The 60,948-nt window shown below is 35.2% G+C and overlaps 2 protein-coding genes across 2 annotated transcripts; one reads left to right on the top strand and one right to left on the bottom strand.

The window, feature by feature from the left end:
• Positions 1-278: 278 nt before the first annotated feature.
• On the bottom strand, positions 279-4,502 carry LOC128221884 (uncharacterized). Its single transcript, XM_052930564.1, has 3 exons — positions 4,323-4,502; positions 2,598-2,816; positions 279-470 (listed from the first exon to the last, which is right to left on the bottom strand). Exons 1-3 carry the CDS (start codon positions 4,500-4,502, stop codon positions 279-281), a joined length of 591 nt encoding a protein of 196 aa, XP_052786524.1.
• Positions 4,503-8,433: 3,931 nt separating this feature from the next.
• LOC128221810 (solute carrier family 23 member 2-like) lies at positions 8,434-22,615 on the top strand. Its single transcript, XM_052930451.1, has 13 exons — positions 8,434-8,568; positions 8,925-9,082; positions 11,887-11,987; positions 12,256-12,350; positions 12,655-12,836; positions 13,124-13,244; positions 13,635-13,791; positions 14,680-14,933; positions 15,500-15,664; positions 16,336-16,444; positions 17,031-17,126; positions 21,297-21,372; positions 22,489-22,615. Exons 1-13 carry the CDS (start codon positions 8,434-8,436, stop codon positions 22,613-22,615), a joined length of 1,776 nt encoding a protein of 591 aa, XP_052786411.1.
• The last annotated feature ends 38,333 nt before the right edge of the window (positions 22,616-60,948 follow it).

Below are 60,948 nucleotides of genomic sequence, written 5' to 3'. Positions count from 1 at the left end.
AATTGGTTGCTTAGTTTTAGTTGATTTTGTGGTAGAGGTATTACTTGTTGATTTGTTCGATGCTGTATTTGCAATCGATCGATTTGTAGATTTTGTCGCTAGTTTTCCATTACTATCAAGCAAAACCGATTTTGATTTTATGGTGGTTATGGTTGGGTCGGTAGAAGTTGTACGGTGAACTATTTTTGGTTCTGGTTCTGATGTAATAGTAGATTCATTCGAAGATTTACTTGAAATCGGCCTACTGTTTACCGTCTGCACCCATGTCTGAACACTGGTCACTGGTATTGGTTGTTTTGTGGTAGAAGGTTGGTCAGTCGTGGTCTGTGGGCGTGTGCGGCTAACGGACATCGTTGTTTTTTTCTGGGTGACTTCCGGAAGAATCGCAATATCTGCGCAGTTGTATATTTCCGGCTGGATACCACATCCCTTCGCCCAACGACCGTTTTTGCAAACCCCATAGTTGCTAGCTGAAACATACAAACCAAGGAATGTAACTAAGTATTCAAATGTTATAACAACCACATTAACTGTTTACCATGTTTAGAATTTATTTTTATGCACACAGAATATGCATTTCCGGTTAAATCGGGTATGCTGAAATTCCGTCTGCTAGATGTGTTACTAGCAACAACGCGCCACTTTTTAATTATTTAACTCGATCATGGAAAGAAAAGTATAACTCTTCAATATAGGACGATCGGGTGATCTTTATTCATAATATGAAAACAAATACTCGTTAAAATCGCGATTCTGAGATAAACTATTTGACGTTACGTTTTCTACGCATTTTTTTAACAAATTGATGTTTTAGGTATTTCCAACTAACGCGGGAGCCGTCGGGCCGGTATTTCGATTCGAATCGGAAACACATGATATACATTATTAGTCATCTGTATAGTACGTTACAGACCATGTGTTTTTGTCATGTTGTCCTGTACACACAATTACTAATAAAGTTGACCGTGCAAATCATGTTATAACATTATAGCAAACCAATTACAGTTCAATGTACTTAAATATTCAATATTGCTATTGGCACTTTATTTACACAGAAAGATGATTGACAGAAAAGACCTTTTAAGGTGCACTCTTACTCCCAAATAAGATTAACCACAATCAATACAGATGTTTTAATATATCCATATAGAGGATGAATAAATGTGGAAAACAATGGTTATTATGAAGGATACCGAATTCAACTTTAAATGATGGTGCAGAAACACGGTATTTCTACCTGATGAGACGATAGTAGATCACAGGTCTTTTAGCACTCATCGAAAATATAATAATTTTGCGTGTTCAGCTACTAAATACACAGTTACAATCAGGTTATCAGTAATTTATATTTTCCAAATTAGTGCATTATTGAGTAAGTAGCTAAAGGTTTATCACTCAAAGTTGATGTTTGCCATACATGTGTATGTATTGGTTTTGAATAAAAGTGTCACTTTAAGTAATACGGAAAGTAACACTCAACGACAAAATTTTATTTTGACGATATCATGATCTCGATTTGTTGCTCTAAACCATCCAAACTGATAAATGATATTACAAATATTGGTGTTATATATCGTTAATAACATACCACCATGCCATCTCCACTGTAGTACGCATTGGTTGCACTCTAGGTCACGTGGTATTTCCAGCTTTAGTTCTACTATCCCAGCATTCCCTTCACCAATTTCTGGGAAATAACTGCAAAACAGTATGAATACCTGGGTAAGATATTGTCTAGATTAACTGTAAGATTATTGAGTTTGAGGTTTTTAGTTTATTAGTGTAATATTAATTTGATGGCAAAAGAATCAGAAAGCCAAACAGGTAGACAGCCAAAGTAAAAATACAGAAAGAACTTAGAATTTTTTTTATAACAATCTGAACACCTCGGCTATTATTCAACATAATTATATTACCTCGTAAATAATACAGGTCGTTAAAATTAGTCTAGCACGAGGGCGCCTATATTGAAAACGTGTTGTATGTGTTTTAAACCGTCATGGATCATATTGAATAGAACACATTGCGTAAAGTATCAAGCTTTATCCAAAGCGTACTTTAAAATCAATCAAAATTATTAATTTCAGTACATTGTTGTCTTTATCGAATGTGTCCACTTAGCGTAATGGTAACTGAGTTGATCGCCGGTGGCCTGATAATATTTTTGTATATCTCTAAGCCTGTTTACGAGGTCTATCTCGAAGCTTGCCGGAGAAGACCGAGTTGAAATGTCAATACACCATTTCTTTAAGCCTGTTTACGAGGTCTATCCCGAGGCTTGCCGGAGAAGGCCGAATTGAAAAGTCAGTACACCATTTCTTTAAGCCTGTTTACGAGGTTTTTTTCCTGAGGCTTGCCGGAGAAGGCCGGCCGAGTTGAAATGTCAATTCACCATTTTTTAAGTCTAATTATGAGGTCTATCTCGAAGCTTGCCGGAGAAGACCAAGTTTAAATGTCAGAGAGCCATTTGTCATCAAATGATAAATAATATATTTAATAAGTAGCAAGTGCAATGAACCGAAATACCTGTATCCTAAAGGTTTATCGTCCGGGCTGAACACCTGCATCGGGTGTTCGTCAAGGCAAGCTCTGCTTACCCTCTTGGTAACGTCATCATTTGGACAAATATAGAACTCAAAGTATCCTCCGATAGATGACGTCACTTGGATAACAGAGTAGATGAAGCGCTGGTCGGTGGAATATTTGCGTGAGATGATACCTCGTGCGTATAATCCGCCTGCCTCGTTTGGGCGTGGAAGTTCGCTATCCCAGGAATCCCCGCAAACGCCACATCGGCCCTCGTTTTCAAACAAACGCTGTAAAGATGACATTTTATTTTGTTTAGTGCAAACTTTACTATTTTTACGCCATTGTTGCCAATGTAATTTTCCAGTCAATCTTAAGTGTTTATGAATGGAAATGGAAATGGACATTTAAAAAAAAAGTATAAACATCATTATGATTGTTATTTATTAATGATTTTTTTTATATTATCACAATACTTTATCGTAGTAATACTGCATAAAGACGGCTTATTGTATTGTTACTATGAACGTCATAAAGCTGTTTCAACGCTTTATACATATCGGCCATAGCGCTTTTATTTAGATGTTTTTGCAATAAGAATAACTGCACCAATGCTATAGCAAATGGTTAAAGATGCACTCTTACTCCCAGATAAGATTTACCATAATTAATAATATTGTTTTAATATTCCAAAAGGGGTGAATAAATGTCGAAAACAATGATTCTTATGAAGGATACCAAGTTAAATTTGAAAGAAATGAACATAAAACAAGGTATTTCTACCTAATGAGACTATAGTAGACATCTGTAAATCTTTTACTATTCACCAATCATTTAATATTTTTGCGCTTTCTGCTATTAAATGCACGGCAACAAATTTGTTCTCAGTAATGAGTATTTTCCATAAATGCATTATTTAGTAAGTTGTTAAAGGTTTCTCACTCAAAATTGATGTTTGTTATACATGTATATGTATGGATTTTGAATAGGAATGTCACTTTAAAACTACTGTTGCGGGGTAATTTACAATATATTCATTAAAGTGATCAAATAACATAAGTATGTCACTTCCATCACTGGAACGTGATGAAACAATAAATCCAATGTATATTTTTTCATAATAATTTAGTTTTAATTTGAAAAAAAATGATATAAATAAGTGTATTTGTGTGTACACTTATGCTTAGTCTTAGAGGCTACGAATAACATATTTAAGTTTCATATAATTTAAGTTTATTTCATCATTAATAAATCGTGTGGCCACTCAAAATGGGGAGACCTGACCACAATATCACGAAAATACTGAAGTCAAATCTCAATCTCAGTCTCAGTCTCAACTCTTTTTAAAATAATTACAGCATCCTATGATTCAAAATTGTAAATATTACCCTTTTTAAAATGGAATTCTCTCATTTATTATGTTGATAAAAAAGGTAAATATTATATAGAAAAATAAATTGAGAGCAAAGATTGTACTTGCGTCCAATTTATTATTTTTGAGTTTTACTCAAGTACATTTTGTGCTGTAGAAATATTTTTTTTAGAATATTGAGCAATCATGTTTATCAACATAATGCATGTGAGAATGTGCTTTTAAAAATAGTAAAACATTAGTCATTTTTGATAATGTCATACTGTAATTTGGAAAAATGAAATGAGATTAAGATTGAGATTTGACTTAAGTATTTTGTGTGTTTAGGCCAGTTCTAGTTTCTACCCAGGAAACGGATACCAGAGTGATTCATTTCAGCCTACACCTGTCTTATTTATATAGATATGTAGATCCTTCAACTCACCCAGTAACCCCCACAGTTGAGAGTATGGTCATTGTAGTTCCGGAACACATCAATTCTTCCATAGTAAGCCGGTTCACGCCACAGACTTGAGCGCTGAGGGGGAACCAACATTCGCCCATTTCCAGCCACATTGCTTATCAGCATACTCAGAGTTATCCACAACAATGCGATGTAAGCCATCGTGAAATGTTTATAATTACACATGGTGTATAATGAAATTATACATATCACTGTGTTTTAATATGCAATCGCATATCACTGTATTTGAAATAAATGTTTTATTTAATTAAACATATCGAATTGTTTAAGATAATCGATATCAAAATGAGCGCGTTAAATGTTACCTTAGAGTAATTATTTTAAATTTAACACAACATAGTATAATGCAAAACAACAAGTTCTTAAAAAATTGTCTGTCTGGGGTTATAATTCCATAGCACTTTCTGTGTTCAGCTTAGTTAAAACAATAAAAAAAATATTGCTTTGTTGTATGAATACCAATTTATAAATTTAACCATTTTTAATATTAAAAATTTATATTAATGGCACTGCTTTAAACAACAATGTTCACGCCAAAATAACTGAATTGTTTAAGAACAATAAACTATTGAGATAAACTAGATGAAACTAGTCACTATTGCCCGCAACTACTGACTCGAAACTCGTTCTTAGTTGACCAAAGCTTTTTTGTTGATCAACAAAGTCATTTTTGTAAAAAATGTCTTTGATTAGCGATCGTGTTAAAAGAGAACGTAATAAAATGTCATCGGAAGATGAAATAGCGGTTGTTAGGTTGTAACTCATCGGCGTTGATTAATTTAACGAATTGGCGTGTTGACAATGCGGTGGATAAAAAATCTAGCGTTACGGTAAATAACATAAATAAATGATTGAAAACAAGTTTATTCGGACAGTCAGTTGCAACTGACCGGCCTTCGAACGCGAGTTATATATGTTTACGTGCTTTTGATGCAATTTGACAAAAATAAAATAACAATAACATGACATATGTTATAAGATCTAACAGTTTTTTAATTTATCTTTATTTTTGTATAACTATAAATAACCGTTATTATTTAAAAGTCCATCGAAAACGTATTTGTATACAGTGAATTTTTGCTGCAATTTACTGCCTTCTAAAGGCTGTTTCCCCTTGCGAAAAACTGTCCATTTTCCCCAAAACATGTATTTTTTTCTCTATTTGATAAATGCAGGTTAGGTTAATGAATAAATAAGCAATGAATTTCTTGAAATATAAACAAAATCTTGACAAGACTTTCTTTTTTCAGAGCATAATGTATGCATAAAAAAGTTAAAACATCTATATTTTCCATTAAATTAGCTATTTTGGCCTGATTTTGTATATTTCCCAAAGTCGACCTTTTCCCCAATTTGCAAGGCACAGGCGGTAAAACTAATTCCTAAAAAAACCACTTATATATAATACAGGGTGAATCCAAGCGCATATAAACTTTACACTTTCTTAATAATTATGCGAAATACTACTGAACTGTTTAAAGATGCACTCTTACTCCCAAATAAGGTTTACCACAATTAAAACATTTTTAATATACCAAAAAGAATAAATGTGTCGAAAACAATGGTTCCTATGAAGAATACCGAGTTTAATTTGAAAGAATGGTGCAGAAAACACGGTATTTATACCATATAAGTCGATAGTTCATCACAATAAATATTTTAGCACTTTTCAGCTATTAGATATACGGTAAAATACGTGTTATCAATTATTTATATTTTCCATAAATGCGTTATTTAGTAAGTAGTTTAAGGTTTATAATTCCAAATGTATGTGTGTTATACATGTGAATGCATTGATTTTGATTAAGAGTGTCTCTTAAATATCTTATGATATAAAGAAATAGCGTATTTCATAAGAAATGAGGTATTAAAACACTTGGTATACTTGTACCTTTTCAGATATTCCTGAAATGATTGATTTTTTAATGTATTAATATGTTGTTCTTTTATATTTCATATAATATGTCACTTAAAGTCAATAAGGGTGTCAGCCTCTCACCCAAGAGGTTGTGTGTTGGATCAAAACAAGGGTGAGTTTGGTCTGGTGGTAAAGGTGTCCGCCCCCCCCCCCCCCACTCTAGAGGTTGTGGGTTCGATCGCCACAAGGATGTGGGTGGTCTTGTGGTAAAGGTGTCCGCCTCCGACCCAAGAGGTTGTGGTTTCGATCGCCACCAGGGTGAGAGTGGGCTAGTGGTAAAGGTGTCCGCATATCACCAAAGAGATTGTGGTTTCGATCCCCACCAGGGTGAGAGTGATCCAGTGGTAAAGGTGTCCGTCTCCGACCAAAGAGATTGTGATTTCGATCCCCACCAGGGTGAGAGTGGGCTAGTGGTAAAGGTATCCGCATATCCCCAAAGAGATTGTGGTTTCGATCCCCACCAGGGAGAGAGTGGTCCAGTGGTAAAGGTATCAGCCTCTCACCAAAGATATTGTGGTTTCGATCCCCACCAGGGTGAGAGTGGTCCAGTGGTAAAGGTCTCCGTCTCTCACCAAAGAGATTGTGGTTTCGATCTCCACCAGGGTGAGAATGGTCTAGTGGTAAAGGTATCCGCCGCTCATCCTAAAGCTTGTGGGTTCCATCCCCACACGGGCGTTAGTGGACTAGTGGTAAAGGTGACCACCTCCGATCCAAGATGGTGTGGGTTCGATCCCCACATGGGTGTGAGTGGTCTAGTGATAATATGTGTCCGCTCCCACCCAGGAGCTTGTGGGTTCCATCCAGACAAAAATGAGAGCGATCTTGCTGTAAAGGTGTTTGCCTCTCGTCCAAGGGGGTGAGGGTGAGAGTGGTCCAGTGGTAAAGGTATCCGCCCCTCACCAAAGAGATTGTGGTTTCGATCCCCACCAGGTCGAGAGTGGGCTAGTGGTAAAGGTCTCCGTTTCTCACCAAAGAGATTGTGATTTCGATCCCAACCAGGGTGAGAATAGTCTAGTGGTAAAGGTGTCCGCCGCTCATCCTAAAGCTTGTGGGTTCCACCCCCACACGGGCGTTAGTGGTCTAGTGGTAAAGGTGACCACCTCCGATCCAAGATGGTGTGGGTTCGATCCCCACATGGGTGTGAGTGGTCTAGTGATAATATGTGTCCGCTCCCACCCAGGAGCTTGTGGGTTCCATCCAGACGAAAATGAGAGCGATCTTGCTGTAAAGGTGTCCGCTCCCACCCAGGAGGTTTTGGGTTCCATCCAGACAAGAATGAGAGCGATCTTGTTGTAAAGGTGTTCGCCTCTCGCCCTAGAGGTTATCGGGTCCATCCCCACGCAAATGTGAGTGGTCTAGTAATAAAGGTGTCCACTCCGACCCAAGAGGTAAAAGGTTCGATCCCCACAAGGATGAGAGTGTTCTAGTGATAAATGTGTCCACCTCTCACCCAAGAGTTTGTGCGTTCGATCCCCATCCGGGCTTGAGTGGTCTAGTGGTAAAGGTTTTCGCCTCCCACCCAAGAGGTTGTGGTTTCGATCCAAAGAAAGGTGAGAGTGGTCTGGTGAGAAGGTGTCCGCCCTCTCGCCCTAGAGGTTGTGGGTTCGATCCCAATAGTGGTGCGAGTGGTTTAGTGGAAAGAGTGCCCGCCTCCTCCCCAGAAGAACCCCAAATCCCCTCCCAACACTTTAAACCAAATAAATTTTGTTTTTAACGAAGGGTATTTAGCCATAAAGTGGAACAATAGCCTTCTTAATAAGGTATTATTCCTTATGGTCGACTAAATCTATGCAAAAAAGTGTAACGTAAATTAAATTGCACGACTTTTCGTGATGATGCAAACATATTGTATAATTAATTCAAATGAGTCTGATCAAAACGTATCTAGCGACCTTGCTTCGGACCTAAGATATAAACTTTTAATTCACATTTGAAATGTAAGTGTGTACATTATATCGTGCCGGTTTACATTATCTGAATTTACATTAATAATTACCATTATTTCTACATTAACATATATGGTTAATTTAGGTTAGTGTGTCCAGTACAAAAACATAAAGGATGTACGTTTAGCTAAGCCGGGTACACAGCCCGTGGATTAAGCTGAATTTAGTTCTGTTGTGTTGTGTTAAGTTAATCAGGTTCGTATATAAAATGGAAAAGAAAACTAAAATCGAAGAAGCCGATGGACAAAATGTCTCTGTTGACAATACAAAGGAACGCAAACATTTGATTTATACCGTTAGCGAAAGACCGCCAGTCCATATAACAATTGTCTGTGCGCTTCAGGTAATATGTTGCTTAGTTACAATTCGTTCGGCATATTTGCCTTAATCAATGTAAAAAGTATGATATATATATTTCATTTTCAAATGTGGATAATTCAAAGACATAATGGCATTGTTTACTTATTCACAAACATGATATCAAACAAATAACACCAAGAGAGAAATAACACTCGGTTTAAGCTAGCTTGTAGTGTTCACTATTTAGTCTCTTATCCGATTTGCCTTTATAGTAAATATAGCGAGTTTGTATTACAAAATGGCTTCTTTGTAGAGTAGAGATTTAAAGCATAAATTCGAGTTGATAGGTAGTCAAGCAATATCCTAATATATATACAACGATTAAAAACTTGTTTCCAGCAAGGGTTAATGGTGCTAGCTAGCCAGCTAATCGTGTCCCTGCTGGTAGCCGAGGCCGTGTGCGCGTCCGAAAACAATTTACTGAAGGCTCGTTTGCTCAGCTCAACACTGGTCATGAATGGTATAACAACCATTGCAATGAACGTCATAGGGGTCAGGTAACATCCAACAAAAATCTAAAGACTTCGGCCTTTTGTCGTCGAATTCAACCTCGGATGTATTTGGATGAATAGCAATGTCAGAATTCTTTACATTTAACTACGTTTCAAGTATATCGTGTTCTAAAATTATTTTAATTTAGCAGTTAGACTTAACTCTTTGGAATCTTTATTGTCTATGCAGTAATATACTCCAATGGGAATCAATTTGCATTTTGTAATACAAATTACACTTAAAAACGCTGCATTATATTTCCATAAGTTCAATAAATTTAAACACTGCTTGTACTAATCCAACTTATTTTAGATGGGGAATGGCCGAAGTGTTCCAATTGATCCAACAAGATCATTCATTTATTGTTTATCCCTTTTTCTTATTCATTTTTTTATTTTGTTATGTTCTCTTTTTGATATAACACTGGGGCGGTTCCGGGATTTGATGTTAGATTGGGCTCAACTTCGGGGGATGAACCCTTGGTCGTAAAACTCTCCTTACCAATGGTTGTTCTTCCGTTTTAAAATACTTCTTTATGGGAGCTTTGTCCCAGTTTAAATCAGCACCCAGCATACCCCTGAATTCGTTAGTGTCACAAAGCTAATCATACAAAGTAAACAATACGTAATTTTGCGACAGATACATGAACATAGAATCGTTGAAAATATTTAATGGTCAACAGTCTTTGGTGGTCGTTCCAAATGGTGGGACAACAAATGACATGGCTATTGTAGTAAATGATCCAACATTCTCTACATTTCAGACAAGCGGATCCAAAGTTTACGCGCTCTTTCCCTGATATTACTTTTATTTCCTGGTAAAATCATTTATGTTAGGGAGTGGTATGGACAGAACGTTTGAATTCTCAACTTTTATATTCGTTTCGCTCGCTTGTCATGTATATTATAAATTGTTTTTGATTCAAATATGCTGACCAAAATATATGTATTATACATTATATTGTATATAGCAAAATATGTGTATAAGATAACATGTAGAAAAAAATGTGTATAAATTATATTAAAACTTGATATCAAACTTTGAAGTTATGATGAGGATTTTTTCTCTCTCTAAGATTTGACCTTGTTGCCTAGTTTATGACCTTAGGTACCCTAAACTTATCAAGACATTATGCATACAAGTATTCTTTCCAAGTTGAACAGCAACTGGATGGAAACTATTAAACATATGGCGAGGGGCTTAATTTAATAATTGACCTAGTGATCTAGTTTTAGACCTGAGGTGACCCATATTCATAATTGTTGAATATTTATATGAAAAGCTACAGAAACAAGTCCAACAAGGAAACAAGAAAACATGCAGACTTCTTAAGGTCGCATACCCAACTTTTCTAGCTCGTTTCGCTTGTCAATTATATAATTTATAACACTATTTTTACATTATTGCTTGTTGTTAAAAATGTAAATGTTGGCTTGTACTGGATGTTCAATATTAACAGCTTAACATAGGCAAACAAAAGCAGTATATATGCTACAAGTCGTTATTAATTACTTCATAAAACGCTCTAAACGCATCTTAAATAAAAAGAAATAATGGAGCCAACACCTTTATACACTTCTCGCATGCGTGCTTTATAACTTGTTATTGTAAGGAACTACCAGAGAGGCTAAGACATGAATAAAACACACACAAAAAAACAAGCAATTTTGCGACTTTTTATTCAATGCTTAACCAAAATGGTGTTTCAAGGGTTATTCCGGATTCGAGTCCGAAAATAAGCGGTACTCTAGATTTCAGGCTGGATAGCGGTTGACACCCTTATGGTCATAGGCATCGTCCAAAAATCCCCGTAAACCATATGACTTACTCCGTTGTTCTATGCTCTGCTGACAATATCATTGCTAATCTCGTAATTCCCAGTACAGACGTTTTCCACATTGACTTAATATTCACTGTATACCTTATTGCTTACTGTTCAATAAAGATTGGTATGGTACTCGCCTCTGGCTGTGGCTTTCCACGTCCTCCCCTTAATTACTTTCTTGATAGTTTTGTAAATCAATTTGTCTTACCAGTCACTATACACCATCCTCCAACAATTATGTACTTAAAATCTAACGTCAGAGTAATGTTTATCCTCAGAGTAATGTGCATTTATCTTGTCTTAGGAATCAACGTAAAATATACGGCAATGTTCACGTAATCCACATCTTTCCTACACATAACCGCTGTCCACAGTGTCACCCCTTTTCTCAATGGACACCGTACTGCCATGTACACGCAATCTACCTATTTCCTACAGATAACTATTGTTCAAAGGTGCCATGGATGACTTTGTTATCTTCACCGTACTGCAATGTTCACGCAGACTACCTCTTTTCTGCAGATAGCTGCTAGTACAAGGTGCAATGGCTAAGTATATCATCCATTGTCTCATTGTCTACTGTACTGCAACGTTCACGCAATATTTTCTACAGAACATCGCTGTTCCAAGACTGTGTCATCCCTTTCCTTATTTTACGCTGTACTGCAATGTTATCGCAATGTACGTTTTTCTTACAGACAATCGCTATTCTGATGCACAATGGCTAAGTATATCACCCCTCTCCTCATAGTACACTGTACTGCAGTGTCAGGTAAATTTATTTCCTACAGATAACCACTCTTACAAGGTGCAATGGCTGACTATGTCATCCGTCTCCTCACTGTAAATTGTACTGCAATGGCAGGCAACCTTCTTTTCTCCAACAGATTACCGCTCTTACAAGGCGCAATGGCTGACTATTTTATTCCATTCCTCATTGTACACTGTATTGCAATGTTCATGCAACCTTTCTCTCTCCCACAGATTACCGCTCTTCCAAGGTGCAATGGCTGACTATGTCATTCCACTCCTCATTATTGCCAGTATTGACGGCTCCTTCTGTTCTCCCCTTTATACAAGTGAAGGTAAATGCCGAGGTTCCGAGGGTTTGCTTTATTTACGAAGGAGTTTTACACATATATGGCAAAAATAAATCTTTCACTGCGTTATTCATCATGTTTTTTTTCTCATTTAAATTTCAATCCCTAACCCGTTTGGACAAAGCTTGATTTTATACTGTTATGTTTTCTTGTTATAGGTATTTGTGGTTTGTGCTTTTTATGTATGTTGTTGCAATTGTGATTCCGATAATAGTCGTTTTAATGCGTTGAAGGTAGTATTTGATTTTTACAGCTTCAACAACTGCAGTTGCCAACATGACATTTGCTGTCAACGGAACGATAGGCGACGGCGACCATATGGCAAGGGTTATGAACAACATTCAAATGGTAGCTATACGTCCATTTGTTATTGTTAGAGATAGTATATTGGTTAGGTTCAAACCCAAAGATGAAACTATTTATAAATCAAGTGATAACACCATTATATATATATAATTCTAGTTAACAAAATGTTACGCTAGTTTAAAGTCAAAATTTAGTACAATTACAAAGTAGTCTTTTAAAGCTATCTGACAGCCTCATGTGCTATGCATCTTAGTTTGTTTGATGACGGATACTATTTGATTCAATTTTATATATATTATCAAAAAGTGGTTCTGATTTTTACACACTTTGCTTCTCCCTGTTTAAGCTGTCTGGCAGCCTGATACTCGCAGGATTTATACACGCCATGCTAGGCTTTACCGGACTTATCGGCTTCCTCATCCGTTATATTGGCCCCATCACAATCGTCCCAACCATCCTCCTGCTGTTTGTGTTCATAGTGAAGCCTGTGTTGAAATACGTAGAAGCAAGCTGGCCAATAACTATGTCGTAAGTAGTTATGACCAAAATGTTTCAATGTACACTATGCTTTTGTTACGACATTTACAAATGCTAGTTTTAAACTTCATGACATCAGATTGCTTTAAGACTTTTACAAAATATTGAATTACTATTAGATACCATATTTGAAACTGAAAGATTGGTAGAAGAGTGCAAACTTCTGACTTATTCGGTGCCGTTACACATTGAAGGGCATAATGTTATACAGGTATTCACATGGCAAACATATTAATGGGAGTCTGACTCATTGATTAGAACGTTACCGTTTGTTTCAGGACAGTGGGCGTTGCTGTGTTTCTTTTCCTATACCTATCAAAGTGGCAAATGCCAATACCAGTTTGGACCCCGTCCCAGGGCTGCAGAATTATTCGGTACCCGCTACATCAAGTGTTCGCGGTAATGTCTTTGCATACTAATAAAGCATCCTCTATAACGTAATATTCTAAATAATTCATGTTACCACTGCTATGTACGATATTTAACCTTGTTTCCATTATTTCATATACGAGCTAACTGTTATCTTGAAAGAAACGAAATATTTTCATTTCTGGAGTCCGTCAAGGCAAAAGAAAGTGGCCAATTTTGTTCTCTTTATTTGAATAATTTAATTGTACTTGTATAAAACAGTTATAAATGCTTTCAAATTCTGTTTAAAAATTGTACTTGTTGATAAAGTTGAAGTCGCTTTTCAATTGTTTTTAATGTTTTTGTTGACGACACTGTAATATTTGGTTCGCAAAGACTAGGTCTAAAATGGAAATTAATTAAAATGATTTTGTCTTTCAGATTCTCATCTCCATCCTGTTCAACTGGGGATTGTGCGCATTGTTGACACACCTAGGCGCCTTTTCTAGTGACCCTAACGAGCCGTCGTTTAACGCCAGAACAGACGCACGTAGTGAAATCATTGCTGAAAATCCATGGTTTATGTTTCCTTATCCAGGTAGATTTCAGTTATTTCACATTTATACATTCCGGGCGGCGCACGACTGACGACATCCCTAGCACCTGATTATATTTGCATTGTATAACACCAATACATTCCGACAGTCTCAACACTGGCAACGTCCCCTGGGCCGGCTTAGTTTTCCATTGAATAACATTAATACATTACGGCAGGGGTAACACTGTCATCGTCTCTCAGCACCAGCTTCTACTATCATTGTATAGCATCATTACATACCTGCAGACGCAACACCGTCAATGTCCCTCAGCATTGGCTAAAACAATATTTTATAATTAAGTTCGTCCGTCTTTTCCGAAGAAACAAGATGAGATTTTGTGTTAAACTTATTTTCGTTTTCAACGACGGCCTTATCACACATTGTTGAGTTAAGGTCGACTGAAAACAAAAATACAGACGAGCGTTGCCACTCATTGCCCTGTTGTTGTTGTTGTTTTATATTAACCTTTGGCTTTTTATTATCCAGCCTTCCATGTATTTCATGCTTTCGCAACATTAACTTAATACATTCGTAAATTAGCGCTTTATTTTGACAATTTATAATTGATCATATTGCGACCGCTGGATTTTTGCGTGTTATCACAGCAAAAGAATGTATTATGTTTCTCATGTTTATTTTACATACGGCAACCTAATTTTGTTTAGATCTGATGTTGTTTAAAAGACCCCACTACTCAACTGGAACAGACATTTTCTTACAATAAAAAATAAAACAGTGAATGAATGAATGAATGAATGAATGAATGAATGAATGAATGAATGAATGAATGAATGAATGAATGAATGAATGAATGAATGAATGAATGAATGAATGAATGAACATTATGAATGCAAAACAACTACATTTCATCTTTATATTTTAACTAGGTCAGTTCGGAGAATTCAAGTTCAATAGCGGCGCATTTTTGTCATGTATGATTGCCACGCTTGTATCAGTGTTGGATTCCATTGGTGATTACTACGCATGCGCAAAAGCAGCGCGTGTTCCGCCACCGCCGCGCCATGCCATGAATCGCGGAATATTAGTGGAAGGTTTCTGCAGTATGGTCTCCGGTGCGGTGGGATGTGGTCACGCTACCGGAACTTATGGCGGCAACATAGGAGCTATTAGCGCAACACGGGTAGATTTCATGTATCGATGAAAGCGAAATTAATCGAAAATATTTTTGTTTATTTATCGATAAGCAGCCAAATGTATGAAACTGGTTTATTCTTTGTTGTTTTCAAAGTTAGCCAGTATGTTAATTGATTGGTGGTCAACATTTATCAAATCATTTAAGTGTGCCAATTAGTCAACAGATAACAGATACAATTGTATGCAGATCTTTTCCGCTTCCAAATAAACGTAAGAGCCATTTTAACCATAACATATTCGGTACAGTGTTTGTACCGTAAAGCTATAGTTGTGGTTTTGTTCATACTATTGTTAATCTCTTACTTTTCTTTCATTCAAAAAATCCTATAAATATGTTACCACCCACAATCAATCATGTGAATATGACTGTAGTTCTTAGCGTATGTAGTTTGACGATTTTCTATTGTATAATTCTTTATAATCCGTCAGTTAGTGATGTTCTGTTCGCCTCAAACAAATATATAATTGTAAATTTATTTAACACCGATCAATAAACTCACCTTCACTATTCAGAGACCTAAATAATCTCAAAATATGATGTTTTTGTTTAAGGTGGCAAGCCGTAGCGTTTTCCTATGTACCGGCATACTTTACATCCTGTTTGGTGTGTTTGGAAAGTTCTCCGCCATCTTTATCACCATCCCATATCCGGTCCTTGGCGGGGCTATTTTTGTCATGCTTGGTGTGTGTCTAGGTGTGGTCGTGTCAAATCTAGAGGTGAGAGGGTTGCTCGAAAATGCTGGCGAATATAATAGCTACATATAGTGTTTCCGAAATCCGAGAATGATAACGAATTTAAAATTAGTTTTCCTGAAATCTCGTTAGAGGGTTGTTAAAAAAAAGATAAATAATTGCTAGTGTTTCCAAAATCTCGTGAGAGGGTTTTTAGAAAATGATGGTAAACATAAAAAACTAGTGTTTGCGCAAAATGTATTTGTGTTGTCGTCTGGTATCAAACGTTACGAGTTTTTTTTCCCTTACAATTAACGGACACACCTAACACGCCATGTGTTTTACAGTTTTACTGTTTCTTTTTCGTTCGTAAAATATACAATACCGAATATAATTGAAACATCATGAAACTTTTGAAGAGTATAACACCTCTGCTCATAAATAGGAAATCAGTGAACCTGCTGAACATTCAATTTATATGTTATATTTCAGTATTATATAATTATCAAAGCTGACTAAATGTTTGCTGAATGCGGCCAATTTTATGAAACTTAAATAAGCTGTCCACATTAGATCTTCAAAACTACTTTGCACATTGAATTATTTGATTGGCAACATTTTATCACTGAAAAGATATTAACCAATCACTTAACTTTTGGTCTAATTTCGGCAAAAACAAAGCATTCAACATTTGTTTTTTATTCAATATGCTACAGGTAGTCGACATCTCCTCGAGCAGGAACATGGCGATATTCGGGCTTGCCGTCTTTATTGGGTTGTGTGTTCCAACCTGGGCCCAACGAGTCAAGAACCCCGTGGATACCGGTATGTGACGTCACAACTGACTGTTTGTATCATGGGCGTATGCTACACCTTTAATACGTATGATCTTGATAAACCGGCCCTGTCGACATGGATTCAGAGAGCCGGGACGGTTTAATATGGCTGACGATTTTTGCTGAGGGTTTAACACGTTCTGAGTGCATCGAGTGTATTTTTATGGCTTGTTTTGATTCGAATAATCGAAAACATTTTTGTTTCCGTCCCCGAATAATTAAATGTTCACGTCTACCATGGATATGGACATACATTAAAATATACATAATTTAATACTGGTGGTAATGATGCGCGTCAATGATAAAGGCCAACAAATGATTTGGCTTAGGGGAGTATCAGTTAAAGGGCGTAGAATTTGGCATGCGCCCCCTCTATCAGAACCGAACTATAAATAATTTAATGTGTTTTGTGGTCCTCATAATGCCAATTAGAGCTTCTTTTAATCTGAAATATTCCATTTCGTTTATTTAAGTATTGGTTTGCTTCGATTTGGCATTTGAATTTTTAACTTAGATAATTTTACCTGGCGCGTGCCTCAAGTAAAAAAAAGTCATTATTTGCTTTGCAATTTCAGGAAACCAGACGTTTGATCGCATTATGGCAATGTTGCTAGGCAACCCGCATTTGGCCGGAACTATTGTTGCATGTTTCCTAGACAACACAGTACCAGGTAAGATAAACGCTGAAGCTTTTTTTTAAAATTGTTAGTCATGTTTCAAATTGAACTAGTGTATATTCAAATGTACCAAGCTATACAAAACACACGGATTCATCATTGCCTTACATTAAAATATTACATACAACAAATACGTATAAACACATAACGGGTCGAAACATCGGAAACTAGACTATTGATCGGTTTTATTGATTAATGCCATGTTTTCAAAATGCTTCTTATCCATGTACCTTATACTTGTGAATAATTTGTGTGTGCTACGTCATCAGGTTATGTGCACATTGTACAAAAAACACCACGCAGTCGGTATCAAGAACAACTGTGAAATCGATGATATGCGACATAAAGACATGTCTAGGTTGCAGCAAACGGTAATGGCATTTACACTATCACAGGGAAAGCGCTGTGACACGCTTGTCGGTCAGATATTTGGCAAACGACTTTAAAGTGCCTCGCTCATGTTTTTGGACCAAAAAATAACTTTCCCGGTAATGCATCTGAAAATACTAATTTTACCATTATTTTACTCTAAATTGCAGAAATAAAATACAGTAATAGCACGAAAAAGCATTTTGGTTTAAGTTGGGTTCGAACCCATGCCGGTAAAGTCAAGAAAAAATAGAAAACAGTTGGCTAATCCACAGGGCCACCGACACTTTAAAAGGATATGCGAATATAATGACCTGTTAAGGACACATTGATAACATCACGTGATAATGTCAATCAACCATTCACGCAACACCACAGCCGGAATTTATTTTCAATCGCATAATATAGACTCTAATGAAAGTTGTGGTCTTCAAAAACATTTGCGGTACGGTTCCAGCTTTTGGTATTTTTGTTTTAACCTCCTTGTGATTTGCCACCCTTTATATCGTGAGCGACACACCTTAAAACTTCATCTTGTACTGGTAACTACGCGATCAAGTAAAAGTACAAAATGTGTTTTTCAACTTCTCTAATGTTATATAATTGGTAACATTGTTGTCGTAAATACAAAATGAATTGTGTCTGCTTAAAACTGCTATCAATGTATTTTAGACACTCATTTAGCAATTCTACAGAATAATTGATTAATTAGATGAAAAAAATCCAACCAATTACAGAGAGATTTTAATCTCAAGAACATCTCGAAAATTATTACGTCTGTGTGACTGGCGGTTTTAATATATTTGCTATTTTACACAGGAACGCACAATAGTTAGCACTTTTTAAGCTCAAAAACTTACTAAAGACTCATCGATTCTTTTCCGCCCAATTACTGTTACATTTATTGTTACAATGTTTGATACTAATGAGCAACAAACACCATAATAATTGCCGCCCATATGTTATTCTTGATAATAAAGTTACGTTAAATACCTATATAAAGGTAATTACTGACTGATGAGGATGACAATTAAGTATAAAAAATGGGTATTATAACGTCTAAATACTACAATGTCTGTCAAGGTTTATATCTTTCATATCTTAGAATATAACCTAAATCTTAAGCCAATGAAATTGCAGATGGGCAATCATTAAGCATTAGACTTAATCATTTAGAATTTCATCTTTCGCGCGTGTTTAAAGGTCCACCTACTGTCAGTCATCCGAGACACAATCCCTGTGTCAGAGTTTGCGTTTACAATGTGTCAGACAAGAAGGTAGTATTCTATGACAGTTAGATGACCCGTAGTAACATTTCGTCACCTTAGTGCAATAACTCAATAACTGCATATAGATATAGAAGCAGATATTGAGTTCTTGCACTAAGGTGACGAGTTTAATGATGACGAAGGGCTCGTTCACTTCGCTAACTCCGCCCATTCTTAATCAATCAAATGTTACTTCATGTCATCTAACTATTACTTATAATGGCTTTTTGCACGAAGAGACCGTTCATGTTTACCACCCCAAAAATGATTTCGGACAGCAAGTTTTTGCACTTTAAAGAAGGTAATTCAAGGTAACCATATACAGTGTGTGTAAACAACGAGATAAATAGCGTCATAAATGCTACGTAGAAAGGCAACATTTTGCTTTAAAGGGACTGTACACCAGATTGGCACCAAAAAAGGGGTTTTCTGTACGAATCTCAGGACAATTACTTTATAAAATATTTTACTCTTTGAAATCATAATTGTAAAAAAACATACCAAAATGTAAAAAAAAAACCCATCACGCATAAGGAATGAATTCTACTAGGTAGACATACCTAGTAATATTTATTAATGGAAAAATACGAAAAAACTGCGAAAAATAAATTAATTGTAAACTATGTGGTACTTCAGTTAGTAAGTTTCAATGCATTGTACACATCGATACCAAGTCTATGTCAGTTTTCGACAATTTTTTTTCGCTGTTTTCTCATAAGGAGTACAGTCCCTTTAAAAATGATAACTTCACTATTTCTTTACCGTTTTAAATGAAACAAAGTACAGTCTACGCCGCTTACTGGGTGCCGCCTTCGGTCCTTAACTAGAGTTTGATTGAGAGTTTAGTTTCTTAAGACACTTCGACAAATCTTTTCACAAAGCGGCCGTCTGGCGGAGCACTGTCAAAACATAATTTTGGAAACAGGTTTGTCGAAGTGTTTAATGAAACTAATGCTTATCAAGCGAAGGCGGTGCTATTTTAGTGGCATAAAACGCCCTTTGTTTCGTTTAAAATGATGTAGTAAAAGAAAAGTTATCTTTGTTTAAAGTCATCATTTTAAGCAAAATGTTGCCTTTTGACGTAGCATTTATGACGTAATTTATCACTATGTATACACACAATGATTTAAATGGCCGGTTGTTGCCAAACCAAAACGTCCACGGATATTTTTGATATCGCTTGATTGGGAATTCACCTAGTACGAGTATTTGGCCACGATTGATCAATGCATAAAAACTTTCAAATGCTATTGTCATTTGACAAATGAATATGTATATAGACAAATAAATGATTTTTTTATGTAATGCCTGCTAGAATATGACAATTTTATAGTTTTCATAAAACTTTAAGTCCACGAATAATATGATTATTTTCTCGAAACATATATATGCAACAAGGAAGTGTGCAGTTTGTTTAATAATAATAGTATTTAACCATTTTTTTATTATTTAGAGTATTTACCTGTACATGCTTATTTCAGACATTCTTGGGGAAAAGTTACATGAAGATAAACAAAAAAAAAATCATCAAGAATATTTAATCTAAAAATTAGTTGTAGAATGCATGACTATGAATTATTCATAATTAGTACATGGTTTAAGGCGCAAAATATGGGTAAATGCAAAAACAACATATTTTTTTTAATATAAATGCATATTCATGTTTACATTCATTTGACTTGAATTATTAAAACCAAAAAAGTATAAGATCTAGTTACAGATTAAATATTAACCTTAATAGATGGTGTCTTTTTAATAAATAGCCACGTATCCACAAACTCCCCAGTTAAAATAGCGCAATATATCGCTCATATTTTATAATCTGTACCTAAATGATACGCCTTTTTTGTATTGATCATTAAAGTGAAATAAGTTGAACATGATAATGCATCTAAATTAAAAAGAAATCTTTTTTTACAGCAACTTAACTTGTTCGCCTTTAAAATATATTATATAGTTGTTAGATTTAACATTTCATTGATCACATGGCCCCAATGTCTCGATCTTAAGCATAACATATTTAAATATCACATTTCTTTTTGGTGAATTACTTGCTTAAACTTGTTATATAAACCAAAATATTGTTTGATTTTAAAACAGTGAAAAGTCCCAAAACGTTCTTTATCTTTAAAACAGTGTCCATTAAAAGTATCGAATCTCATTAAAAACAATATTACACAATGTATACCAAATAAAAAATAGTGAGCATAGCTTGGTGATATGATAGGGGACCTGATTTGCGTACTCCCTCAAGCAAAATTTAAAAATAAAGAGACTGAAACGGTGCATTTTAGGCGTATTTTATCACCTTTTTCTCCTATATTGAAATAAGATTAAACTTGGACGATTTTAGTGGAGATACAAATCATGTTTTGTCGTTGTCACTGGTGTTCAAATGATTTTTCATTGCCACGTTATATGCGTAGTGGCAAAGGTTATACTCCGTCGGGGTTTTGATATTGGAAGGTACTACAATTTTTTTATCGAAAACTGTTTTTGTACATAATACTCAATTGTGATACCACAGGGACCCCGGAGGAGCGAGGTATCTCGGCCTGGCAAGTGAGCGACGACGACGAAACAGCGGAAGTGGATCCGGAAAAGTATGCACTTTCATATTTACAATGATAACTACAAGGACAAGCCCGGTAGTCAAATAATAAAAAATAAGCCCTCTTAAGCAGCAAAAGCCTAGCTAGGGCTGGTATTCTATATTGGTCTTAACTGGATCTAAGAACGATGTAGCTAATCAGATTGCTTGTTATTTATAACTGACCAATAGAGTGAATGAAGTCAATCATGTATGACCGTAAGATTGACTTAAGTTACATATTGAATACAGGACTAAAATAGAGATAAAAATTAGTAAAAACCTTATACAAACAACACAAAATAGAGTTTAATACTTGAATCAAGTGATCTGATAATCATTTTCCTTGCTTCGTAATTCATAGAGTTAATGCCGAAACGTACCAAGCGACTTTTAAATATAAAAGGCTAGGTACGCCTTACAATACCAAATAGTTTTTTTAAAGACCATCTTTTCTAAAAATACCATCAATACTAACAGTGTATTATAACTGCCAACTTTTGAATCTATTCCATCCCATATAATCCTACAACCCCACCTAACTAACGTTATTTTTGAGGATCAGACGTGTGTTAAATTATACTTAATATTTGTCAATTATTCGGCGAATTCGAATTTTATCGTTAACTAGTTTTCCTTACCTTATCCTTTTTAAAAATGCATTATTACTCCCAAATTGCATGTATCACTACAAATAACACAATGATTTTTTTGTTTTAATTTACCGAAATATGAATAAATATTCAAAACAATGGTTCTTATGAAGAATACCGTGTTTCATTTGAAAGAAAAAATGCAGAAAATACGTGTTTTGAACCTTATGAGGCGAAAGTTAATCACTGTAAATATTTTAGGACCCACCAGTCATTTATTATTTGTGCGTTTTCAGCTATTAAATACACCGTTACAGTCTCGTAGTCAGTAAAAAAACATTTTCCATACTTGCATTATTTAGTAAGTAGTAAAAGGTTTACTACTCAAAAATTGTTTGTTATGCAACGTATAAAGTCACGAGGACATATATACAGTACAGTCAATCTTGAAAGTTTTATTAACTCATTTTTATATTTTATATATTACCTACGATGATGCTCAGGTTTATTTTTATTATTTTTTATTTTCTGTTCAGATTTGACGAAGGCTACACTCTTTACGAACCGCTCCTTCCACAGAGATGGCTGCGATCACCGTGGATGAAGTACATTCCCTTCTTGCCTTACAAGAGACCAACTTCCGGTGCACACAAATCCGTGTAGAATACCCCAGGAGGGGTTGTAACTGACGGTTTTGAAATCTCGATGATCTGGTTATGTTGAACTTTTTTCTACTTTTTTTCTGTTTAGTTTCTACATTCTTGTATTTCGTTTATATCGAATGTTCGTTATCTCGAAGTATTTACCGAGGTCCCAACGACCTCGACATTGCGAGTTTTGACTGTAGGATGATATATTTGATGAAGGTTCAACAGGTTCAATGGAACTTTATTTTCTTCAGGTTCAAACATATTCCGAAAAAAACACAATTATATGATACGATATAGAAAACAACGAATGACTCAAGAAACACGTGTTCAAACTAAAACCTACTTAAAGCATTGATAAAGTTATTCATAAGATTTGATCAACTCGACAAAACTTAAGATTATCTTCAATCAAATTGACCTTTTCAACCACCACCGTTTGAATGCCGGGTTACATTCATTAAATTGTCAAGGTTACAAACAGGCTTAGTAATAAATCGGGACACCAATAAAACATCAATCTCATCTGAACTTAAGGAATCCGAGACAATGCTGATATCATTTAAAAACATATAATGTATTATTAACTATTACTAGTATGTTAAATAAATGACCAAAAGTTAAAATCCAAGAAGTTATTAAAGTTTTATTATGTTTTCTATATTTCAAAGAAAATTGGACGTAAATGGACTTTTGCAATCTGTAATGGCCCCCTCGAAAGTATATAATTATGTTTATTATTTTTTATTAAATTTTAACATTTTCTTTAAGTGCACACGAACACCTTTCATAAGATTCCAAATAATATGGAGTCACCCGTCATCCAAAATTCACGTTATTTGTATCAGATATCTTAATCACACAAATTATCGATACAAAAAAAACTGCTGAGTTCTCTTGTTTTTTTTACGTATATAACTATTTACGAGGTCACAGACATAAAAGTGCGTAGGTGAAGAAATACACAAATTTCATAAAAGATCGTTTATGTTAATAGCGATTAAATAAGATCGAATTGACATATATTGTGTGTATATATTGGAATCGATGCATTACGGTTCAACGCTGTATTAACATCAGTGCATTATTTATTCAGTCGGAAGTTATATTTAGCTTGGAAGTTAAGACTCTGAAACAATGTTCAATAAATTATTTTTGTCCTATGTTATATATGTAATGGTTGATAAACGGCACCGATGTGCCCTCTGTCCATAATGGCACACCTGGTTTGTGATGTCCCGAGGACATATGTTTTTGGCAAAAAGGTACTGCAATTTATTAATTACAGTATGTATGTCAAGGGAAATCACTGTGTAGAAGATTAAGTATATCGAAAAATAATTCAATATTACGGAGTAACTGCTAACAAAGAAAAGACACGTAAACAAACATATTTATTGACAAAATCGCCATACCACGTATATTTGAAGCAACTTTCAAATGACAGATCGATGTATTGATGAAATGAGAAGATTACGAAATACAATTATTGTTAATAAATTCTATACCATCAACATGAGAGTAACAAGAAAGTATTTACACCTTCATGAATTGGCTTGTCTGTAAGCTTCAAGTAACATTTTGTTTCATTGTGTTGGCTCTTTTGAATATTAGATTGAAAATGTTCATACAAACGATTAATGAACTTTAATGTGTACTGAGCATAAAAATAAAAGACTCTGTTCGACGTAAGCAATTTTGTATCGTTGCTGACGACGTTGCTTGGCATAACTACGACTGTTACCGTTAAAGTGGGGGTGTTTTATTTGGAGTTGTCTTATTGTTGACTTTGGCACACGAGCTGGTGAGCCGATGGTGGATAAAAAGCGAAAGTCCATATTGCCAGATATAAGAGTTATTTAATAATATATGTAATAACAAGGAATTGTACATGCGTATGGTTACTTTGTATGGCAAAAAATACATATTAATTTAATAATAATGCAGCACTTGCAAACAAGTATAGTAATGAAGAAATAAATGAATTGTATACTTTGATAAACACAATATTTGAAACATGTATTCACAATTTAACATGCAATGGGATTGATCCTCGAGTTTTATCAGCATCTGTTACGGCCAGCTCCTAAACTTCATATTCAAGGTATAATGATAATAATACAAATGCTGTTATATATATCGAAATGGTAGGGTTTTTGGTCCAATTTACGCCGTATTAAGCCATTTTGACCGGCTTGGGCTCGGCATTTGTTCACCATATTAATGAACGTATGAGTAAAAGCACACGATATACACAAGGCGTAAGAAATATTATGTTATGGCTTATTCATTTAAATGGAAAGCTTCTTTATAAATGATTAAATCAAGCAGGTGACATAAATTCCGAATTGATAAATGACTTCTTATGTATTATCTATGAACGACGCATAAGATTACAGAATATGTTTACTTTATAATGTAATCAATTTGAACATAAAACATTAAACAAATTGGTTTTTCTATCAATAAACTCAAACTAACAGATTTCCGGACTGTTTAATTCGAAAAGTACAAGGATTAACACAACATATTCAAAAATAGAAAAATCCGCTTAAGTAAAATACATAGAAAATCCCTATATGAAACATGCACCTCCCTGCTTATGGAATAAAATCATGGTATTTTAGACAAATGTAAATGAACGAGTCATCTGAAAAACACTTTCTATAAATAGTTCCGTCGTTCGAGGTTATACCGTCTTGACAATTTTATCCCTTGAATTCAACTTCCGTTTCTTTCCCCATCTCTTCATCCGATTCTGTGTTCATTGTTGTAATTTTGATTTCCGTCCCACCAAATTTATAAATATGTTTGTAAATGCATCCTTTTTCGAAGTCTTCCTCGCGGATTTTGAATGTCACTTGACCAATTTTTGTACATGAGCTATCTGTTGTGAGTTCTGTATCTGGAGATGTTGATATAAATATTTCGGACGTAATTGATTTCTGCGTTTTCACAATTGGACCAAACAAGGACCCATCAACCACATCATCGACGGGTACTGATGTACCTTCTTAAACGATCAGAACGAAATTGTCATAGCATCTCATATCACCGTTTTTGTCTAACTCTCGGCGACCAACTTTGTGAGAGCATGATTTAATGTATTTGTGTGTGATATCAGTGCCATACGTATATTTCACAATTCGTGATTTTACAAACAAAGGATTGTATGCGAATTTCACAGCCCCCTTAGCGACGGATAACTCTGCCTCTGGTGGAATAATTACCTTTTTATCTGTAAACGTTTTCTTCACTGCGTTTTGAAGCACGATAGATTGAGATAGTCCACGGACCATGAGAATGACACTACAGTTTGACATCGCAGTCTTCCCGAGCATTTCAGACAGCTGTGCTACAGTGCTTTTAACAGAATAGTCGAACCAAGATACTGTGACACTGGGATCTACTCTAAGCTTGTCATTATGTGCAATAACTTTGCCTTCATACTTAGAATTAGCAACAGCTTCTTCAAGGGATCGTTATGATTTTGATTTGCTCAGTTGTCGCAACGCGTATCCAATTATAATGGTTATTGTTTTGCTTGAAGAAATCTCTCTCTTCTTCAGTTCGATTATTTCACACAGGTCTAAATTCTTCCATGCTCTTTTTTTCAACTCTTTAAGAATGCCTCTACCTGGATGAAAATTATTTAAAAGAGGGTATTAGCTGTTTGGTATAGGCACTTTATTCGACTGCAATGTTATCGAAGTATTTGGTAAAATCAACATTGATCTATATTCTTTCAAATTATTGTCCCCAATATGACACACAAGCAATCACCTATGGGCGTGAGAAATAATTTTGAAAAACTGTAAGTCATCTCATAAATACATTTATGTTTCAAAGACAAGCATATGAGCAAAAATAGTTGGTATCATTCTCTAAGATCAGCTTAATAGATAAATGACAAACATAGGTTTAAGGAACGTCTGTGGAATAGTATTTAATCAGGAATTCGAGGAAAAAAAAACATACATGTACAATATTACTTACTGTCCGACGGTGAAGATTCATTTTGAATCTATAAAAGAAGAACCATTCCGTAGCTTTGTTCACATTTTTTCACATAATTCTGCGTATTTCCTCTGAGCGGAGTATCCAAAACTATGGAACTTTTTGCCGCACGGTTCGATCAGCACGGCTGTCGGGGCTACATGTAAGATGGAAATTAGTTTAAATTGAATATGTCAAAATTTACACAAGTTGATAGTTTTGGGTAGATATGATATGTATCGACAATACTTAAAATATGTCATATCTAATTGCAATATGTATTTCTTGTCCGAGTACATTTCGATTTGGAACGAATATTCCCAAAACACCCTGCAGCCGTATAGTATAAAGCGTGAGGAACAAATAGGTTCCTGTCAAATGACTTCCCAATTTGGATTAGCTTGTCACACGCAGAGTACGTGCAATTGTTGATACTACATGGACAAATTATAAGTATGTCTAAAAGTCATAATAATCAGCGCCACGCACGTGTATTCCGCGGGGATGTAGCATTTCAACTCACTATTTTATGGCAATGACAATGTCTTGATATTTAAATTCGAACCTTTTTCAGAGACTCGGTTTTCTGACTGCCAGTTCTTTGCTCGTACGCTATTTTGGTGTCTGTTATAGTCATGATCAAAACAGTAATACCAAGTAGAGAATGTTGTCCCAATATCAAGACTTATTTTCAGGAAGTCCTTCCTGTCTTCATTTCCTGAAAAGCAATGAAGAGTAAAATATATGCAGCATAATAGCTTTGTTTAAAAAATAAAGAATATAATGCATAACTTCCGCTTCATATTTGTTTCCGGTTTCATTTAGTTAATACAACGTTTAAGAGAGGATGTAAATAAGGATCTTTATAACTCCTTGCGCTATGTGTCTCTCGTTTACTTTAACAGTTAGGCTTTGAACCCTGTACCAAGCAGACTCTGTAATCTACATTGTATTGTCTTTGTAATATACATTTTTGCTTGAAACCTCTTACCTGTTCTTGTTTCTTCTTTTTTGTATCTCCCTGTGTCCTTAGCGGCCATTGTTTTGAAAAGGAAGTTGCTCACGTGTCGTTCACATGAAGAGAATCAGCTCATTTTTTTTCTGGAAGTTTATGTTATATTGTCTTTATTTATAAATCAAATCAGACAGTAGACTTTCCATTGTCATGTCACAAAGTAATTTATCGCGTCTTCGTGTTAGTTTGTGGTTTGCTCTGAATGTCGTATAGAATTGAACAGTTAACACTCTTGAAGCCATAATATAATATCACCATATATACAATGAATATTTAATCTGCGTCATTAACTATATTTAGTATTTGAGTAAATGTCAAACGAAAATGATATGGGCCGTGTTTACGTGTGTGTTTGTGTATGTGTATATATAATTATATATATGAATGCTTGTATTATGGTATAAATGAGTAAAAATATTTTTTTTGTGACTACGAGTGAAAAAAACTACGATCTTACACTGAATTCAACAAATTGTCTTTTTTACATATATTTATCGTGTTTTTCAATATATTTTACCGCTGGATTAAATTTTGTTTGTCGACAGTCCCTTTCTGTGGCTTCTTTGCGAAGAAAAGTAACTGCGGCCTAACCGCTATGTCAAGATTGTCTCCTTTTCGCGCGAGCAGTCCGTCCACTAAATAAGTTTACACTTTATGGAAATGGTTATTGGAATTCAAATTATTTCTAGATAAAACGCTACTACCATCAACAAAACCTATCATTTTTAACCATTATTGAGGCACAAAACAAGTATTTAATCAAAAGCATTTCGGAAAAAAATAAATATAGAATTATATCGCTTAGAAATACAATCAAATTAATCTTGAGCATGTGGCACTTTTTTACATTCAAAAACAATTACAACATATTTAAACTTACAAAGATGAACTTATAAAAGTGTGTATGCGTAAAAGCAACGGAAGTCTGTGTTTAGTGTTTTTCGTAGTGTATAATTATCTATTCACTGTCGCTTTCAGACTCTGGATCTTACGGGGTTTTTTCGGGGTGAATTTATGCTCATTGCAGCCGAAGGATGCTTTTTTGTTGAGACAGCGAATTAGTTTCATATATATTAAAGTTGAATGACACGTTTCCGTTAAATTTTTGGTTTACGAAAACCCCAGAGGAAATGTCGAGGATATGCCCGAAGGTGCATTTGAGAAGGATGGAGCGTAGACATTGAAAGTTTTCTCGACGAGATGTCGGAAAACACCATGGTCTAGTAAGGCTAGTTGGTTTTTAATCTGCTTTAATTGATCATGTTTTTATGGCCGATGATCGGAACTATTTGAAGGCGGGACTCCTTTATCGTTCAGGTTTTAGACAAGCCGTTTCTAAGCATTATTGTTAAAATGAAACATGAATTGTTGAACTGATGACGGTAAACAATTGAAGAAAATTGGTCAAATTCAAAATAATTGTGCATACATGTACGCGGTAAGAGTTTGTAGGTAGAAGTGATCTATGAACTCTACTAGCACATGTGGCCCAGTAAATATTCAACCGATACCTGTCAAGCGGGTTTATTGTAACAGTTTGTTCCATGTATAGTTATTTGTTCTTTTTTGATAGTTATGATCAATCGCAAAAATGTTTGTTTTATTTAAACTATTGCATAATTCGATTTTGACAATTCAATACGATTCGACCAATGTGTCTATAACTGCACTACAGACGACAACAAACATGTACTTTACTTGTTACACACATGTACCTATTCAAGTTAAGGGAAGCAAATCTTATAAAAATGGAAAAAATAGTCCCGAGTTGTCTGTATCTGGTGCATAGTGTATATATATATATATGTTATCATTCACCAATATTTTTCATTCTTTCACCAAAATGCGTGAAATAAATTATACCTTACTACTGTTCAGAAAATTGCTCAATAGCTCCATTCCTTTTTTTATCTTGTGTTCACAGAAAAACGTGATTTTCTTCATTTCATTTCTTCAACTGTGTGTTAAATTGTCTTAATAAAAATATGGTACTATGAAGATTATTTTGTTGTTTGATTAAGTGAGATTAAAATAGAAAGGACTTAAGTAAAAGTATGGTTAAAAAAATGACCCTCCGAACAACTTACAATTCGTCTAAAATAATGGAACATTTCTCTGTTTCCAAGCAACGCAAAACAAGACGAATTCGTTGTCTTGAAGATTGCTATCATTGTGATACTTACGAATCCCTCAGACATTAGACAATCATTGTCTCTTTGCTTTGTCATGATGCAGTGTTTGACAGTTGTTGATTTCAGCAAGATATATTTAGAAATTAGGCCCAAAAATAATGCTTTGATAAAATGTACTGCATTACACCATGTTTGAACTGTAAGTAAGACTTTTTATAATTTTAATATCATTGTACTTTTAAATTTTTTTTTGTCTTTATCGTTATATGTTTTTTTTCTTATTTTTTTTTGTTATATCTCACGACAATCTGTTAAGGTACAAGCGCTATCAAAATTCAATAACAAAGTTCAAAACATTCGTATGTATGTTTATTTCTGCTTTATGGTGTTTTTGACGTGAACATGTATTATTTTACGTAACAAACATATGCGGATCACGTGAAAGGCAATTGTTAGTGACTTCGTAAGTGTGTGGAACTGTAGATCAGGAGGCCCTCGGAGATATAAGGGATGCTAGAGGATAGGATCTCGACGTCTTCGGAGGGAATCGGGAGGTTAGAGGAGCGGGTTGGGAGGCACTCATGGTGACCGAGGAGGGTGACACTATCTGCATATGTTCATGACTTAACTTTATAGATAACTACGTGATAAATACCATAAATCATGCGGTACATAGCGAATTGTAGACACTCATAAAACAGTACGCTATTCTGGCTACGAATTGCAGCATCCTCACTCCTTACAGCTCATTCGCCATATCAACACGCCCATATGCGCACTTTGCGAAATGACGATAACTGGGTGAGATAAATTGCTACAGCATAAGAGAATGATGCGTAGCGATGGAGTGTTCTAATTTTTGTACCTCCTCCTCTGATTTTTAGTGGAATGAGGAAAATAATAAATAAATGAAGACTATACATTGTTTTGAGCAAAACAAAATGCCATAAACAATACTGAAACAGATCAGTTTCACCTTATATTTTGATCGTATACAATTTGATATGATATCTGTGGCCTAAAGATACAGTATAACGCTAAATGTTAGAAATTAAATATGATTTGAACAATGAGTGTTATCATTGTTTGAACGAAACACTCATCTGCGCATTCTGCATCAGGTGATCGCAGTGATTCACCTTTTTTATAATCAAATAATGACATTTTATTATCGGATCGAGTGTCATTATAACCCATTAAGGTCTTATCTTACATGTTGGTTTCATTATCAACTCATGTAGTTTTCACATCAATGTGGTATGTCTTCAATATATTATTTGTGTTTGTCGCATTTTGTATATCCGCCCGATATGCATGCCTATCTACATATACATTATACTGTGTAATACATAACTAATGGAATTGCAATTAGACAATTGGCGCTTTTTGGGAGCTTCCACCGCCAAAAAAGGAATATATAGCGTACACCATACTACTACCAACCATAACACTGCCCTCCAACAGATTGATGCAGAACTGTTGGAAAAGGACACATATTTTTAAACTATTGATTCCTGTCTGGTAGTGACGTGTGGTCTTGAAAACAATACTACCGATACATTGGACTGGTCGTGTTGTTGCAATAATTCATGTACTGCCGAGAGCCATTATATTAATGCGTTTTGATTATGAAATAATAAACATACAAACGCATGCTTCGAACATGCTTTTCTATAAAATTTCGGTAGTTCCAAGCAGGCTGCGTCGTCAATGGACTGCAGGTTGCCTTTTTGAGATTTTAAGCGTGCAACTTCAATTGCCAATTTGCTAGATTGAATGTTAAGCGTGTTACTTTATATTGCAAAAGCTGAATATATTCCATTTTTCAATTATGCAACATTTTCTAGCTCCGTTTTAAAACGAGTTATTTCAAATTGGTGTGCAGTGTTAGTTTCCTTATGCTGATGGTTCTCACTAGTGACAGCAAACCAAACTCACATGCGCCCAGGCCGGGAATCGAGCCTGGGTCGCCTTTGGGGAGAAGTGAGGGTGCTTACTGAACAAATTTACGCGACCATCATTTTTGACCTACTGATTTAAAAATAAATAGGGGCCATGTCCTGGTCATTACCAACTTGCATACCATGTGTAAATGGACACCGCGACCCTGAATATAGACTATCTGATCTCATACGTGCCATGACCAACCTGCATACCAAGTATGCAGTTCCTCTGTATTAGCGTTCTCAAGTTATTGAGCGGAAACATGTGACGTACGGACTGACCGACGGACAAGTAAAAAATAGTATGTCTCCTCCATTAATTGGGAAGACATAACTATTTCGTTAAAGGCATGGACATAGAAGGGAATTATTTATATTATATGATCAGGGTTGAGAATTTGGTACTACTTGCATTCACAATCTCAAACAACTATGTCAAACATCCTTTCAGCAAACAACACCTTGTGATAACACGGATACGGGCAAACATGTTAAGCGATTTAAGCGAACCTTCTTCTCAGCATCCCATGAAAAATTCCAGTAAATTTGATTGTAATGATACATAGTCTCAAACGCAAGTCAAGCATCCAAACAGCGAACAACGCCTTGTGTGGACATGAGTTAAAAAGAACAGATACAAGAACACATTTCGAACAAATCAAGCGAATCGCAGGAACTCACGACTTGTAACACAGTGAGGACGAACAAATGACAACCCTAAATGCTGTCACGTCATTGTGAGTAATAATGATCATACTAATAAATCTCTTACAGGTATGGTATATTGAACAGCAACCTGGCACATAACAGCGTGTTATAACGTGAGTTAAAAGGAAGACATCAAAGAAACTAAAACTGCGTCTGAAAGAAATACCGACGAAGACAAGAAATGACATTTGTCTGACGATAACACTAATTATGCTTTTGGAGACATTGAAACCGAAAAAGGAAGTTAAATTCAGGAATTGAATCAACCATAAAAACAAGCCCGAAAAAATAAAGCCTTTTATAGTATTGTTAACATCATTACATTGTATTTAAATGATGACCATCAGAAAAAATATACAGTGTTTGTTTTGTTCATTTTCATAAAACGAAATCGAAAGTAGGAATATATAGAAGATTTTCCGAAAAGACTCACACATAATAATTGTTTGCATAGGTAAAACCACATCAAACGAATGCAGCAGACAACAATTTCCTTAGTATATCAGCTCAGTGGAGCTGCAAAACGGTCAATTTTGTACTACAGATTTTTACATTCTTAAGTGCTTGGACACTATATTTCATGTGTTATTTTTCCGTAGTTTTTTTTTTACAGCATTTCACTATAAATAAGTGATTTTAACTGGATGAAAACAACCAGAATAAGAACAGTTTATACATTTTGTGAGCATTCATTATTCTGTTTAAATATTATGTGTAACTATGGCACAACTCATCTTTCCCGCTTTGCAAAAAAACTGCCTCATGGCTCTGATTTCTTTGGTTCTGAAAGTCTCTGTGGCCAATAATCAGCCACATCCAACACATTAGAATTTACCTTCCCCCCCCCACACACACACACTCCCTGAATTGCCTTGAAATTCTAAGCACGTGGTATTCAGCACCATCAATCGTTTCTCAAACTATGATTTGGTACTGGTAGGATATTATCTAAACAAACCGCCTTACCCTCTTTTTCCATCCAATTCCTTTTAACTTCTTCCTCTTTCTTCCACTTTCTTCCCTTTTCTTCCTTTTACTTCCACTTTCTTCCACTTTCTACCTCTTTTTTCCACTTACTTCCTCTTTCCTCCTCTTTCTTTCCCTTTCTTTAACTTTCTTCCTATTTCTCCCTAGTTCTCCCTTTTTCTTTCCCTTTCTTCTTCTTTCTTCCACTTCTTTCTCGTCACGTAATAATTGATTTTGAATGTTCACTAATTGATTGTTCCATTTTTTCCGAAGTATATTCTTATTAATGGTAAGATTTAAGGCAAAGAAATATTTGGTTGCCATAACAACCGATAGGAAAAATTGAATTAAAATCACGCTTTTTTGTTATAGGATAATTTTGTAAGTGTATATTGCATTGATTTCACCATGAATGACTATTTCAAAAGTATTCAATTCCAAGCCATTCTTTAGCATTTTAAAAGAAAAAAAAAAAACGAACATAAACATTTCCTCGTCTGAAACCCGACATGCTCCTAATCATTAACGTACCAAGATGTTAAGACAACAATAACATTTTCCTAAAATAAACTAGACTTTGATTACCATAGTATCTGATTAAAAATAATATATAATTGAAATTGACATGGCATATACAACGATTAATACACAATACTTCTACGGTTGAACTTTTCAATCATACACTGAACGACAATGGGATATTCCAGTTTACATTTTAGTTTAAAGCAATACAGTTTAATTTCACAATAAAATACTATTGTGTTATTTAAGAAATATAACACACCACTGAGAGTCATATGACATTATGAGAACCGGCCAGTTAGCCCACGAAGGTGTATATGGACCGAAGCGTTCGCCGAGGTCCATTCACCTTTGGAGGCAAAAATTGTCATAAATTGTGTCACTCAAACACTACCCGTTCTACCTAGTAATCTTTTTACATTAGGTTGGATTTGACTGAAAAATGCGTGTGTGAAATCGAACGCGTCTATGCGTTCCTCAAACAATGTATATGCTTTTTGAACTAATATAAAACACTGAAGTGACTTACAGCTATGGCAAAGCGATATACTGACATCGTTTGGTTTGTTGGACTGAAATACAATACTTTGAAGAGAAAAACATTCTTCAGCTGGGAATGTCAGTTCTGTTGTGGTGGAGATACTACAGTAGAGTGAATTTGAACGTCATAAACTGTGGGATATTTTTGAAAAGGATAGTCACTGCAGAAACTGCAACAAACATGTATGGTATTGTATAGATTGTACGATTGATGCTACGCCATCACATCTGTAAATGAGAAACTATTAATTTGCATACTTTTTCCACCGATTTGCAAATCTTGACCCTTTTATTCAAAGCAAGAAAAAACATGTCTTATGCACTAGGCACCAGCTGCCAATTAAATAAATCTAGGTAAGTTATCGAACGGTATATTTTGGCTAGTTTATATTTGAAATAATTTGATTGGTTAATAGTGATTATTGAAAACATATTTACCAATCCAAAAACTTTCGACAAACCTGGACCAAACCAAGTTTTAAACAACTGGGTGAAGTTGAATAAAGATGTTGTGGCTAAATAATTAACTTTTAATATCTCAGGAGCCATTTTATCGAGAATCCCAAAAGCTGTGTTTTACCTAGGATAAATGTATAATAGTACAGTATTTCTGTTGATGATCTATTCTAGAAATGAAATCGTAGTGTTATTAATAAAAAGATCACCTGTTACGCTTTTTTTTCGTTATTACATAATCAACGGTCATTAATTTTGCAAAACTTCATAATGATTTTTTTGGATAGAAAATTGTGCTTGCTTATGTTGATAATTATGATTTCAAGTTGATACGTTAATTGAAATTGTATAATCGGCAGCTGTTGTATCGACCCCCACATATACAAACACAACCAACAGCTACAAAAGAAAGAAAACACACATATACTATGATACTGAAAAAGGTATTATCTGCCTTTTCACAAATGTCGGTGATCGCTCCTAATGCGTTATGATATGTTCCGGCGTATTTTTGCGATAACGAACGTGCACATACACCATTAAATTCACATTGTTATTATTTTTGTTTTGATGTTCAATCATTCTAGGTAAGAATAGATAAACCGTATATCTTCTGCTGCCTGCCTTGATGTGTTAAGAAGTTGAAGCTGAGATCTGATCTTTTTGAAATAACGATTAGGACAAATAAACAGTGTAATACACCGGGTTAAGGCGCTCAATTGGGACACGTAAAGAAGGACTATACTTTTAATGTACCTGTTAGTTGTGACTTTTGCACAGGAGTTAAAATCGAGTCTGCTTTAATTGAGGAATTACAATTTTACAACTTTAAACTTTAAAGATATGATGTCAAAATTTGGTGAACAACTCGATTTAACAATTTACTTTTAAGGCAAAAAAACATGCCAAACCCTACTGCTCTAGGTCTGGACTGAATTGGTTAGTCGTTCGTCTTATCTGTAGTATTGCAGATATTAGAAAATGTTATCACCTTTATAACGTCGGAGAAACGCTTTGGCAGTTGCTTGCAGGTTTTTTTCCTTCACAGAGAGACATTTTGGTTTCCACTTATCGCATGCGTGCATGCGTGTGTGCGTGCGTGCGTGCGTGCGTGCGTGTGTGTGTCCTTTTAATTGCATAGTTTTATCCATTATTTTAACCGTTTTTCGCTTGTCTTCTTTCAGTAAATATATTTTCATGGATTGCATTGATTCAACAACTGAAGATCTAACACATTCCCGTATCAACGATAATTGTACGCATTCAACGCTGAAACGCTGGTGCTACCAAGGGCTTTGACCATGCTGGTTTGGATTTGGTCTTTAAACACATGTTTGGGCGTCAAAAACGCCCGGACAGATATATATTATATCAGTATGGTCAGACTTAAAAAATGTATCATTTTAATATGCTCTGTGAAATGTTACACAATGGTTGTCATGACAACAATTTCTCCGTTTAATATACTTATGATCGATATCATTTCAAACGTTTCATATTCATGGCTAGTTGATTCAGGTAAAGATATTCTTATTTATTTTAACTCGAACCAGAAATGAGATATATCTCACTCAAAAACCTTTCCGGAACTAAGCGTGCCGTGACGTTATTAAACGTCACAAGGTCAAAAAAGAAAGAGTATTCAACAATTCATTAAGGAATGATTGATGTCATAATGGGGGTATGAACGCAGTTAGGCTGGTTAAAGTGTGAGGATACCGACTCCACGCGTACTTTAACTAACCCAACTGCGTGCCAATTTAATGTACATACCCAATTTTTATCCCGCAATTCTTTACTTATATGTACACCAATATTTCATTTTTTCATTCAAGACCTGTTAAAACTACATCATTTCATGTAAGAAAACCTTACAGTAATTATCAACCAATCTGGAAATAGAACGACCCGACCGTAACCAGAAACATCTTATCAAATTACGTCAAAATAACGCGGGAAAAAATCAACCACTTGAAATCAATTTTAAAGATTAAATTGAAACCCTAATGACAACAATTTATTTGACATTTCATCGGGACCCAGTGTCACAATACAAACAATAACAAGATAAACAATTTGCATGTACATTGTTTTGCGATGATTCGCGATCCGATCTGTAATATCAATCATAATGTATAAATTGAAATAACGACATTGCCACAAGCTCTAATTGTGTATTATGATGTATGCTTATTTTAGAACCATGGACTTGTAAGAGTGATTAAAATCTACAATGGTTGTTTCTTGCTGAAATATTTAACAAGCTACAGCGCAAAATATGAAACAAAACACAAAAAATATATTGATGTTAAAGCTGCATTGAGATCCTTTTCACTAATGAAAGCAATGCCACTTGACGTCAATACAAAACTTAAAGCGTATTCTGAATTCTCAGGAAATGCTCTAGGAAAGTTTTGGTTTGACATAAAATATCTGCGTTGGGATGAAATTGCAATATTGCTTCTAGAATATTGTTGGTATTTGGTACATCTGTTGCTATCAAGTCCACATGGGCGAGGTAAAATACACATAAAAGAAAAGCTTTAGCCTTCGACTGTAAAACATGATTATAGCAAAGTTTCCTAACATACCTATTATCGCTAATGACACCATCGACTTCACAATACGGAGCGTCATTTGTATACATTGTTTATCTCGTTAATGAGAAAATCAGTTGAGATATTGATGAAAAGGTCACTTTCTCTGACCATATATATAAAATTTCCTTTTGTTTGAGCTTTAACTAGATATATTATCCGTTTTATTCGCTGACATTTTCCACTAAAGAGTAACAGAAGTCCTGAACCCTTAAAGTTCATTTAGTGTCTTACATATTAAAGTTAACATTAAATCATCATTATGTCATTTGACTAAAATAATCAAAATAAAAAACAACAACAAAAAAACATACATATAAATTATGATATTTGTACAAATATAAAAACATAAGCTTTATAAATCAGGTTTAATAAATAGCTAAGTGTCCACACATTCCACAGTTAAAAAAAACGCAAACATATCCCTTATACATTTTTTTACCTTTACACAAGTCATATGATTATTTTGTACTGCCCTGTATGGCAAAAGGCTGATGCTGTTATACTCCCTTAATGGACTACCGTTAATCAACAAAAGTGGAATTTCTCCATCCTATGCCTTCTATTCGCCTGAGGTCGACCAAGTCAGTAGCACAATAATTATTCAATAAAACGATGAAATCTACTGAACAACCCCAGTGCTCAACATAAAAGCTGCACTCTCACAGATTGAACGTTTTGACAACATTTTTATTTTTTGTCTTGGAATCGGACACTTTTTACGAATATCCATGTAAACCAGTTATATAAGACTGCTGAAAAAACATAGATCGCAGATTTTTATATTTAAGTTCATAAAATGATGTTTTATGCATATTTCTTAAAACGTTAGTAACGGTTTAAGGCATTAAACATTAATTTTCGAACAGAAATATGAAAATCTGCGGTCATATATTTTGTCAGCAGTCTTTTATCAGTGGTTTGCATTTATTTAATTGTCCTTTCCAAGAAAGAAAATAAAAAAAGTTGTAAAAATGGCAAATTTATGAGAGTGCAGTTTTAAAATATAAACCTTGCTAACAGGCTCAAGGTAATGGCCCGATACAAACACCACAAATAGGTATACTTAGACTTAGACTTCAACTCCGAAAAATTGTGACTTGCAGTTTGACGCGTAATTCTGATCAAATGGTACATCATAAATTCGTTTACTCCATCGGCTAGGCAAAATAGAACTGAGAGACACACAATGTGATGAACAGAAATGTGGCGAACGTACAAAGGGTCCCATTCACTAAAACAATGTAAATGGGCCTTACACCAACATTATACAGCAACTTGGCAGTATAAACATGATTTCTTTCATTATATATTTAAGGAATGAATTGCGGGGTTGATGTCATTATCGGGGTATGAACGCAATTGGGCTGGTCAAAGTGTGGATAGTCCTTTGACCAGCCCAATTGCGTTATGAATATCCCCGATAATGACATCAAGCCCGCAATTCATTACTTACATTTAAACCAATGGTTCATTATTTCATTAAATAATTGCTAAAAAATACTCCATTTCATTTAAGAAAACATTTTATAAATTATTTTCTTACCCATTCTGTAAATAGAACGACCCAACTGTAACCGAAATCAATTGATCAAATGACGTCACAATAACGCGAGAAAAGATCAACCACTTAAAATCACTTTTAAACGTAAAATTGAAATACTTATGGCAACAATACATAATAATTATCATGTATTAACTCTTCATTAAATGTTGATTTATATTTTACGGGACCTGCTGACACAAAACAAACAATAAAAAGATCAAAAATGTATATTGTTATGCATGATTTGCGATCCGAACATATGTATAGATGTTTCGTCCATCGGATGATAATCGCAGTTGCCGAAAGGCAGATCATTTAAGGAATGGAAGTTGAAGTGTAAATAATATAAAATTCACTGAACAACAAAGTGTCATCTTCACTCACCGGTTAGCAAATAACCCGTGTACATGCGATGCAGACTGATCTATGATAATGAGAGTGATTAAATACCATAAAACAAACTTGGAAACTGTACTTAATCCACCGTTCGTTTATACTCTCTTGTTTTGTTAACCAGTCTGGCCTTATAAATAGTTCATTCGGTAAGTGGCGATCGGTGCAATTTGGTCATATGTATTGATTTTTGTTCATGTGCTGATATTTCTTTTGTAAATTTGAACTAAATGATAACTGATTTATTTTCATTACTAATCAAGCTAAACCACGAGTAAATAATGTTTTACGAGTAAAACAATAATTTTGGAAAACTATTTCTGCACAATGTTTATGCGAAAAACTACAGAAACAAGCATAGTTGCAAAACATTTAAACATTAACCCGGTTGAATGGCACTGGGTAAACGCCAAAGACATAGAACATAAAAACAAAACATCACAAACAAGAAACATGGAAGAACATCACAAAACTCCATAAAAAGCACAGTGCATACATACTATACATAACAAACTAGGTATGTTTATCAAGGATTAAGGTACCGCCTTTAGGACGGTCAGTAAAATGTACAAGCCGGCGTACTAATGACAGTCTATCAGCGATCAAAAATAAAAATTATCAGAGGGTGTAACTAAAGTTGGAAATCAAATACTTCTTAATCAATCATAAAACAATATTTACGAAAAAGAGGTTTTACTTTAAATATACTATTTTAAGTTAAGAAATGAAAATATTTCCTCCCAATTATCTTCATGTACAAAATTGACAGTAAAATAAACATAAGTTAATAGCATTCATTATGTCAAGCGTAACAGTATAAGTATGTGGTCATGATCCACACACCCCCACCACCCATGTACAATACTGGAACTACAGAGACTAGATTGGTAGCCTCTCATTTAACCATGATCCTGCTGAAAGACTCAATGATCAAGGTTAAGTACACACTCAACGAGAGATACAAAATGTGACATGACTGTTTTTGGGTCGTCTATTAGGTGCAACAACTCTTGCTCCAACTTCTTGAAACCTCTAAAGTCCCTTATAACAGGATTCAGCTAAGCTCATTGTTTTTGTTTTTTTTAATAAATTGCGTTATATTTTCTTCTGCAAGAGATTCTTTTACTTAAGATTGGAAATATTTTTAAGAAAATCATAAAAGACCATTTTTCATTTATGGAAATTCCTCGATCCAGTTTAAGGCACAAAGATCAAGGAAAGACAGGTACTGCCTTACGACACCACACCTTATACAAATAGCAAACTATCGATGTTAGTAAATTTTGGGATACAGCAGTGACAGCACTGGCATATAAAGAAATCAAATCGTATCATATGATTTCCCTATTTTGAATATTAAAAGAGATTAAACACCAGATAACTCAAATGCTTAAAGATCACATCGCTTATGGAACATTCATTTTTTGCCGTTTTTGCGTATTTCCCAATTCAGATCTGCTAGGTTTATCTACCTAGTAAGTCCCAGTGAGTTTAAAGATAGAGTCTGTATAATTATTTATCATCACTCAGCACGAACAGTGCAAGTAAGCGGAAAACTGCTAAGAAACATGTACACAGAGCCCGACAGATTAACATCAGTAATGAAATTGATCGATGGAAAAGTTTCAACGTAGTTAGCACTGTTAAAAATGACATCAAGTTGGATAAAACTCTATTTGACAGAATAGTGTGTGTGTGTGTGCGTGTGTGTGCGTGTGTGCGTGTGTGCGTGTGTGTGTGTGTGTGTGTGTGTGTGTGTGTGTGAAACGATCACGTGACTTGCAAGTTGTTCGGAATCTGTAGCTGTTTGTGGGGCGACAAGATTGTTGTGTTTATTCTTCAAATCAAATGAAAAATTAGCAAAATGTAAAACTATTGAAATTTTGGTCATTTACTGAGTTTAATGAAGCAACTTATGAAGTGCAGAGAATTTTCAAATTGTTCACTTGTTTTAAAGCGTTAAGTAGGAAGCAAAATAAACGTTTGAAAATTACAAAATAATGCGCGGACATTTAAAATAAAAACACCACCATCCAACAACAATGTATATTTATATTTCTGAAAATAGGACCAATTTCACTAGTTTTTGTACCTATGATAGTAAAGTAGATCAAGTTAAATTACAGTTCTTTGAGTTATTTAGGGGATAGCCGACATATGGCGTAAATCTGGTACAGTGTTGACAATATGTTGCTCATGGGACGAGCTTAATTCGCCTAAGAATGTGATTATTGAGTAATTACCATCATCACACGATTTATGTGCAACCAACCATTACAGTATTTTTCCGAAAGCTACTTGGAATTTCCGTATAAGTAGGAAACATATGTCGCGGATATATATTTAATATATATATGATCATTTCTTGACTAAACACCTTTATTTTGACTTTCACAAAACATGTATCTATTTTTTTTCTAAGTTCATTTGTCATTAATTTTAATAAATTGCGTTTGTGAAACAAAGCCTGCTACAAATGTTGGTTTTATAACACAACAATCATGTTCAAATGAAGCAATCCTTATACTGTATACTTACGGCCTTAAATATATATCAACGATGGGATTCTTTATCTGGTTTATATGTAACGTTACGAGCAGATGATGACAAATCTATTTTAAACTATATATGAACGAAGCCAAAGTAATGAGTGCATGTATAGTTTCAAGGAGAAGGCTACACCCTTGAGGTAAATATTCATATTCTTCAGAATAAAACCCACTTTATTATATCGAATACACAAAACAGTACGCTGATGTTTGTTCCATACAGAATAATTGTAGAGTGAGGGCAGACACACAACTTAATAGAACGTACATATTCTTACATAATTGATTTTTTGTCTGCTATGCGCTCCTAATAAGACTAGATACAGAAACATATTTACCCATAGACAAAATCATCGCTTTTCGGTGCCTCTCTCATCAGATTGAAATAAGTATGATTTTACCCAAAATCGTTAACACGTTTTATTACGTTTACTGCCACTGTACACATATAACACTTGTAACCGCACAGTAATGCTGTCTTATTTTAACCACGTGGTTTAAACTATCATTTTAATGTTATTTACCAAAACTGCCGATGTTGCGATAGAAGCAACCATCGAACGCATAATGGTTAGGCTATGTTGATGGTATTCACGTGCTCTATATAATTTGTGGAACAATAATGACTGTTTCCATCATTCTTAGCTATTTGTAAGGCTCAATGTCGCACACAAATAGCTTGAATAAACTCTTCGAGTCCGTATTATCATCTTATAAATGTTTCTCCGTTTGTTAAATGCTTATTTTCGTTTTACAATTTGTAAAACATATTCATTGGGATTTTAAAACTTACAACTATCTAAATTGTACAGTAACATATTTGTAGCATTATGTATGAAACCCAACAGTCAGTTGTATATTACAAAATGTGGGAACATCGAGAAAACCATCGGATTCCTATAAAGGGTCTGATTTATCTTCAGAAAAAATACCAATTTCACTTTTTGTACCAAGTGATCGTTCAGTAGACCACCTATGACTGGAGTTCAATGCGTTCTTAGATTCTGACCGATTTGATACTTCACTCTGATAAAGAGTTGACAACATGTTACTTATACAATATGCTCAAAGACGAGCTTAAGGCGACGAAATGTGTGATTATTGTGTAATTACCACAAACTAATACGAAGTTTGTGTAATCAACCTTTTTTTACTGTATTCTTCAGGGTAATATTGGGAAAAACAATATAAGTAGGGTGCGGATGTCGCGGATTAATGTTAAATACTTATAGGCATTTCTTAGAGCACTTGTCATTTTTGCTTGTTATCGAAATAACTAGATTAATTCAGGTGTTTGTTTAATTTAAGGGTACTAGTGGATTATCCAGTCTTCTGTTCGGTCAAACGGTCAACGGATCATTACACCCCCCCCCCCCGTTTGAACAAAATAACTATTCGGATTTGAAATTTAGTGGGTGTTTTTCGTACGCTCGTTGATAAGATGGTACATGGTGAGCAAACGAATCCCTCCCTAGAATGGACATATGGCATTCCAACCTTTCTGTTTTCACAGATTTCATTGCTAACCTTACTGTAAGTGCGGTTTGAATAAAGGATAAACATAATTGTGAAGCAAGCAAAGAAAGACGGTGACCTTGACAAACTTTCGCCTAAACTAATTTCATTGGGATATTACGAAGTGCAGTTGAAAATGAAGAACATTACACATCATTAAGGGCACACGTGTACGTGATAACAGTATAAAAGGCACAACTCCGTGGTTAATCAACAGACTGCGTTTCAACAAAAATCAAAATGCAGTTCCTTGCTTTGACTCTTCTGTTCGTGGCGATAACCGGAATCAGCAGCACGTACAACATGCCTCCACCTCCGACTCCTCCACCTCCGACTCCTCCACCTCCGACTACTCCACCTCCGACTTTTCCTTCAACGTCTTCTACGAAGCATAACGGGTGCACGGTCGAGGGACATTACTACTCATGTGGTAAGTGATTTATTCAAGATCAATGCCACTAGTGCAAGTTTGATTTATTGGTATGATACATCTGTTATTTGTTTAATCAGAATTATGTGGTATAATGGTGAATGTGTGTAAAGTTGCATTGTTGATATAAGTCAAATAACGATCTTTTCTATTCGCTTTTGATATTCAAAGCTGAACTGTCAAGGTAGTGAACTATTAAAGGTCTGTTTCTTGTTCTCCCGGGTGCTTTTTCCCATTTAATTCTGTCTGAACAAATCCGTTTGCTTTTTCCAAGGATATAAGTTATCGCATGGAAAGGCTTGCCAAATGAGTTTAGCCCGAAGGAGAGAGACAAAATGCTCTCTACACCCTCCGGTGCTCGAGATAGTCAGTGTTAAACGATATGATTTGTCGAGCATTCGAGTTTATAAAATAATATATTTCAATTGTATTATCCGCATTTCTCTCACTTTTCTAAAGTTGTTACCCCTGTTACATCACGTACCCACGCGCAGACGCTGCACATGCTTGCGATACAGGGGTTTCCGCGTTTATTGCTGACTAGGGACAGTGTATATTTTGCCTTTCGGCTTTTTGGTCTAATTTTAACAATATTGAGAGATGAAACAAAATTATATGTATTTTAAGGTGGCAAACTGTGAACTAGTGCCTTTAATAAATTCAACTATGAAAGTTAAAGCAAGAAGGTTTCATACATTTATGTTAATATTCAAGAGATATCACTTGTACTCATAAAAATTATCCTGCGAAAGGTTCCATAACAAGCAATGTTGAAAATTTTCTGGAGATATATAGCGAATATATAGATGCTATGAAGCAATGAAAAACTCGTCTAACGATTACGTGTTACATTTTAGGAACATTTGAAGATCCTCGTGACCGATGTAGCGAATGTCAGTGCTATCCGGAGAACACATTGAAGTGTGTTAAGAAGCCATGCGGGGAACCACATTGTGGGTACGAGATGCAAGAACCAACACCTGACAACTGTTGCAAGCGGTGTTTGCCCGAGTGTGCGTTAATTGATTGTCCAATCTGCGACTGTCCGTTGGAGCAGAGATATTTCAGGCCAAATTCTTGTTGCCCCGAATGCAGACCGGAAGATGATTCAAGTGAAGAAGACCCTAAAACGCCATATGATGACGTCAGATGTAGGAAAGACGGAAAATACTACCGATGCGGTTGGTATTGCCACGAATTATGGAATAACATTTCTTTCATCCTTAATGATCTGGACACAATGTATGCTTTTGTTTGAATGCATTTTGTAGAATTATCTCACATTCCGACGTTAACTAACAGATATAGCCGGACAAGATAATGATGCTTAATCATTTAAACACAATTTACACTTACTAAAAAGGCATTTTTGGTACAAAAACATGCTTGTACAAAAACTGGTTGTCCGGTTAGCGCAGTGGTTAGCGCACTCGGTTTTCATCGACGCGACCCGGGTTCGATTCCCGGCCTGGGCGCATGTGAGTTTTGTTAGTGGTCACCAAGCCGGACAAGTGGGTTTTCTCCGGGTACTCCGGTTTCCCCCATAACACATGACCACACTCTCGCGCTACATCGCGCCAATGAGAGTGATTTATATAAGTTGAAATAGCTTGTTATACAATCGTTGTAAAATTAAATAAAGTTTAAAAACATGTTTAAAAAAAATCGATCGTTAAAATGTGACGTAAGCGAAAAGGATATAATAGTATTATAGCCAGTTCAACCAGAACGCATACACAGTTACTATGCTATTAAAATGCATTAATAAAGCCCTTCTTTACCTTACCAAAACTATTTTGTTATCTGTTTTCAGGTACCTTTGAAGACCCTGAAGACAAATGTAACATATGTACATGCTACAGAGACAGCATTGTCAAGTGCCATAAGAAGCTTTGTTCGCCTCTGCCTTGCGGGTATAAACGACAAATTCAGCCCAATGACGGCTGCTGTAAAAGATGTGAATCTGGTTGTGGCCGTTGTCCACGACTTTCGTGCCATAAACAAATAATCCCAGCAGATGCGTGTTGTCCTGTATGCTTGTACAACCCAGACAGTAGCAGCAGCGATAGCGGAAGTAGCGAGAGTATCGACAGCAGCGGAAGTAGCGAGAGTACCGACAACAGCGGAAGTAGCGAGAGTACCGAAAACAGCGGAAACAGCGGAAGTAGCGAGAGTACCAGCAGCAGAGCAAACAGCGGAAGTAGCGAGAGTACCAACAGCAGCGAAAATAGCGGAAGTAACGAGGGCGAAAACAGCGGAAGTAACTCAGGTGGGAACAGTGGAACGAGCAGTGCCGTAAGTGAAAAAAGTGGTCGAAGTGGAAAAGACAGTCACGGTAGTAGCGCAAGTGGCCAAAGCGGCAGCAACAACAGCAGCGGTGGAAATACTAGCACCGGAAAAAGTGGAAGCAGCGGTTCAAGCAGAAGCCCAAGCAGTGGAAGTGGCAGTCACGACAATAGCGGAAGTGGCAGCAGCGGTGGTGGTGTATCTGGCTGCGACAAAAATGGACACCATTATGAAAGCGGTGAGGAAGTAACTTGTTTGATCTGAAAATTATATTAATTTGTTTAATTGTTCTTTACAAGCTGCAGCTCTTCTCATCAATAATATGTGTTGAGATACCTTTCACAAATACAGTTGAGTTGTTTTTATATTATGCACTGACGTATTTTCAATATGTGTTCTTGCTTAGGCTACATCGTGGCTAGACTTTTCATTTGCTGAACTTCAAAAGGAATTTAAGAATTTTTATGAACTTTTTTATGTTAAATACATGGAAAAATCTTACCTTATTTATCGCAGTTTTTTATACATTTCAACAAGGCCTTTTATTATTTTAGATACCAACATTATTTCCGTTCTAAGAAAATAAAAACACGCTTAATTTTCTATCATTGTACTAAGAAAATCTATACTTATTTGATACACAAATACATTTAAACATTTACGGCATAGCTGAAATGTACCTTTTTATCGGCGAAACATAATAATGTGCATGTATAGTCTGTTGTCATGAAATGGCATTTGGTATTGTTCGCTTATTAAGCTTAAAGGTGTTCAATAAATTACCTGCAAAGTATGTTTTTCCTATTTATTTTTGTTAATTGTTGTGCTTGCAATTCATATTTTTCACAATTTGAAACTAAATGCTAACACTTGACTCGGCGCGACTGCATTTTCTATTATACCATAGATACTTGTAACTGTTTTCAGGTGATTTTGTTGACCCTGAAGAACCGTGCAACATTTGTACATGCTACACGACCGGTCATTTTGATTGTAAAAAGCGAACATGCAAGCCACCAAAATGTGGCGTGAATAAACAGAAGAAAGATGAATGCGGATGCCTCGTGCCTGACGACTCATGCAGGGACAAAGTGTGTCTCAAACTTGAGTGCCCTGCGGAACAGAGATACTTTGCACCTGACTCGTGCTGTGAAGCATGCCAGTGTTCTGTCAATGGAGTGTTAGTGCCGGAAGGTAACAAGTTCAATTTATGTATTACACACTGTGTCATGTTCCAGGGAAAGAAGGGGACACATTTATAGACTTTATCATCTGAATTACTAAATAAATTATTTTAGTTATAATATCCAACAAATAATTATTAAAACAAGACAATAATTTATTATATCGAAAAAAGAAAATCTAATTGAAATCCACATCTAATATGTCCTTGAGCCGCAACGCACGCATCACAACAACAGAAATACAACCAAAATGGCGTTCTTAGACATGGCATTATTATGTTCCTTGATTATTCCTTTTAGAAACCTTTTATTCAACAGGAGAAAGGTAAAAGTTGTCCCGATCTTTTGCTAAAAACATCGTATGTGGCAATCTATTGATTTCAACAAGTCGTTTTTGCTCTTATCTTTAAAATGCGATTACTAGTAACTAAGATAAAAAGTTATATATTTTTTCAAATCACATAATTAATCCATTTCGAACATCCCTGAAGAGAAATTATAAAATTTAAAAAAGAGAGTCTAAGAGTGGAAGGTAAAACAACGCTTATCTAAATTTTGAAGTTGAATTTTCAAATGTGTGATAATTTCATAATATTAAACAAAAATTCTTGAATTGTCTATACTTTGTCGAACGCTATCTTATTATATAAAACGCATACGTTTTATCTGGGACAGCTGACACAGTCTCATCCTGATTCTCTCACCGCCTATGCTTAAGTTTGCTTTTTGAAACATACAGGCCCATTTGATGACCCGTGTAACACGTGTGAATGCTTTGCAAACGGACAATTCAAATGTCATAAACGACCATGCAATCCACCAAAATGCGGCGTAAATAAACAGAAGAAGAACGAATGCGGATGCCTTGTCCCCGATGACTCGTGCAAGAACATAGTGTGTCCCAAACTTGAGTGCCCTGAGGACCAGAGGTACTTCGCACCTGACTCGTGCTGTCAAGCGTGCCAGTGTTCTGTCAATGGAGTACTGATACCGGAAGGTAACTTGTTAGATTTAATTATTCTACGAGATTTCGTTTTTAAATGAAGGATAGGCAGCAAATTCAAGAACCTTACAGAAGTATTTAAGCTAGATTACTTCGCGATTTATTATTGCATTAATAAATATTGCTACTAGTCGGAAATGACAAGCATTTGTAATGTTTAGGAAATAAAGTCATTATAAAGTCCACTGTTATTTAGGTCTAAAAATGCGATTACTAGTTTCTGATTAATTTTATATCTTTACAAATGAATTGTTTATCATACCACATGGGGAATCCCTTTCGATTTATCAAAGAGTAGGATCACTCTTTGAAGTCAGGATCACTGAGTGAAAATGCTATATTTTAGAAAACAGTCTTAGAATGAAGAAATAAAACAAAGATTATTTAAACTTTGAAGTAAACTGTTCAATCAAATTTGTGATAATACCATTATATTAAACTGAATTTCTTGATCTAACGATACTTTGTTGAACGCTACCTTATCTTATATGAACTGCATATGTTTGTATGTGGGAAGGCTTACACAGCCTCACCATGATTTACCCCGCCGGCTGCACTAAATACTGCTTGTTGAAACATACAGGCCCATTTGACGACCCGTGCAACACTTGTGAATGCTTTGCAAACGGACAATTCGACTGTCAAAAACGACCATGTGAGCCACCCAGATGCGGCGTGAAGAAGCAGAAAAAGAATGAATGCGGTTGCCTTGTCCCCGATGACTCGTGCAAGGATATAGTGTGTCCCAAACTTGAGTGCCCTAAGGTCCAGAGGTACTTCGCGCCTGACTCGTGCTGTGAAGCGTGTCAGTGTTCTGTCAATGGAGTCTTAGTGCCGGAAGGTAACATAGGGCAGATATTATAGGCCCCGATTGTAAGGAACATTGACATCTGACATCTGACTTATTAAGTGTATTATGCGATTATTTATTAAACCCGTCCATTTTGTTATAAAAGTCATGCTTTTTTAAAACTGAAGAAAACAAAGTACAAATTAATCCACATATGTCCCTGAAATGCAACACACCTAACGCATGATATGCCACGGACAAAAGACAACTTAAATTACCATATGACATTATTTGACATTTTGCCTCCCTTGACTTCGACTATTTAGAAAACTTTTCTACTGGACTGTAAAAGCGTCAATGTTGTTCTATGAAAGCATCTAACATTGCGATATTCATTGACTTGAGCTAGTTTTCTTTTCCTTAATCATTAAAATGCGGTTATTAGTATCTAAAACGTTTAGTTATATATCCTTACACATGAATAATTTATCATACCAGATAGGGACTCTATTTCGATTAACGGTATAGGTATAGAAGGACTCCTCTTTGAAAATAGACCCCTGAGTTAAAATAATGTATTTTCAAAGTCTAAGAATTGAAACGTAAACAAACATGAATTAAATTTGCAAGTAAAATTCTAATTTAGTTCGTCATAATACTCAAATATTAAACCCAAATTCTTGAGCGGACGAAACGTTAAAGTAGGCTCGTTGATTAGATGGTCTGCGTATGTCTTTATCTGGCCAAGATAACACAGCTTCCCACTGAGTTCCCTCCCTCTACCTAATAATGTATGATGAACTATACAGGTCCCTTTAATGACCCGTGCAACACGTGTGAATGCTTTGCAAATGGACAATTCGCATGTCAAATACGACCATGCAAGCCACCAAAATGTGGCGTGAACAAACAGAAGAAGGACGAATGCGGATGCCTTGTCCCAGATGACTCGTGCAAGGACATAGTGTGTCCCAAACTTGAGTGCCCTGAGGACCAGAGGTACTTCGCACCTGACTCGTGCTGTGAAGCTTGCCAGTGTTCTGTCAACGGAGTCTTAGTGCCGGAGGGTAATATGTTTAATTAAGTTGTAACGAGGGGTCTTTTAAAAGGATGGAAGGGCAGTATATTTTTGGCCCTGACTATAAAAAATATTGTGATCTGAGTTTCTTATAGTTTTATTATCTAATTCATAAATTCCGTCCATATATAAAGAAAATACATGCATTTGTTATTCCAAAGAAAAAAGATCTACTGAAATCAACAATAATCAATTAAACACAACGCAAGCAACACAACGCAAGAAAAAAACAACTAGAATGTTTATTAATCATGACGTTACTTAATCAGTTGATTACAACCTTGTAAACTAATCATTATTCTACAGAAAGGATAACAATTATTTACTAAGCTGTTTTAGGGTTGCTTTTTCGCTTGAAACTTTAATGTGACAATCTTCATTCCTGTAATCACGTTCGCATTTCGTGAATCATCAAAATGCGATTTCTAGTATCTAAAATGGTGTAATGGATTTTATCTTTTTAATAAAAAATACATTATATTGGGACCCCCTTATCATTGATCGTAAACAAATATGATTTCTCTTTAATTTTCGTAAAATTTAGTAGTAATGAGAACTCTCTGACAAAATTCTACGAATGGCAATATAAAACAAATATTATTTAGTTTTGCAAGCAAACCGTTTAATTAAAATACATAGAATATGATCAGACGATACTTTGACCTATTCTTCTTGATTGGTTGGCCAGCGTAGTTTATCCGAAGGAGATAATACAGTCTCATACTGAGTTCCCTCCCTCTACCTAATACTGTCTGTTGAACTATGCAGGTCCCTTTAACGACCCGTGCAACACGTGTGAATGCTTTGCAAACGGACAATTCAATTGTGAAAAGCGACCATGTGATCCACCAAAATGTGGCGTAAATAAACAGAAGAAGAATGAATGCGGGTGCCTTGTCCCCGATGACTCGTGCAAGGACATAGTGTGTCCAAATCTTGAGTGCCCTGAGGAGCAGAGGTACTTCGCACCTGACTCGTGTTGTGAAACGTGTCAGTGTTTTGTCGAGGGAGTGTTAGTGCCAGAAGGTAACGTATTAAATCATTCAACGAGATTTCTTGTTTAAATTAAGTAAGAATAGTCAAGCAAAACCTCTGATAATAAGTTACGGCAGCTGAAATATATCGCGTTTTTGGTATCGAATGGAAACCTATGATACCAATCACCTATATATATATATTTTATATGATTTAATTTTCATAATGTCACAATAAAATAAATTTAAATAAGTTTAAGTGAGTATACTCACTTTTGCCCTTGAGTATATATCGCGTTTTGTGGTATCGAATGGAAACATATGATACCAATCCCCTATATATGTTTTTTTTATTTAGGTCCATTCGGAGATCATTGTGATGCATGCGTTTGTAAAGGGGGGATTGTCACGTGTTCTCCCCCAACCTGCCCTAGTGTGCCGCTCGAGTGCGTCGACCCAGTCGTCGATGAAAATTGTAACTGGATCTGCCCTAATGGTAATTTTTGTTTACTAATAATGTCATGAAACCGCTGTAAACTGGATCTTGTTCACATAACTACGTCTCATTAAAGAAAACACTATATTGCATTTCAAGTTCGAAGTCATCGATACATATAGTTACTGGTTATGTACCTATGGGGACTATTTGTGACGCATATTAACGTGAATTTGACGCAACATTTTTTTATAGAAATGCCAAACAATAGCTAAGCTACAGTATGGCGCTCTCAATATGATGCCATTGTCTAAGTTGAATGTTTTGTTGACCTGAATTCGATTAAAGATTTGTTTTGAAAAAGGGGACTTTTTGCAATAAATTCAATAATAAACAAGTGTATGTTTCAAAATCAAAACTGTTGTCCAAAGTATTTTAAGACATCTTAATTAAAATATTTTCAGGTGCCAACTGCATGATTAATCCGGCTAAAGGTCTTGAAGAGGGAAATGTACTAAACTATGGAGAACACAAGGCTATCTCTGGCAACAAATTTTGCATTTCCGTTTCCGGTGACTATTGGGCTCCGGATTGCTACTGCATTACAATGAATTGGGAGCAGTTTGTTCTGAAGTTACATGGAGGAGAGTGTATTAAAGATCCAGAGTGGTAGATAAAGCGTAAAACACATTATCCACTCAACCTTATAACGAATAAGCACATTTGTTGTTGTTGTTGTTGTTTTGCTTCAATTTTGAATCAAATTTTAAGCCTTAAATCCCGCCATTATTACCTGGGAAGAAACATGAAAATAATTCTAGCGAGCAAACTACAATAAATACCATTAATAAATTCAAATGACTTAAGTATGGGAAATAAAACTTTACCTTTCATAATTTGCTTTTCTTTGTTCCACATTTATAGGATATATTGGGTTGTTATAAATTGTGTATATACGTCTTGACACTATTTCTTGAAAGAACTACAGTTTTATATGATTATGTAAATTATTCCTACTTAAGTTGTGTTATGATAAAACTAATATAATGTCTGGTTTCTGCCAGAAGCTAGTAGAAAATAAATAATGTAATTATCACTATGATAAATACATGAAATGTATGATGCGCCATATTGGAAGGTCCGCCAGGCTGACAACACTGACCTTTTACGAGAAAAGTCAAACTTTTAAAATCCTCCGGTTTCATACGGATAACTTAAGTAAGCAATCAAGCTTATTTGAATGCTACTTTTCAAGCTCACGCTAGTGCCAAACCTAAAGTCAGCGAAAATTTGCCGTTTTTTTCTTACTTATCTTATCAACACGTCGATTTTCTGTAGCTCTCCTTTGAAATTGGTTAAACAAAATTAAATCAAGCATATCCGTTGAATTGATATCCCTGCAAAATTAGACAAAGTAGATGGCATGGAAATGACGTGTTGGTGAAATATTCCAACCGAAACAAGCAATACGAGTGTAGGATTCTTATTAATATAGGACATGAGATATGAGTTTGTAAGCAAGTGTTGGAAATAAAAGAATATTGTATAAATTGTAGCATTTAATTTGACCTAGTTACATAGATTGTGACACCATATTACTTAATTTCAAACTTAGGAAAATAATCAAAGCAAACATTTTGTTTAAGTTACATAAAAATTTGACCAAAAATATTGGAAAAAAATAAAGCCTCAAGAGTGTTCCCAATGTTGTTTTTAGATTGAGCCTTGTGACTAGGTTTTGACCCCAGGTGACCTAGTTTCAATATAAATACATGTGTTAAGAGAAAAATTGAGGCAAAATTAGAATATATTCATGAAGATTCGAGTGCATATATTGCCTCTGTTTGTTCAAAATTTTAATATTTTACTTAACGCCCAGGGTGACCCCATGTCACCCACTATTAGAGTCAACGAAGATTAGGGAACCATTTGACATCAATTTGAACAACCTCTGACCAATAAGTACCAACCTAAGGTGCGGGACATTAATATTGATATATTTGACCTAGTGGACTAGTTTCAGACCTAATGTAACCGAGTTTTCATTCAGTCATTCTGATTATTTAAAAAAAAAAATATCTGACCAGATACAGAGTAACGTGCCTGTGCGGAAAATGAACTTGGCAGCTGCTTTATGGTTGAATGACCGTTTTATTTTTTTTGTTTTTATGCCGTTTTAAGTATACCACTGCACCCATAAAACGAAAACCAGAGACTAAAACACATTTTATTGCTGCAAATGATTTAATCTAATGCTTGTTGGATGTGCTATACAACAACAATGCCAAATGAAGTTCTAGAAGATCAGCAGTTCCTGAAAAATCGGATTTATTCGCTCGGTTTCTGAAAGACCCAAAACTCTATCATGGTTGGAGACTAAACGATGAGTCATCACCGGCATACACTGTTAACACAAGGACAATTAAAATAAAATAAAGTCATTTCCTAATCAAGTTGTTGAGATCAGTACTGTATAAAGGTCACAATACTCTTGGATTCGGTAGAATTGATTTCAGCATTACAGTCTTTACCATGTTTAAACGTTTATTTTATATTATAAATTGTGTAACTTTAGATGTCTTTCATTAGAAAAATGTCCGAAACTTTACTCTGGATGCTACTGTAAGAGCGCTTGAGCTTGAATGCTACTGTGAGTATTTTTATCGACCGCGCAGAATCCTAATAGGTCGACCCTATCTTGGGTCGAGTGACCTTGTCGAATTCATAATCTTGCTGAGAAATTCAAGATGGTGACCTTCGCGTAATCAAATATGACGAAGTGATACTTTTCTAACAGTGAAAGATTTCTGATTAATAAAATGTGCTAACATACATTTAATAGTATTATGAATTTAACGGAATTTTAACAAATCATTTAGTAACATTTTTCATATGTTTAATTATTTTTGTGTCCTACTGACAAATGAAGATAAATATCGAGGTGTTCAAGCGAGATCCAAGCATATTCGAAGACGTTGCGTTCATTGGGTGTCAGTCACAATTGCAGGAAAGCGAGTCATCCAAGAAATCGAAGTTAAGGTGTAAATATTGAACAGTAGTGTTAAGGCTTAGAACACCCTTTAAACCATATGGGCTCGTTAGATATATGTTGCTTTTGAGCGTTCAAATCAAGCTCAAAAACTTAATTCTAGAGTGTGCAGTGTTTCGCAAGATATTCCGCTTGCAGATTTATGGTGCATATATGATAACGATAGAAATTGCATTTGTTACATTTCCTTTAAAATAGTCTAAATCAATAGTCTCCATCATTTCACCTTACTTAAACGGCTTACTTAAATGAGACACCTTGCCTAATATCGTACATGTCAACGCCATGTTACAATGGTAGAGACTGCATTGAAGGAACAAAAACACTCTGGGTAAACACTGTTTTATTAATATGTCACATTGATGGATCAAATCAAGTTCCAAAACTTGAATCATTGTGTTACACGTGCATTACAAGAAATGACCATTTTAAACTTTAAAACTTGGTGTTAAGCAAACAAACACGTAGCATTTGTATGTGAAATAATTTGAAATTATTGCAAATCAAAGCATTTGTTTTAATACGTATCTGAATCAGATATTTATTAGTACAGAAGCCAACTAGAAAAGTTGTCAGAGCCCGGTAAAAATTGCTCGTTACGCAAGATTCCGTATATGTGTCAGCTCTTCGAACGAACACATGGTCCCCAGTATTGACCTGTACTACGACTGTGGCGGTTCCATTGTGATAATCGATAATTTCATCTGCGTCAGCAATCAGTGCAGTTTTTACTTGACCATCAACGACAAGTTCAGCGCGAACTTCATAATTTTGTTCGGCGTAGATTGTGAAGGTAAATACATAAATCCCAGCCACAAGGACATCGAATATTCCATCATTGTTATTGTAGCCGCTTCCAAGGTCGGTCATCTTAAAATATAAAGTTTATAATGAAACATGCTCAGCAAAATATTTATGCAATCATACTGACGCAATGATATAAGGTATCTCGGCCTGACAAGTGAGCGACGACGACGAAACAGCGGAAGTAGATCCGGAAAAGTATGCACTTTCAAGTATACAATGAATATTTATATGAAAAACTACAAAAACAAGCTCAATAGCCAAAGGTTTTAACATAATTCCAGTTTAATGGTACAGGGAAACCGCCAAAGACATAGAATACAAAAAACAAACAATCACAAATAAGTAACATGGAACCACAGCACAAAACTCCACAAGCAACACAGTGCATATATACTATATACAAAACTAGGTGTGTTCATCAAGGATTACTATGTACCGCCTTGTCACGGTCAGTAAAATGTAAATTTTCTGAAAACTACAAAGACAAGCCCAGTAGTCAAGTATTAAAAACCCTGATAGGTGGCACAGGGCAAGCGCCCAAACAAGACTTAACAAAACTTAACACCACATACACACGTACAAAAACGCAAACTAAGGCTTAATACTTGTATCAAGTGATCTGCTAATCATGTCCCCTTTTTCATTATGCACAGAGTTAATGCCAAAACGTACCAAGCGACATTCAAATATAAACGGCTTAGTACCCTCAAGTTTATACTACGCATTATAATGCCAAATAGTCTTTAAGACTAAGTACTTTTCCAAGAATACCATCAATACTTACACTGTGTTATATCTGTCCACTTTTGAATCTAAGGTATCCAACATAATACTGCAACCCTAATTAACGTAATTTCGTTGATTTTTCGTGAATAAATTATACTACATATTTGCCAATTGATCACATTATTTTTTCCGTAAGGTACATGTATCTATCTTAAGACAACAACGTGAAAAGTCACGAGAACATATAAAAATACATAACGTTCTCAGATCATTTGTGCGGTATATTACCGACGATGCAGCCCAGGTTGTGTGTTTTGTTTTTGTTTTTGCAGATTTGACGAAGGCTACACTCTCTGCGATCATCGTGGATGAAGTACATTCCCTTCTTGCCTTACAAGAGACCGACTTCCGGTGCACACAAATTCGTGTAGAATACCTTAGGAGGGGTTGTATCTCACGGTTTCGTTATGATATTAGCTGAGGGTGGTATACGTGTTTCAAACTCGGATGAGTTCTTCTTGCTTCGAGGACTTATTATTTTAACAATTCTATCTCACAAGGAAGGGAATTGACTATAATAAATATTTGCTACCGTCAAAACTCGCTGTCGAATTTTGTTACCTCTATGATCTGGTTATGTGGACATTTTTCGACTATTTCGGTTAAGATTATACACTTTTATTGTTTATATCGAATATTCGTTATCTCGAAGTATTTCCCAATGTTCCATCGACTTCGCCATTGCGAGTTTTGGCTGTATGATGATATATTTGATGAAGGTTCATCAGGTTCAATGGAACTTTATTTTTTTCAGGTTCAAACATATTCCGAAGAAAAAACACAATTATATATTACGATATTGAAAACAAAAAATGGCTCAAGAAACACGTGTTCAAACCAAAACATACCTAAAGCATAGATAAACTTATTCATGAGATTTGATCAACTCGACAAAACTTCAGATTGTCTTTAAGCAAGTTGACCTTTTAAACCACCACCGTTTAAATTCTGCGTTACATTAATTAAATCGTCAAGGTAACAAACAGGCTTAATAATAAATCGGGACACCAATAAAACATCAATCTCATCTGAACTTATGAAATGCGAAAAACTGCTTATATCATTTGAAAATATATCGTGTATAATTTACTATAACTTGTATGTTAAATAATTGACCAATGTTAAAATCCAAGAAGTTGTTACAGTTTGATTTTTTTTCTTTATTTAAAAGGAAATCGGACGTAAATGGACTTTTTTAAACTGTGATGGCCACCCGAATGTTAAGTTTAAAGTGCACACAAAAAAACATTTTCAAAAGATTCCAAATAAAATGGAGTCACCACCCATCCAAAATTCACATTTATTATATCAGAAACCTTAATCATACAAAACAACGATACCAAAACTGCTGAGTTCCCTTGTTTTTCTTACGTAACTATCTACGAGGTCACAGACATATTAGTACGTAGGTAAGGAAGCTTTTTCATTTTTATTGAATTGATAGTATACAATTGTGTGCTAACATTGAGTTTAAAATAAAACCCTATATTATATTGATAAAGCCATTCTTACTTAAATATACAATTTTCATAATAGATCGTTTTCGTTAATAGCGAATAAATAAGATCAAATTGATATTTATTGTGTATATATATTTTGGAATGGATGCATTACGGTTCAACGATGTGTTAACATAGTAAGTCAGTGCATTGTTTATTAAGTCGGAAGTTACATTTAGCTTGGGAGTTAAGATATGAAACAATAATCAATAACTTGAACCAACTTTGTCCATCTGTGCAAATGTTGTTAAACGGCGCCAATGTGCCCTCTGTCCATAATGGCACACCTGGTTTATGATGGCCCGAGGGCATACTGCGATTAATAAATTTTATAAATTACAGTATGTGCATCAAGGGAGTTCACTGCGTAAAAGATTGAGTAATTATATCGAAAAATTAACCCGGAGCCGAGATTCAAAATTACGGAGTACTTGTTATCATAGAAAAGACACGTACACAAACATATTTCTTTACAAAATCGTCTTAACGCGTACATTTGAAGCAACTCTCAGATGACAGATCGATTTATTGATGAAATAAGAGCATTGTGAAATACAATTATTGTTAACAAATATTATTCCATCAACATGAAATTAACAAGAAAGCATATACACCGCTATGGGTTTGCTTGTCCGCATGTTTCAAGAAACATTTGGTTTCTTCTTAATAGTGTTGGCTCATTTGAATATCAAATTGAAAATGTCCATACAAACGTCAGTGGTATATTTTGAAGACTCGTAGTTTCAAAACTATTCCGAATATTGAAAAAGTAAAAACAGTCCCTAACTGGACATATGCTCTTCTATTCGTATATGATTTTCAGACATTAACTCGAAAAATGGCTCAGGGTCGCGTTCCACCTTAATGTGTCCTGAGCATAAAAATGTTCGACGTACGCAATTTTGTACTGTTGCTGACGACGTTGCGTGGCGGAATACGACTGTTAACGGTACAGGTGGGCGTTTTAATTGGAGTTGTCTCATTATTGACTTTAAGCAAACAAGCTGGTGCTGATGGTGGATAATAAGCGAAATTCCACATTGCCGGATTTAAGAGTTATTTTATGATACTAGTATTTGTAATAACAAGAAATTGTACATGCGTATGGCAACTTTGTATGGCAAAAAATACATATTGATTTAATAATAATGTATCGCTTGCAAACAAGAATAGTAATGAAGAAATAAATGTATACTTTGATAAAAATAATATTTGAAACATATATTCACAATTCAACATGCAATGGGATTAACCCTCGAGTTTTATCAGCATCAGTTACGGCCAACTCCGAAACTTCATATTCAAGGTATAATGATAATAATACAAATGCTGTTATATTTTAAAGCTCAATCAGTAGAGCGTTTGACTGTGGATCGGACAATCCGGGTTTGATTCCCGGGCGGACCAGGTCACTTTTCTGTGGTTTAATTTGTTGAAATGAAAATAAGCTTTATATATGAGTAAATCAAGCAGGTTACATAAATATTTATTTATATATTATAATATTTATTATCTATGAACGACGCATTAGATTACAGAACATGTTTACTTTATACTGTAATCAATTTGAACATCAACTATTTTAAAAAGATGGAATAAACAAATTGTTTTTCCATCAATAAACTCACACCAACTGAGTTACGGACTGTTTAATTCGAAAGTACCTGGATAAATATAAAATATTCAAAAATAGAAAAATCCACTTAAGTAAAATACATAGAAAATCCACATATAAAACAAACACTTCCCTGCTCATGAAATAAAACCATGGTATTTTAAAGAAATAAATTATTAAATGAACGAGTCATCTGAAATACACTTTCTATAAGTAGTTCCTTTGTTTGAGGAAATACCATCTGGACAATTTTATCCCCTGAATTCAACTTCTGTTTCTTCCCCCATTTCCTCATTCGATTCTGTGTTCATTGTTGTAATTTTGATTTCCGTGCCACCGAATTTATAAATATGTTTGTAAATGAATCCTTTTTCAAAGTCTTCCTCGCGGATTTTGAATGTGACTTGACCAATTTTTGTGCATGAGCTATCTGTTGTATGTTCAGTATCCGTTGATGTCGATATAAATATTTCGGACGTGAGTATATTTTGCGTTTGATAAATTGGACCAAACAAGGACCCATCTACCACATCATCGACGGGAACTGACTTATCTTCTTTAACAATAAGAACGAAATTGTCATAGCATCTCATATCACCGTTTTTGTCTAACTCTCGGCGACCAACTTTGTGAGAGCATGATTCACTGTATTTGTGTGAACTACCATACGTATATTTCACAATTCGTGATTGTACCGACAAAGGATTGTATGCGAATTTTATAGCTCCCTTAGCAACGACTAGCTCAGCATCTGGTGGAATAACTACCTTTTTATATGGAAATTTTTCCTTCACTGCATTTTGAAGCACGATCGATTGCGATAGTCCACCAACCATGAGAATGACCGTGCAGTTTGACATTGCAGTCATTCCGAGCATTTCAGACAGCAGTTGTACTGTGCGTTGAATGGGGTAGTCGTACCAAGATACTGGGACACTTGGATCTACTCTTAGCTTGTCATTATGTGCAATGACTTTGCCTTCATACTTAAAATACGCAACAGCTTCTTCAAGGGACCGTCCTGATTTTGATTTGCTCAGTTGCCGCAATGTATATCCAATTACAATGGTTATCGTCTTGCTTAAAGTAATATCTCTTTTCTTCACTTCAATTATTTCACACAGTTCAAAATATTCATCCATGTTTTGTGTTTTCAACTCTTCAAGAATGCCTTTACCTTGATAAAATGAATTGAGATAATAAAAGATTTACTGTGATTTACTGTAGTCTCATAAGGTAGAAATACCGTGTTTTATGGACCTTCTTTTTAAATTAAACTCTGTTTCCTTCATAAGCACCAGTACTTACGACATTTTTTTATTCTTTTTGGTGCATCAACACAATTGTTTTCATCTTATTTGGAAGTAAGAGTTCATCTTTAACGGTGAAACCGAGAATTTTTAATCAGCGTAAGGTTTACGATATTATTGAAACGGAGCCCAGTACCTTGTCTGCTTAAATGTTTTACTTCAAAGTTTTAAACGATTCAACTAGGTATGAAAATCCGCCATATTTATGGGTCCTCATGTAGATT

The sequence above is a fragment of the Mya arenaria genome, chromosome 1 (genome assembly GCF_026914265.1).
Source record: "Mya arenaria isolate MELC-2E11 chromosome 1, ASM2691426v1".
NCBI lineage: Eukaryota > Metazoa > Mollusca > Bivalvia > Myida > Myidae > Mya > Mya arenaria.
The sequence above is the reverse complement of the archived record's forward strand: the minus strand, read 5'-3'. Positions and strand labels throughout refer to the sequence as shown.

Bases quoted from the DNA above. Each gene is read 5' to 3' on its own strand.
- LOC128221884 (XM_052930564.1), bottom strand. From the start codon at position 4,502: ATGGCTTACATCGCATTGTTGTGGATAACTCTGAGTATGCTGATAAGC. The intron at 2,817-4,322 runs GTGAGTTGAAGG...TCATCTTTACAG, and splicing joins TCAACTGTGGGGGTTACTGG to CGTTTGTTTGAAAACGAGGG. The intron at 471-2,597 runs GTAAGCAGAGCT...TGTATGTTTCAG, and splicing joins ATGATGACGTTACCAAGAGG to CTAGCAACTATGGGGTTTGC.
- LOC128221810 (XM_052930451.1), top strand. From the start codon at position 8,434: ATGGAAAAGAAAACTAAAATCGAAGAAGCCGATGGACAAAATGTCTCT. The intron at 12,837-13,123 runs GTAAGTAGTTAT...CGTTTGTTTCAG, and splicing joins AGCTGGCCAATAACTATGTC to GACAGTGGGCGTTGCTGTGT. The intron at 21,373-22,488 runs GTATGCACTTTC...TTTTCTGTTCAG, and splicing joins GCGGAAGTGGATCCGGAAAA to ATTTGACGAAGGCTACACTC.